This window comes from Aythya marila (genome assembly GCF_965140915.1).
Source record: "Aythya marila genome assembly, chromosome: 16".
NCBI lineage: Eukaryota > Metazoa > Chordata > Aves > Anseriformes > Anatidae > Aythya > Aythya marila.
Window position 1 is genome coordinate 3239341 of NC_139057.1, and position 71885 is coordinate 3311225.

Here is a 71885-nt window from a genome sequence, read left to right on the forward strand (position 1 = left end):
AAAACCATGAGCAGCACAGCTCGCTGCTTACATTTAATCCAAACTGATGTCCTACGGCTATCGTATGCATGATTATGGCAGTCGTTTTTAATTAGTGATTGCGTCAATAGTATTGACATTTTCATCACTTCTGGGGGAAGTAAAGAATATTTTCCAGCAGGTGAAGTCCCCTCTTTGCAGTTCTTTTTCCCTCCAGCTGCACCCACTGTATAAACTGTGAATCTTATTTAAAAAGTGCAAGAATATTAAGTCCATTCTCTGTGCGAGTGCATTACAGAAACTTAGGCAGCACCAAACTCAAGAAATGCAGAAAAGCAAATTCCCTCCAACCTGTGTCAACAGTTGCAGTCTTGTTCTGAGTGCAATATTTATTATACAGCTTAACAGGAGCCCTGGCAGGACCTGGGAAATGCTGGCGGCCCTGCGACGAAGAGGAGCCGTTCAATAGCTTGCTGGGAAGTGGAGTCAGACATGAATGGATCAAGCCAGCCATTACGCTCGGTGATAAACACTCTGTAGGAGCTATGATTCACCCGGAAAGAAAGAGGAAGGCAGATCATTACATATATTGGCCATTGTTTTTAAAGAGCCAATAAAGACCCACAAGAAAAGGCATGGTTAGGAGTAGGAATGTATATATATATAAATTTCGTCCATCTTGAAACTACCTTTAGCTCACTTTGCTTTCTGCACAATATGTCAGGATGAATCTTCCTCCTGGATGATGGTCCTGGTGTAGATGGTGCTCATATTGTACAGTTTTTAATGTCTTTAACCATCTTTAGCTTTGTATCCTGATAGCCCCTCCAGGCTATATGTCAATGCCATCTGGGAGTAAAGGAAGAGACTTCTGCTCAAGTGCTGCAGTAACGTAGATCTCGACGAAAAATGCGCTTCCTTCGTTTGACAAACTGTCAGCACAGAACAATTATCTACCTATTGGTTTGCTTGTCCTTTCTTTTTCCTTTTCTCAGAAAAAAAAAAAAAAAGAAAGAAAAAAGAAAAAAAAATGGAATGAAAAGGAAGTGCACAGTAAAATTCCATGGGCAGAATCCAGCTAATCTGGTTGCTGGACCCAGAGATGCATTTGCAGATCATCAAAGGTAAAAGTGGGTCTAAGCCTAAAATAGAGAGACAGTCTCTAACTTCTTTGTGGGAATTTCCAGAGAGGACATCGCTAAATGGGATATCAGAGAGGAAGAGTAGGAGGGGTTGGACCCCGTGCTGAAAGAGTCCAAAGCTCATGGCTACTCAGCAAACTGAAGAGACCTTTCCATTTTTCTCTTGGAATGAAAAAGATGGGGATGACACATTTAGGGAAGAGCAAATATGATTTTTGTTAGCCATCTTGGTGTTAATTGGACTATACGGTTCTTTTGGAGAACACACACAATGCATGTGTAGAGCCCTAGGGAGAGTAATCCAAATTAGTAGAAAAATTTGGTTATATACTTTGGTTTTTACTATCTTAGTTTTCTCCTTCCCTTCTTTACTGCCTCTTTTGCCACCTTCTCTTCCTACATGTGACTGTTGAATGCTCTCAGATCTGTGGGATATATAAGGTGTCTGGTTTTATCTCACTTAAAAGTCCTGTACAAATACTACGGATATTAAAGTACAGGTGTATTTAGCCCAATGTGTTTAGCAGGTCTGGATTATGAATTGCTGCTCAAAATAACATTTGCATCTGCTGACAAAGGTCTTTATTATGGAAGAGGTCAAGAAGAAAGGATTATTCCTGCTAATTATTCACTGCTATTTCATATTTGCACAAAATGTTTGAAGGACAGAATCCTCAGCATTGCCTTGTTTGAGGAGCTAATAGGGTTTCTTTTTTTTCAGGAATCCAGCAGGGTCTGGTGGGCCATCAGAGCAGCCTCTAAGTGGCTATGGCTTGTGGTGACTAAGCCAGGGCCTGATGCTGGGGTTTTTCAAAGACAGTGGTAAAACTTTGGCTCAGAGCTGTGCTTTATGGGAAACCAACTTGAAGAGAATCCAATTCTCTGTCTGTGGGCAGATCCACGGTCTGGGCAGCTCCTGGCTGAAAGGGAGCTGGCTCCATTTGCTCTGAAACAGAGCATCAGAAGGGATTGGGGAGTGAGCTGAGCTGAAAGACAGACTGTTGGGAGGGATACCTGCAATTTTTTTGGCCCAGATCTTAGATTTGTCCCTATATGTTAGCAGTCCCTGGAGAGTTTCCCCAGAGCCTACCAGCTGCCTTCTGCTTGGGCCTCGCATTGCCTCGATTAGACCATAATAGTCTGTATTTTTATAGAAATTCCTTGTTAAGTGAATTGAATTCCCTATCCCATAAAGATAGAATTAAACAATAAAATTACTGGCAGAAATTTTCAAGCATGGGTGCCTGAAGGTGGGACCCACATTTAAGCCTTGGAATACATGGCCTGACTTTTGTAATCCCCACATAGTTGTTTCTCCTCTGGTTTCAGGAGAGCTGGATGATTCCCGCTATTCAGGGCTCAGATGGCTCTGGGGATACCTAAATCTGGCCCAAGGTGAAGTTTTGGCACCCAGATTTGTAGAGTGGCCAGTGTGTCTAAACACAGGAGTGTGACATCATTGTAGGAAAACCACACTGGATAATAAAATATTGTGTACTCCTGTATAAAGTGACCCTGTGAGAGCTGCTGTCCCCACACATACCCAGAACTCTTCCAGTGGGAACAGATTTGGGGCGCAACAAATGCTTTCAGGGTTGCCTGTGGAGGAACATGTGTGTCTGGGCTCTGTGTAGGTGCCGACAGCCGGAGCCTGGCAGCCCCGTTAGGAAGACAAATCACCCCGAGCCACTGCAGCAGGTGGGCCCTTATCCACCCACGCTTCTTGCAGGGGAAAACATTTTCATTTACATTCCGAGGTTTTGTTCCAATTGCAGTGCCTCCAGCTTCCCCATTTGACAACTTTTAGTAACTTAATTATCATTACTGAGGAGGAATTTTAATAACAGTGTTGTTTACAATGGATGCAGCCCTGGGGAATGAGGGAGAATAACCCAGGCTGCAGGAGCAGGAGGGAGGAGCATGGTATTATGGAAACCCAGGCCCCAGCCTGCTGGAAGCATCTGTTTCTACCCAACCTGTTCCTCTGGAGTCCTGATATCACACACAGCCCAGACTGACAGCAACAAGGGACTTGTGCTGAGGGTTCCTTTTCCCTCGTGCTTTCATCCCCATCCTTCCTTGGGTATAGATCTTGGGTTTGACAGCATTAGGGTGAGATTTGCTCAGCTGCTGCTGCTCACATGCTCCTTCCTGCTTCCCGTGATGCTTTCACTTGATGCTTCTGAGATGTCTTTGCCTTTAACACCCAGTGACATAAATATTAGATGTACATTAAGCCAATAGCTCCTTATTTTAAAACACTTGAATACTCTTGGTCCTAATAAGAACATATAAACAGTACCTAAAGGACCAGGGACCTGGAGTGAAGTGACCCAAATTTCCCAGGTGTGCAAGGAGACAAATCTCTGCTTTCCTTAATGCCAGGGGTTACCTTAGGCCAGGTGTAAAGACACGAACCAACTCTCATCAGACTTTTGCATCCAAATGGCTCATTACACCAGCAATATTCATAGCTCGTGATAGTCCTATAGATTTACAATACTTAGGAAAAGATGATGCCCAGCTTACTTTCCCACCAATCATTATTACATGGGAAAGCGAGTGATTTTCTTTAAGTCCATTAGCATAACATTAGTGTTTATAAGGAGCAGACCGCAGACCCTCAGAGTTCTTTAGGAGCATAAAGCCAACAAAATCATACTGGAAACCCTTTCTGGAATAAAGTGGTTATCTCCTGAACCTCTAAGCAGAGCACAGGCTGTGGATAGTTGTGGTCTGGGGCAGCTGGGAAGCAGCTGGTGTTCCCAACCCATCCCCTGCTGGGGCAGCCACATTACTCCCATTTCTTCTCTTGAGCCTACAAAATGAGCAGGACAGCGCGTGGAACAAAACACAAGGAGGGAACTTCAGACCAAAATGTTTATTCTCCATTGCAGTAGATGAAACACCGAGGCACGGCGCTCCCAGGAGGGTGTGAGCGAATACACGTGAAAACGCACAGCGTTTGCAGTTGAAATACACAGACCTGAATCACAGCGGGGATCAATAGAGGAGGACGATAGAGATTATCAATCTTGAGAGGTCTCCGTTACGCAGGATTGACTGGCAACCACATAATGACTCAGGCTCATCCCACCAGTTTAGAGCCCGGGTGATAGATCTGCAGATACCAGTCATCATCATCATCTCCTTATCGGCAGCACTCGTGTGCCCATCTGTCTTCTGCTACCTGGGTTGTCTCGGTCCGGTCCAACCTCCGAGGTGAGTCTGAGAGATCAATGCACAGCTACAGCTGGTTGAAGGGGACCAAATCCATTGAACAGTTGATTTGGTTCCATTTTACCAGCTTTAGCAAAGCATTTGGCCTTGCGGTCTGCAAAGCAAAGAGGGGAACTCCTCAGGGTCTTTTCCTTCACAGCCGCCGGGACCTCTTCTGAACTCGCTGCCTGATGCTGCACTGGTTCAAATGGCTTCACTTTCAGGCAATCAGGATTTATATAAGCTTCTTAGCAGCTATGGATGAAGAGCCGGTCTGAATTAAAGAGGCAGTTTTAATAGCGCTTGAATAGCCTGCAGCAGTGACCACCAGCCTGTAGCATTTTTAACGCCAGTATTTGGCACTGTTTTGAAGCCGCATTGCTACCACATCACGATGTAAGTAAAGTCTACTGTTTTAATCCAGGTACTTTAATTGTCACCTCCCGTTTTCCTGCTTTCAGAGCTTTAGCATCTGCTGTCCTCCTCTGTGCCCTGTGTTTGAGTGACTCAAGAGGCACGTGCCAGCAGCAGCAGGTCCAGCACAGAGCATCCCCTGCTACGGCAGAGCCACAGCAGCGGAGAGGCTCAGGTTAGCCTCCTTGCCCTGCAGCCCCTAGTATTTTCTCATATGCCCTTAAAATCAATGTTTTCTGTGGCTTTAAGATCTGCTTGAGACAAGCAAAGGCTGTGCCACCAGCAGCAACCAACAGGAAGGGATGGGATGGAGAAGGAAATGGGGTGACCCTGCTGCATCTCAGCCTGCGGTACTCAAGCAATGGCTCTGGTTGTGAACCCAGCCACATGAGCACCCCACTGCTCCAAACAACTTGGGAAATCACATTTTAAAATCGCAGCAGCTCTGATCGTTTCTGCAGCAGGAGCCAATAAATTCAGGCCTTTCCTTCTTCACCCAGCGCCACGCACAGCTATTGCATGTTGCCATGTGCATAACCTATTTAAAGAATTTATATGCGTCACGAGGCAAAGGTGACTTTTCCCCCCTCTTTCTCACAGCCCACCACACTGCAAGATGACACTGGGAAAAGGCACCTGCACTGCAAACCATGGCATGCAGAAATATTGCAAGTGGGCCAGCATTATTACTCCCCAAGAAACGTGGGCTTTGCATTGTAGCAGTAAGTACTGCGGATCACTTAACTGCCCAGCCCCGTTACTCTAAGCTGCCTATAAATAAATGGAGAGAGAGACAGAGAGAAAGAGAGAGAGAACAGCTTTTTTAAAAGAGCTCTACAATTAATTTAGTCGAGTTATCTCTAGGTACCTTTCCAGGAGACAATCAAGCCAAGGAACTAAATGGAAACTTAGACAGTGAAGACCTGGAAGTATTAAATTCGTCCTTTGGTGAGTTATAGGAGGCAGAGGAAAGTAATTATTTGCCAGTGATTGGGGTAAGGTGGAAGTGCCATTGACGAACAATGCTGCATTGAGCCTGCAAGCTAAACCCTGACTGGCACATGGATTTTGGGTTAGTGATCTGCCCAAGCATTAGTATTGCACACCTGAAGCATGCTCAGCTCTCCAAATGTCCTTGCTTTGTCCCTGTCCCATCATTTTTTTGGGGCAGTGAGGAGGTTACAGTGAGTATCTTCTGCCGGAGATGGGTGCTGCCCCACTCCCCTGGCTTTGCTTCAGGGAGTGAGTGCCCCATAACACATTTATAATCACTGCGAGCACACGTGGGCATTCTGTAATGTTTTGTTTGAATTCTCCACAGTGAGTTATGGGTGAGGTTTTCCTTTTTAGAAAATTAGTTTTTCTCTTCTGTACGCCATTAATCACAACTAATGATGTCTCTGGTGGTGAGGCATTCCCAGCAACTGAGGAAGAGCATCCTACACCATCAGCTGCCGAGGGCTGCAGCATGAGAAGGCTCACAGTCTCCATGCGGACCAGTCTGGGCATGGCCAGCATGAATTGCAGGGGCTTTGCTGGGGGTGTTCAAAGGTCTGAGCCGTGCAGAAGCTGCTCATCTCTCCCACAAAGCTGTGTTCACCCCTGACACAGCCAGGCAGGATTTTGGTGTCAGTCTCCCTTTCCACTGAGGCCATGTCCCGAGTTCAAGCACTGCCAAATTTAGGTTTGCTGTCTGAAGGTCATCTGCATCCAGCCTGGCAATGCTTGGATTTAGGTATCACACTGAAAAGGTCTTTTCTGGCTGCTCTGTCCCCAGGACCAGGACCAGGTGCTGGTGCCACCCTCATCAGGACCCTGCTCCAAGCCCTGCCTGCAGGACCAGCACAGCCCCAGCTGGGAACGGCCCCAGCTCAGTGCAGGACAGCAGTGGGGAGACATGGGAACATGCCTCAGAGGTAAATCCAAACAAAAATAACAAAATGAACCTGATTGTCTCTCTTCTGTCTCTGTCAGCCCCTGCATAGTGCCCCTGTTTTGCTTTGGCCCAGGTGCCAGCTTTGCTGATAGTGATTACAGTCCTGAGAAAGGACAAAACCCCTGCATTAGCAAACCACTGCCCCGGCAAGTGGGATCAGGAGTAGGCAACATAAAAGAGCCTGATATATTGAAGACCTTTCCACTTTAGCCTCAATATTCTAATAAAGACATTTTATATAGACAGCACAGAAAAGCCAAAGAATTTATCAGCATTTGTCGATATTCCTAATGAAGCAGAAGATTCGACATGCAATAGAATTAGCCTACAAGGAACCCTTGCATAGGGCCCATCCTTCTGAGTCCAGAAATCTCCTGCCTATTCCAGTCCGATACCCTTTTGAGAAATGAACATCTCTTGAAGCCATTATCATTACAAGCTAAAAGGCCAAATGAGACAAAGTACTGTTGCTCTTCATCTGAATAAACAAATCATTTTTAGATCAAATGCATTAACAATTTATCATGCTAAAATCCAATCAAAAGGAAAAAACAACAATACAGAACATTGATTTCCTACAGCTTTATCTTAATGAAGTGCACATTCCCTTTGTAATTAGCTTTGGAAGGTTTTTTTTTTCCCCTTTCCTGAAGTTAATGTGTTATTTGATTTCCATCCAAATGTTACTAAATCTGAGGAAATTTCCCCAAATGAAGTGGCTTTTGATAATACAGGAAAATGTCTACTCTCTCATTTGGCTATTTTTCCCCCAAACAGCCGTACCTGTACTGCAGATGATTCAACTTTATTGCATGGTGTCTTTGCAAGGATGTTTAAATCAATGCCATAGTTGCTGTATTCTGCACACAGTGCCATTTGTAAGCCAGAAAATACAACCTCATTGCTTTTATCCTTCTTCTTACAGACATCGAATATTAATTTAATTTATATTATTACAGGGAAAAAGTGGACTGTGTTTTATTAACATTTCTAAAATTATAGGTATTCAACCCAAAAAGTATGCTCCAGACAAAGCTGGGGAGTCTTCCGCTTGGATTTTATTTGACTTAATTAAAAAGCACTCAGTTCCTTTGGGCACTAAAGTAGTTGCTGACAGTGCAGTAGCCACTCAGTCTTTCAAAACTATTACCTGAACTTAATAAAGTGTCTATTTAGTTTATACACCTCTGTGAACTCACCTGTCTCCCACAGACACGATGTGGTTCCTGCTAATGGCTGGCGAAGGCAGCAGGCTGACGGCAGCCCCCAGACACCCCGGGCAAATCAGCTGCCCCGAAACACAAATCCCATCACCTTTTACCTTCCCTATCTACCTTTAATACCAATATCCAAAGTGTTCAAGTCTCCTCCGTGCTTGTAACGATCAAATGTGCACTGCTGGAAAAGCTTTTTCCAGGCCGCCTCTCCATTCCTCCACTGAATATCTCGTTTAAATCTTTTCTTCTTTAAATGATGCTGAACAGAGGACTATTGCTTTCATCCTGCTTCACTGAGTATTTGCTGAAATGCAATGGCTAATTTGATAGTCCAGTTTTATTTGGATGTATTGCCAAGGCACACAGCAATATCGCTTGCAGAGAATAAAGCCCCAAACCCTACCAATTACCAGCTCAGTCCTCAGTCGTACAGGAGACCAAAAGTGACCTTATCAAATCCTTGGCTCTCAATATGAACAACTCTGTCTTAATACAGATTTTGGCCTTGTAGATAAAGGTCCTTATTTGTACACAGACCAAGAAATGCAGAGCACCTATGCCTGGAGGGAGCTGCAAAGCCCAAGCCAGGGCTGAGGAGCCCTCGGAGGCTGCGTGGCTCCGAGCAGGGCTCTGAGCATCCCGCTGGGAGCTGCCCCTCCTGAAACCATGGCCAGAAATAGTTTTCACTTTGGATTTCCAAACTCACACGCTCAAAGAGAACAAAGCCGTTCCCTAATACAGTTTGTGCATTTTATGGACCGAACAATTAAATAGGTTTTAAAACATCTGCTGACTGCATAATTCCATACAGGGGAGTGCACTCAGCATTTTTAAACAGCAACGGCTACGAGATACCACTTAATAGTACAAAACACCAGCAGTCCCGTTAAAATCAATAGAAAATTAGATGCTATGAAAATGCAATATGTGTCCAATTAGTTATAATTGGAGCAAATGGTGATGCAGATAAACTCCTGGAGTAAGACGTATTTGTCCAGCCCGCTCCCTGCTTGCTTTCGGCACGGCGCAGTATCGGCGATGGCGGGCCCCGCTGTATCCTATAGCATGAATGATGATCCCTCTAATACACGTATGTTAACTGTTATCTAATTATGGAGCTGCTCAGAGCCTGCAGGACTGCTTCGGTGCCCCAGCGTGCGTGGTGAAAAATGATCCTCTGTCACACAGAAACCTCCCTGTTGTACTTGACAAATTATGCCAGCAAACCTGTTTAAGAACTAAAAAATCCTTGGACACGGTGACAGGCCAAGAAATATGTTGTTTGGGGACAGATATTTATTTATTTATCCGACGGAGGTTAAGAACTGTAGCTCAGTTCACTTTTCTCCTGCCTGTCTGCTGCTCTGGCAGCTCAAAACCCTTCTCACCAATTATTTTGCAGGCTTCTTTCAACTCGTAAAAACTCAGTCGCGAGGCAAAACAGGAACTAGGTTATGCGATGCTAATGCTTTATTTTTAACATCTTTCCTGCAACACGGTGGCCTTCTCCTGGTTTAATCTTATGACTGAAGAAAAAGAGCGACAATCCCGCTCCCCATGCAAAGGCACATCCCCAGCCGAGCATCGCCATGGGCCAGTGCTCCAAATCCCTCATGCCCTTGCGGAGTATGGAAGCGTAAAGCCACTCACATCGCTCCTGGTACAACAAATGTTATTAATTTCCAGGGCTATTTTTTCCTATAAACATCTGTAAAGTATCAGTTATTTTACACAAACTCTTGGCTCTGAGCTAAGAAGCAATAACCATCCCCAGGGCTCTTATTTTATTCTGGTTTTAGGTTAATAATTCAAATCAGCAACAAGGACTGATGGGAGCAAAGAAAAAAAAGCTCCTGTTTACCCAGGTCTGAAACCTTCCTGCATTATTGCTACCGTTACTTACACCGGTAAGGGAACCGTCTCTCAAGAAAGAGTAAAAAAAAATAAAGAGGTGGCAGCTTTTATTTGTTACGCTGACTCAGCCGGCCGGTGGAACAAGAAATGTTCAGACCCAATCCATAACTTTTGTGGCCGCTCAAAGGACATATTCTTCCTCGACACTGATAAAAGTTTAATATGTAGTTGCCCGGGTTTTTAATAAACTTGTCAACAAAAGAGCAAAGCAAATTGATGGGGACCTTCCCAGGAATAAATTCAGCTTCAAATAGGCCAAATAAGTGTGGAGGACAGAGAGGGGAAGGCACACGGGCAACTTTTGCTGTTCCTTGCAAAAATGGCACAATGGATTTTAGCGGGTGCGTATGTGTGTGCGCCTTATTATCTCCGAGACAAGGCTTTAGGACAAAGCTAGCTTAATTTAAAGAACGCAAGCTGGTACAGCGCACAGTGCATCACAGCCCTGACACAGCGAGGAAGGGGGGGACAAAGCCCCTGTATTAAATTAATGGTGAAGCCTTTCGCCAATAAAGAAATGCCATTTCACCCCATGAGAGCATGCCACATCTGCCAGCCCTCTCCCAAAGGCTCGAGACATCCCCTGCCCATACCACAGTCACTTTGGGACAGACCCCGAGGTACGCTGCCACAGACTTTGCTCATGTGCCAAGTGCCGGCGATGGAAGCAGACAGCACCATGCTCAGCACCGTGCTCCCCCTTCTCACCCTGCCTGCTCCATGGGCTGCCCGTGCCTCCATCCCCCTGCCCATCCGGGACCCCACTTTGCAGAGTCACCCCCAGCTTTAGAACCTAAATCCCCCACTACACATATTTCACAATGTCCCCTCCGGCTGCCACCTGCACAGAGATCTCCCCCACTCTACCAATCCATCCCCATTCCCTGCTTCAGCTTTTCACTTCAAACAAGCCAGGCAATGAGCTTCCTTCGATCAAAAGGCCATCCTTTCTGGCTGCCTCCTGCAGCCTCTGGCTACACGTGTGGCCGACCTCTCACCCAGGCACGGCTCTGCTGCAGCCAGGTGAGCAGGATGTGCACCAGCTGCATGCTCCCTGCAAGCCTGGGAGGGAAACCACTGCAGGAGATTCATTATTTCCTATTAGCTCCCATCAAGCGGGTGCCTTAAATTATTAAGACTTGTTTTTCTTTTTTTTTTTTTTTTTTTTTTAATTTGTTGACCCGAAGTAAACACAAGTATTAAATCAGATTCCAATAATCTCTCTGACAGCAAATTAACCCGCTGCGTCCGAGAGAGGAACTGGAAGCTCTGCTCAACATCTCGCCTCCAGCTCCGCCGTCCCCGCAGGCTTTGCGTGCGTGCAACAGTTTAAAAAGCAGAAGGCCAGATCCTGCCTCCAACCTCGGGTCGCTTCCCAGATTGGAAGCTCTGCCCCGGCTGCTGCGGTGAACTTTATTCTCGACCGCTCTTAGGTCACCAGATTCCTGCTGCGGGAGCTTTATCCAACTCCCCAAATGCCAGGGGCGACGTGCCTATGTAAGGGCTTTGCAGGAGCGGCTCCTGCCCTTACAGCTGCTTGGGAACTTCTGCGGTCGGCGGTCACGAGCCCTGCGCCTCCTGGCTGCCCAGATGCCACCTAATCCGGCCGGCAGGAGGGCAGCTGAGAATGAGCACTATTTATTTATACCAGCTGCTCCCCGTCCCCGGGCTCGTCGCTCTGCCCGTGGCTTTTTTAGCTAGAGGTGCCCGTCCCCGAGCAGGCCATATCTGGGCATGGCGAGACATTTACAGGCAGGGCGCTGTGCTTCATGAAAAGAAGAAAGGGGGGGAAAAAAAGGAAAAAAAAAAAAAAAAAAAAAGAGGAAAAAGCCTGCATCTGTTCAAGTTGTCACTCACCCTGCTTCCCCCAAACCCAGCACCCAGCTGGCCTCCTGAGCACCACCAGCAACTGCTCCAACTGCTAAACCTTCAGCTATTAAGTTCCCCCTTGTTCAGAACGTGTCTGCCCTCCGCCAGCCTTCCACCTGTGCACACAGCTACCCGCAGTTGGCCTCTGTTCCTCGGCACGGACCTTTGTGCAAGAAATACAAGCTAGGAGCAGGGACGCATGCTGACGCTGGTTAAACAGAACAGGAAAAAAAATGCTTTGGGAGCATCACAGGGCGGCAGGCAGAGGAGGATGACTTGGAGGCTGGACAGGACTTTGCATTTTGGCCATTACACACCCAGAACAAGCTTGTCCTTGGGCAGCTGCATCAGCCTGCCTCGGCCTTCTCCAGTCTTACCCCTGTGGTGCGAGCAACGGCTTCAACACCTCTCCAGCGAGCAGCCACGCTTCTCCTGGGGGAAAGGGAGGCAGGGGAGCTGCAGGGCTGCAGGCAAGCCCCACGAGCATGAGGCTGCTCCTGCTGTGACCCCTGCATCCCGTCAGGGAAGCACCTTGCAGCAGTGCTGCACAGGCACCTTAGGTCAAGAGCAACTTCAGCAGCAAGCACTAAACCCAGCGTCTTCGCTGGGAGGGAATTGCGAGCACTGTGCTGAAATCAGCCCCGGGCTTTCAGGGGAGGGATGCCAGCTCCAGAGAGAGGATATTTCTCCTGCGAGGAACACACCACCCCCTCGCCCACAGCCACTGCTAAGTGCAAGATGTGGCGAAACTCTTTAAAAATAGATATATTCCCAAGCAATGCATGCCGCTTGCATCTGGCAGGGCAAACCCAGCATGGAAGATCTCGCTTACTGACTAAAAAGCCTCGTAGCAGCTCAAGGCTCGTGCAACCTTGACTCTCTCCTCCTCTCTTCAGGGCCCGCTCTTCTTCTTGGCCTAACCCAGTCCTGGGAAGCACAAGGGAAGCCCTGCCCAGCTAGGCTGGTGTCAAAGGCAGGGAAAGATACTGCAGTGCAGTGCTGATCTCTTCTGCAATCGGACGTGCAGACTAGCCCAAGTGCTGAGTCAGCACAATTTCTTTTTTGATTGGTTGATCCGAGTAACATACTTTCAATGTATGCTAAAGGGGCAGCAATTAATACGGTTCTCCCCTTTCCCCACCTTTCTGAACCGCTTCGAATCAAACACACAAATCTCACCCCCAAAGTCACTCTCTGGTCCTAAATATTCCAAGGCTCTTTCATTTTTAATTTAGGGCATTAAATTTTTTTATTTTTTTTTTTGCAATCTAAGCGATGCTCACTTTGATCGACTTGTGCTGCAGCAGCTAAAATATCTGTCCTGCAGGTCAATCTAATCATGCTTAATAGCAGTTTATTCTTCAATGCAACATTTTTCACGTTGGGTCGACAGTTTTAAATGAGATTGCTGATGCACCCCTTTACTAATGCTTTTACCAGGGCCAGCACATCCCTTGAAATACTCGTGCAATAAAATGCTTTATTGCTCTTGATGAATGCACTATTAAACTTGAATTGCAAACATACCCCCCCTTTTTTTTTATTTCAAAAGAGGGTGCTGGAATTTATTGGACCACCTGTCTTCCAATACGAAGTAATAATAACTAGAGTAATAATAGATCATCAACATAAAGAAACACACAAAACTAAAAAATGAAAAAATGCTGGGGAAAAATGCACGGCGCAAATTCATCCCCGCACTCCCTTGTGCGTGTGCAAAATGCCCATTTTCTACCTGCCGCTAGTTCCGCTTACATGAGGAAAATCCATCTCGGGAACGGCTGGGTTTTGTGAGGCATAGAATAGAAAAATTTAACTAATTTGGTCCACTGGATTTATGGCTTTTACAATCCTCAGCGCTCCTGCTCCCGCGGGCGGCACTGCTCAGCGCGCGCTGTGCAGGGCGGTTGGGCGCAGCTGAGCATCCCGCCTCGCCTCGCCACCGCAGCCCCCTTGTATGAAGCACGGAGGAGAAGAGGCTTAATCATAGCTGAGAAATAGAGAGGACCTAGCGCAGAGGAGCAGTCCCATTTTTAATCCAAAGAGGGAAAAAAGAGAGAAGGAGCTGCCACTGAACGCAAAAACAACGCAAATTGTTTGCTGAAGGACCAAAGCCCTCATCTGCTGCCACCGATGCTATTGGCAAATGGGCTGCCGTGGCGTTCCCATTTAATTTTACATTCCCATTTACTTTTTGGCATCACCCGAGAGAGGACAAGACCTCGGGACGCATCCTGCACCCCCAAAGCTCCATCACGTGCTCCCGCGCTGTGAGACAGCACTCGGAATTATGGCTTGGAAAATATTTACATAAAAAATAAATCTGAGCACTTAGCGACTTCCTAAAGTTAGCAATTCCGTGTGATTAACAAGCATATTAATTCAGAGGTGGGAAGGAGATAAAAATTGCATTAGGAATGCAGGTATCTGCTGTAAATCAGACCGTGAGCACCTTCGCTAGAGAAATGCACAGTGGTGGAGGAGGCTTAGTGACACCTGCACCGGGGGAGAAAGGGAAGAAAAGCAAGACTAGAGAACAAGGGGATGGGAGAAAGAACAAGGAAAGAAGGAAATAAAAGAAAAAAGAACAAGGCAGAAAGCAAGCAAGCAAGAAATAAAGAGAAAATGGAAAACAAGTAAGCAAAAGACAGGGAAAAAAGGACGGAAAGGAAAAAAGGAAGGAAAAGAAAGAAGGGAGAAAAAGGAAAGTGGGAAGAGGTGGGGTAGAGGGTCAGCAGAGAAAAGAGGGAATTTTGTATCATGGCCAGACTGGTGAGGACCATCCTAATTTCCCACCCAGTGACTCAAGCTACTGGCGATGATTTACTAGGGAGCGAAACTGCAGCCAGGCTTGAGCATCAGCGCTCTGTGCCCGGCCTCTGCTCATTTCCCAGCATCCACACCCTTCTTACTGAAATCTGGCCTCAAAATAGGGCAGGATGCCCACAGTGGCCAGGACCCATCCTCAGGTGACCCAGGAACATAAGGGACTGTCCCCAGGGCCCAGAGGACGATGTCCAAACTGTCCTTTCCCAAAGTCCACTAGCAAAGCAAAGAACGGTTCCTCCACTCCCAGGCAGGGGCTGAGCACTCCGCGCGCATCCATCAACTGTTGTGTTTGTATTTAAAAAAACAGAAAACCACTATTATTAAATCCCACTGAATAATGTGCAGAGGAAATCTCCATGAGAACCCAGCCTGCCTTTTCTAACCCGCTATTCATGAGCGCCTGCTTCCAGTGAAATCCCCTTTGGCACACGTGTAACAAGTGACAGCGACGCTCGCCATGAATAGTTGCGGATCAAGGCTTGGTAAGGGCCCGAGGAGCACTTTTTCCAAGAGAGATGTGCTGAAACTGCAGGGAATTCACTCAAAAGCAGAACATTACCGTGCCCTTGGCTGCATGGTGGGGTTGTGGAGATAAGTTTGGGTAGCTCAGGAGCAGGTGGGACAGGGATGTTTGGTGCCAAAGTGACAGGAATTTGTCCGAAAGGGGATTTCAGAAGCATGAGGATGATTGGGGCTCAAAGCTTTACTTGCCTCTTACCCAGACAGAAAGTTAAACTTGTTCACCCAGAGAATCAAACCCATTTTTATCACCTTGCCTCATTCTTGTGGGATCCTGGAAATGTAACCAGATATTTCACGGTGCAAAAGGTTAAAAAGCAAAACCAAAAGGTGGTAAAAGCTTCCCAAATCCGAGGAGCTAATTTTATTATTTTCCTCTAGGAAAATTACAGGCATCTGTTCAAAGTGCTCCTGTGCCTCTAGTAGTGACCTAGTCACTCAAGGGCTGTTTCCAAGCAGTGTGTTGCTGGCACACAGACACAGATTTCCTTCTCTCCAGTTTTAAGCACAAAAAGTTTTAACACAGGAAAGATTCAAACACGTGAAGCCAAAATACTGCACATCTAAGTCACAACTCTTGTATCCTTTTTCTCTTTCTTCTTCTCCCCCGCTCCACCTCCTTTTATTTTCCCTAGATTTAATGATCAGGCAGCTCAGGTTGTTACCTAGCCTTAGCTGGGGGGAAAAAAGGGCTGGGGGGAGCAGCAAAAAGGAGGGACCTGCCTGCATCCCTGTTGAAAACCAGGAGTGGACGGCCAGCCTTCCTCTGGCATTGCCTTTCAAAGCCCATGCCGCAGTCAGCATATTGAATATTTAATGTCCTGATGAGCATTTCCACCTGCTGACACAGGCAAAGTGACAGAACAATACACGCACTGGAACAAGATCATCAATTGACTCCCCAGCCAGTCTGCCATGTCAGGCATTTAAAAAAATAAATAAATTAAAAAAAAATCTGTCTGTCTTTCTCCCCCCCTTCGCACGGGGTCACACACCGCTCCTCCGAGAAGGGTCCCCACCTGAAATACATACTTCTTTACATTCCATAGATTGCCAGGTTCATATGGGCATATAAAGAAGTATGTCTCTCAAGCAGGTAGTTTCAATATGCGCATTTATATGTTCACGGGAGAAAATAGCGCTGATGGACAATTTACATCCCGGGAGTGAGTTATGGCACAGTTTGAACACACACACACACACATGCACACACACACACCCTTGCTCCCCTGCTCACGCTATTTGCTGGTGATCTCAGCTTTGCCCTCGCAGGTTTCTGGTTTTTGTGGCTGGGGGCTGTGCACCGGGCAGAAAGTGCCGGCAGCGTGGCCAGCTGCCCTGCTCTTTGGGGCTCTTTGTCACGGAAATGGCACAGAGGGGGAACCCAGCTCCCAGCCCACCTTCAGAGAGGGTGTTCCAGCTGGAACCGCAAACTTTCAGCAATTAAAAAAAGGCAAAAATGTGCTTCAGCAGAAGGAATTTCCTTTGTGTGTATACATATGTATACATGTGTATCATTTTAGACAAAGACATGCTGGGGGAAGTTAAATAAATATTATTTCCCCATTGCCTCCACCCTGCAATTTAGAAACAAAAAGCCAATTTGCTTTCAGAAAGCCCGAATCCAATGTCTGGCTGCTGATGTACAAAGCACCACCAGGAAGGACCTGCTCTATCTGCCAGAGCAAGAAAACTCATCTGCTACAGACAAGCAATTGCTTCCATCAGTAAGTAGAGATTAAAGCATAGGAAGAAGAAAGCGTCTTACCTAGTGAATCCAATGATTTTTCCTCTGCTGGTCACCACGAGCGAGACACTACCTTGCAGATAAGCAACCCCCAAAATGCCTTTGGGAGAGTTGAGGGTATTTAAAAAGCAAAAATTAAAAAAAAAAAAAAAGATCGCTTTTCACAAGTCATCCAGCCAGCTGAGGATTCGGGAGGGGGAGAAGACACCTGCAGAGATGCAAACTAAAAAGCAGCTGAAGCCAGGTGCTGGCAGCTTAGGCCGAGGACTTTCCAAGTTGTCCCCGTGGGATGGACGTCCGCGTGTGCCCGTGTCCCTCGGGGGGCTCGTCCCCGTGCGCGGCCCCGCTGAGGCTCCCGCTCGCTCTGCCCTCGGCCAGCCGCCACGCTGAGCTTTAAAGCTCCCGAACAATGTGGCTGCGACCGTGGGCCGAGCTGAATAGGCGGCTGCTGCGGGCAGGATTTCAGCGGCGGAGGTCACGGCGGGCGCTGGCTGCTCGCTCAGCACCGCACGGCACCGCACGGCACGGCTGGTGGGCGCTCACCTGCGCCCCTCGCCCCGCCGCTGCCGCTCGATAGCAATTTGCAGGCAAATGCACAACGCCCGCCTCGGCGCTAATGAATTTGGCCGTTCATCCCGGGCTCCTAATGAAGCCTTTAAAGAGGGTTTAAGTAAACTTAGCGAGCGGCAAAGTAAGCACTTTGGAATACCTAATTGTGTCGATGCTGTGCCACTGCTCTGTAAAATATCGCTGCGAGATGGGGAGTAAATATTTCCCTGCTCCCATCGACTTCCATGGCCCCGCAGTGCCGGGGTGTGAGCCCCCCAGTGCTGTGCACCGCACACCAGCTCGGGCAAGTGCCTGGTCCTGGCTCTGGGCAGTGTCCTTTCGCACTCCTGCCAGTGCTGCTGGCCCTTTGGAACATCGGTATTTGTCTAATTCTGAGGCAAATTTCCACCTTTAGTTTGGAGCAAGGGAAAGAGAGATGGAGCTGTGGCACCATGGTAATGCATGACTGCAGAGAAATTAAAGTGAAGGGAGAACTGAGGAGCGTGAGGGAAACTCTGGGCACTTAAGATTCAAAAAAAAAAAAAAATAGGAAAAAAAAAAAAAAAAAGAGCAGAAAAACCCAAGTGCAGGTGGGTTTTGCATGGCCAAGACACTCCGCAGGGTTGAGTTGCCCTCAGACAGACAAGAGCAGGCCAGGTGCATGGAGCGGGGCAGCCGCTTGACACGTTGAGCCATTAAAAATTTACAACTCATCCCCAATCTGCCTTCCTCAAAGCCACCCAAACACATGCGGTCCTGAGGAGCCCCAAACTTCCACATATGTGTGGGACAGCGGCTGCCCTGCTCCCTTCTCACTTGGGGTGAGAGCTGCGTCGTGGCCTGTGAGATCCCCACTAAGGCTGGAGGCCATGGCACAACCACGACTGCAACTCTCATCTTCCTGCTTGCTCAGGAGCAGATTTGGGTTTAAATTTGGTCATGATTTGCCCAAGGGTTATCCCTTTGGGTGGAGGAGCACACAAGCAGTGTGACGATGCTTTTAATAGTGAGGCCAGGGGCACTTTGTGGTCCACATCCTGCACTAAGAGCAGGAGGAAGCGGTGGTGGGCGAGCAGCACCCAACGTCCTCAGCCCACCTCGGTGTGCTGAGCTCTGGTGCTTGCTTGGAGCAGAAAAAATGAAGCACAATGAAAATGTGGTTGTGGTGGGAAGAAAAAAGAAAGAAAAAAAAGCAAATAATAATAAAAAAAAAAGCAAGGAAATGTGGACAGTGCAGAGGCCAAGGAGTGAATAAAAGTGAAGGGAAGAGCCTGAGGTGCTGGGTGGAGGGGAAGCGGGGTGGTGGAAGGGAAGGAAAGCAGGGGGCCACAAACCAGCTCCTTCCTCTGCCCCGGCCTCAGGGTGCCCCTCAGGTCCCAGTGGCATAGTTGGGCTGTGGCTGTGCAGCACAAAACTTCGGGACTCGGAGGCAGCCTGGATTTGGGGCTGGGCACAGGGCAGGGAGAGGCCAGCAGGGCCAAGGCAGAGGCACAGGGCAGGGGCTGGGCTGGCCTCAGCCCTTCGGAGAGGCAGGCACAACCTCCTGCTCCAGAGAAACGGGCAGTTAAATCCACAGCCCAGCTCGCAGGTTTCTGCCTACACCATTGCACACGACAGCTGAGTGTACACTCCCCGGCACAGACATATGCACATAGCACTACTCTAACCACAGACAGGAGGTGCATTGCATCGGGATCGAATGCTACACCTGCTTAGAGACAGCATTTAGATATCTCTGGATAAAGCTCTGTAAAATACACATATGCATGCTTTAAAGCATATCTGAATTTGTGTGCATGCGGGTATAGAGCACAGCATCCCTCACCCAACACCGATGCATATATATTTATGTGACTAGGTATCACTGCTCTCATATAAAATATAATGACCATAGCCAACTCTTAGCTGCAGGAGCAATAACAGCCGATTGCTGGATGAAGTGTAACCTGAATTTCAAACCCCTGGCAGGAAAACCTAACTTCTCCTCACATTTCTTTTCCGACCATCCCCAAGCCATGCGCCTGCAATTAATGCTCTTTCCTCGGCATTTGAACAGTTAATCGCCGCGGCATTGAGATCATCGCAAGTTAGGCTAAGTTTAACCACATTTCACCCTTTTGCTCTGGCTGGTATTAGCTCATAGCCGCTAGTTTGGTGCAAATAAATAAATAAAGCCCCAATCCCCCTAGGTGTCATTAGCCAGCCTGGATCTGAATTAGGCATTTAAAGGCCGGTTTAACCTTGCAGAACGGTTGCATGCCAAAGTTCTAACATTTCAGTTCAGATTATTCTAGTGCACTGCTTGCTCTGCAGTTTGTTGCTTTTTTTTTTTTTTTTTTTTTTTTTAAATGCGGAGTATGCCACAGCAGAACAACACGAAAAAAAAAGAAAAGGGGGGTGGGGGGGAGAAGGTCTGCTAACCCATCCACCGATTAAACACAGCCGGCACATCCCCGCACAGACACACACACGCGGCACACACACACACATCTGCCGGATGCAAAAGCAGACATTTAAGTCCCTGGGTAAGTTGGATGGGCACTCAGTCCTGCATCGGCCAGAAAAGTGTTTAAAAAAGAGCTGAGCTGGTGTGGTTAAAGGGAAAGACAGGGAGCAGAAGAGGGGAAGGAAAAAAAAAAAAAAAGACATACCAGTTAGGAGCTTCTGTTGCAGCAGAGGACTCACCAGAGCACTAGCTGAAAGCTGAATCAGCTTTTGAGAGTTAGGGATGCATAGAGGAGGGTCATGGAATCACAAGGTAATAATGCGCTTCATGCTGCAGCCGTCAGCCTTCTCCTTATAGCCAATCTCTAATGCAGGAAGGGAAAAAAGAGAGCAGGCCCAGTGATGGTATTAGTCCTCACTTGGAGGCAAAAAAAAAAAAAAAAAAGAAATTAAAAAAAAAAAAAAATCACCAGGCAAAACCTTCCCTCCCCCCCCCCCCCAACATCCACCCTTACCTCACCCCCTTCGCTCAGCACCACTACACCAACTCCGTCCCCGCTGCTGCAGCGCGGCTCGGCGGGTGGGGGAGGACGGCGGGAGGCAGCGGAGGCTGAGCGGCGGAGGCTGAGCGGTGGAGGCTGAGCAGGGGAGGCTGAGCAGGGGAGGCTGAGCTGAGGAGGCTGAGCAGAGGAGGCTGAGCGAAGGGAGGGGAGCGAGGCTCCGGGGAGCGCTGGCGGCGGCGGCAGCGGGCGAGGAGGGAGTTAAGGAGAAGCCACCTTGCCCGCCCGGATTGCAGCACACCTGGATGCAAAAGAAAAAGGGGCTGCGCCTGCACAAGTCGTCGTGTGTCCCCCCCCTCCTTGCCCTCCATGTCCCCTCCTGGCCCCCCCAAAGGGGTCAGCCACGGACTCGGGGGTCAGGCTGTCGGGAGGGGTGCGCACACACGCACCCGGGGGGCTGCGGAGGGGGGCAGAGCTGGTGAGGAAGCGAGTCCACCTTTGCAGTGCTTATATACCCAGCGAAGCATCCGAAACACGCACGGCCGGGCGAGCGGCCCCTTCTCGTGCTCTTCCCTCCCTGCCCATATTTAGTCACCCACGGCAAAAAATAGCCTCCCAGCTGGAGGCCGCCGAGCGGGATTTGGAGTTCAGGCGCGCCCCTCAGCCCATTGACTACTGGGCCTGCGGGGTCCTGACTCTGCCTTTTTTTACCCTCTGCTATTTTTAGGCCGGCCAAATCAAGAGGGAAGGGAGCTCGTCTTACTGCTCCGTGCCGGGCCGAGGTTTCGCGGGGCCCTGGCTATTTTTGGTAAGCGGCGGCACTGGGAGGTGCGGAGCAGAGACCTTGTCTGTGCAGGAAGACCTTTGTCTCCCACCCGTATTTACTCTTTCCTTCTCCTTTGGCTTCTTTCATTTGTATTTTTTCTTCCTTGGTGGAAAGGTAGCCAGAAGAGAAGGTGGGAAAGAAGGTCAAGGGATCCTGATTTGCAGCGGAAAGAGGGAAGCACCCACATTTGGCCAAGTCCCTCATTCCATTGCCCGGCCACATCTCCCAATGTCTCCAAAGGTTCAGAGAGGTGCCAACCTCCTGCCCTCGATGGGGGGCACTGGGGAGCTCCACCACAGGCCAGGAAAACCCCTCCTGCCACAGCAGGTTAATGGGGGGTCACTGACATGGAGATATCTTCTGGGCTTTGAGGCCACGGGAGCCTTCTAGCCTCCAAAGCTGCCCCGATGATGCCCTGACAAGGGGCAATTTGGGTAATGTAGGTGCTGTCCCTGGCTCACACCCATAGAAGCAGGTGAAGAACTCATATTAGATAAGCTTGGAAATGCAGATGTCCAGGAGAGCAGTGCCCTGGGGAGGTCACCTTGGGGAACAGATAAGTGCTAACACACATGGTGGTGCCACGCTCAGCCAACCTGTCTTGCTTGATTGCAGCAGGGTCCCCCCCAGAGCAGGAACCACCCCATAATGCCAAGAGCTGTGAAAGGTTTTTAGGATGTCCCAGGACATCCTAACATCCCAGGACATGCCCCTTATGTGGGGCACTTTTTCATGATGCTATGTCAGAGCTCCCCAGGTCTGAGGATGATGCCAGCTGGTTGACACCCCTGCTCTCCATCCCGAGTGGCTTTGCCTCTTTGTCTCAGCTGACAGCTCTTCTGAACCCAAATTTTGAACCTAGGATTTCCCCCATCCCCAGCAGTTCTGAGCAGAGGCAGCTCCATGCCATCACCACCTGGACACCCAGGATGGGTGTATGGCAGCAAAACCACAGATCACAGGAACTCTGGTGTCCCTGAGATGCCAGAGCCACCTCTGCGATGGCCACACCATGCAGCATGTTTGGCCCGTTTCCCTGCAAAACAGCCAGGAATTTCCTGCAGCAGCACAAACTGCCTCCATTGTTTTTTTTCCTCCTCTTTTCCAGCATCACATGGATGTCCAAAAAGCCAGGACTTTCCGTGTTTTCCCATCCCATGCCCCTCCAAAAGCCTGGGAAGCCGTGAAAGCCTTTCTCCACCCTGAATTCATCCAGAAAAAAACTTTACCCAAGAAACTGGGGATGCTCATCACCTGCTGCTCCCTTTGGAGCATCCTGGGCTTTTGAGTGTCAAAAGTGAGAGGTTCTCAGGCTATTTTCAGCCCCATCCAGAAGCAGCAAATCCCCGAGGGGGGCTGCCTGTGCCCTCCTGTGCCGGCCGGGACCCCTCGCCCGCAGCAGGGGAGCTGTTAAGCACCGCTCGCTATCACAGGCACAATCGTGCCCTGCTTTGGGTTGAGTGACTTGTTATCACGTCCCTGACAGGTTCCCCGGGGTTGAGAATCTATCCCGACACCGAGATATGTTGGGAACGGGAGCAAACTATAAATGGCGATGAACCGAAAACCCATCTCCTAGATGTGAATTAAGGGATGGTTGAAAACCCCAAGCTCATGCCCACTCTGCTTTTTTGCACACAGATTTCTTCCCTGCACTAATTGATTTACACCACACTCACCCCAAGCTTGCAGAGACAAAAATATCTGTGTTTCTCTCCAAAATGCATGGCATCTTTTTATTAGGACTTGATCTGTGGATTGCTCCATGCACCAGTACAGATGGGAGTTTGGCATGCAGAGGGTGCCAGGAGGGATGGGTCCTGAGTGCACAACCACCACAGCACACCATGCTGGACTTTTAATATATACATATATTTGCATGCAGAGATACATACATGCACATATGTGTGTGTGTGCAGTAATGAATGCATGAATGTTTGCAGTAATTCTGCATTAAAGCTTCTTTAACCAAGGAAAGCAGAGGAAGATGCATGGAGGAATGTAAAACTGAAGCACTTCAAAATGTTATGTGATTGCAACACTCCAAACAAAATGCAAGATGTTACTTTAAAAGAAGCAGGCTTGGGCTTTTGAATTTATGTAACCTAAACTGATTTTGTCTCTTTGAAATTGTTGTTGCGTGTGGGGAATCTCAAAGAGGCAAGGAGCAAAGCTGCAGACGTTTCCTTTGGAGTCCAAGATTACAAGCCCCTTTACTTCTCCTTGCAGCTCCAAAGCTGTTAATGGTTTGCTTCATTTTATTAACAGCAGACAAGAAAAAAAAAAAAAATCCTCCTCGGAGCATGTGTGAGGTGACAAGTTGGATAATAACAGCTCCTTTGGAAGCTTTTATAGTACATTAGGCAAACATAGTGAATGTTTATAGACTTTTTAAAATGCTGATTATATAAAAATGCATTTATAGCCTTCTAAAATACCAAGCTACTGTAATATAAATATTTCTAATAATAAAAAAGTAAAAATGCAGATTATTGACCCAATTGGGTCATTTTTTTGGTATTGATTTCTGTTTTTCTATGGGCCAAAATTTTATCTCGACCCAAAAGACTGGGCAGAGCACTGTGATAAAAGTCGGGTTACTGAGGTGTCCACAACCTGAATTTTGCAGAGATGAAGCCCGGCTGCCTGAGCCATGCCTGCATCCCCAGCACCCAGCACCCACAGCTCGGGAAGGGGCTGCAGGAAAAGACCAGGGGCTGTTCTTCTTCAGGTCACCATGAAAAATTAAATTTTATTGGCACAAAAGCTTGAATGTGGCTCTGTCCTGTTCCCAGCTCGTGAGGCTGCTGGGGATGTGCCTTCTCTCTTTGTCTCTTTTTCTTATTTTGACCCAAAATTCCATCAGTGGATGCAATGTGCAGCCTGATGTGCAATTCCATTAGCCTTTAGTCTCAGCACAGATAAATTTGTACTAAATATTAAGATTTTGACAAACTGACACATCCCTATCAGAGAACAAAAAACCCAATAGTATTTGTACAAACACTGGGATGGTGGGTCACATAATGATGCCACAAATTGATGTTTGCATACTTTCAAATGACAGTGAAGGGATGAGTTATTCTTTTTTTTAAATAAAAGCAAACCTTTTCTTGGCTTTGTCCTTTATTGACTGGGAAAGACCTAAGTGGGTCATTTGGGCTGTCTGCAAAGTCTCCCCAAACCGTGTCCAGCTCAGTGTGCAAAGCAAACCCCTGGATGCTCTGCATGCACGTCCCCATCAGAGCATGCCATGTGCCCGTGGTCTGCACGTGCGGCTCGTCCCTGCTGGAGCAGTGAGCATGGGATGTGCAGCACTCCAACCACTTTGTGCCGCTCCTCCCAGACACCGTGCCTGGCCAGGCTTCGCCAGGACTGCCACGTCAGCGTGTGCTCCAGCTCCTAAATCACACGGCTGCAACACCTGCTCTATAGGTTGACACAAAGGAAGAGTGTTTATTTCAGTTTCGGCTTCCTTAAGAGCTGATTTTGTACCTTTTGGTTAGTTAACCCCTTTTTCTTTAAAAACAAAAAAAAAACAAACAAACAAACAAAAAAACACTTCTTCTTTTTTTTTTTTTTTTTTTATAATTTTATTTATTTATTTATTCAGGATCCCATCTTTCCATTTATTAAGCCCTGTTTCACATTACCTGAGAAATCTCCAGCCCCACAGAGCTACCAGCAAAGACGGATGTAACAGAGCAACTCCCTGCCCCTCTGCCACCAGATGAAAGCAGCAATGCCATCACCATTTTGCAACATAATGGTGCTTAAAAAACACATTTCTCCTAACTTCTCCAGTCTTTTCCACTACATGGATACAGTATGGCTGTGTGACATGCAATTTTTATAAATATGGTCCAAGGGTGGTTTTCTCCCAACCTTTTTCTTTCATTTCATGTTTCTGGTGAGGGAAAGAAAATAAAATTATTTTCAAAACTAATGACAAACAGAAGCAGTGTCCATTGACAGTAACACCCTTTCCTCTCAACATCCTGATGTGGGAGACAGGAGTTTGTTGCTGTCCTCATTTTCCACTGGGAAACTGAGGCAGGAGAAGGGGCTGCTCCAACTCATCCTCCTGGGGAGCTCAGAAACCTCCGGGGCTTATCAGCACCTCGCTGTCGGCAGACAAAACAGTGACAGCAGAGATAACTTAGCCAATTACCGACCCACTACCTTGGGTTCATTCACATGGTGCAGGCTTTTTGTTCAGTAAGATGTAAGGGCTGCTTTGGGTTTTTCCTCTACTTTTCCAAAGTTGTGAATTACAGCTGTCCGGCGCTATCATTAGCGATGAAATATGGGTGTTTTGCTGGCTGGCTGGCAGGTTTTTCCTACCTCTATATGCACACATATGCAAAACCAGCATGTTGTTTCTGCAGTTTGCGTGCATAATAGAATGCTCTTTGCCTTGGAAGATATTTCTCTGAAGACACTAACCGCCTCACCTCCCAACACAAATGTTTTCCAATTATTAGAGGCTTTTCCCTGCATTGTTGGAGCAGTATTAACAATGGACCAAAATGCAGCAGAACAAAAGATTTTCATAGCGGTCTATCTGTTTAAGTATTTATAAAGCACCAATCTCTCAGGTGCCTAGCTCTTACTGTGGTTTTAAAAGATTATTATGCTATCATACTATAAAGGAAAGAACAAAGGGCCACTCATAAATTTAAGTGAAAAACGTATTTTCCAATCTGTGTGATCTTTCCGAAACCTGGGATCTTCTTTTGTGTCAGGGACATTTATGTCTTCTCCGATGTCCTTCCAACAATAAGCGTTCCAGCAATAGAGATCACATTATATACTGTGGTTTTGTTTGTGGCAGAACAAAATTAAATGAGTACATAAATTACTCTGCTCCTGGAATAAAGAAACGAGCAAAAGAATGTTTTTTAAAGTAGCTTTTTTTTTTTTTTTTTTTTTTTTTTCTGATAGGATGAGTTAGATTTCCTGAGACCATGTGCAAATTAAAAAGTTCACAGTTCAGACTTATTGTGAAAGCTAAATCTCAGGCTCATTTGGCGAGGCGGTGTGTTTAGGAAGACACATTTGGATTTGTATAAGAACTTGTAATTGGTTTCCCACATCTTCCTTGAGCAAGCACGCCTCCCGCTCCCTCCCAGCTTAACATTGCTGGTGCTTAACAGCAAAAAGGACGCTCGTGGCTTGGTGCATGCTGCAGAAATATCTCCCGGAGTTAATGGAGCACTGCAGCATTCCTCTGCAAAGACCCGCTGCCTCCAATAAATTCATCCCTGAAGTGCAGCGGTGCCCTTTGCACCCCCGAAGGCAGCCTGCTGCAGGGTGCCACCACCACCGGCACTGCAAGGAGCAAGAAGAGCATCCCTGGGGGGTCAGGGCTGCAGAAGGGACACCAGCGGGGATGGTTTGAGTCCCCTTGAGCCCCTCCACGCTCCCCATGGAGCACTGACTTGCCCTCAGGGTTCTTGTGAGGCTCTTCGAGGAGTGCCTGGGTGACTGCTGATGTCTGGCCAGAGCAAGAGCTGCTCCTGACCTGAGCAGAGGAAATGGGGCAGAGTGGGGGAGAAATCAGATGAGGAGCTGACACTGGGGAGGTGCAGGCTGGAGGGAAAAGCAAGGGCAGGAAGGCCCCGTGCTGCTTTGAACACTTGTGTGAGTCCAGGGTAAGGCAACGAGAAGTGTGATTTATTTAGCACAGATAGAGCAGCTGTTTGGAGGAAGTGTGGGAGGCTTTGGGCAATCACGTTTAATTCCTCAGGACTCTCGTTTACCAACACTCACCGCTTCATTTTACCCCTCCCTTTCTCTCCCTCCCCTGTGGTTATCTCCCCATCGGGCCATGCTGGGTGGATGCTTTAGCTTCTAAGTCTTTACTTCAGTTGCCTGAAGCCGTCAGGACTGTCTGGGCTCGAGGGTTGCCCCCGTCTTTATCTAATCCGTGAGACTGTTTCTGAGTTTCTGACAGTGTTGGAGCCAAGGAAATCCTGCAGTGTTGTGTCAAGGGTATTAAAAACCAGCAACCCACTGCAGCCAGTGACCTTTGAGTGAGCTCTACCTGCACCCACAAGCTCGAAGCCCTGCTGAGTCAAGCCAGTGCTCAGACCAGCCACCCTACACAAGCACACCTTTCCCTTGGGGGCTGTTTCCCTCCCTCAAAATGCACTGCACAGGGTTTGTGCTGCTGGAAGAGGTCTAGCCTCAGCCAGACATCTGTACCAGAGCTCTCATCCTCTATTGCCCAGGATGGGAAGAGAACAACATCACTTCTGGTTTTGGTGTCAGCGGAGATCGCCAGCTCGGCCGGGCACATCCCCTCAGCCCTTCTGCAGAATTTCTGAGCAGTCTGGAATTAACTGTTCTCCTGCAAGTAACTCACTAATAGACATGATTAGCAATTAAGAAAAATGTTATTATCTGTCACATGGGACTGAGGAACTATTCGTGGCGAATCTGTGCGTGACAGTAGTAGGAAAGGGTCCAGGACAGCTACAAAGAAATCAGTACAACAATGTCAAGGAGGTTGTCATGGGCAGAGACATAATGATGGGAGAGGAAGCCAAGAAGATGATCCATGAAAAATGATAATGAACAGCCAGCAGAGTATGCATCATGTTGCACTTGCAGAAGAAGGTAATTTATCATCAGATATGGGTAAAAGTTCTTCCAAAAGATCCAGGAATCAATTGCTAAGTCAGGGAAAAAAAAAAAAAAAAAAAAAAAAAAGAGCAGCGAGCAATAATTTAGCAAAACAACACTCTCCGTACTCATCCTGATGGTCAGTTCAAAAAACTGCTGTTCCTCTTCATCTTCACCTTGTACAAAGCCTTCCACACTGGTTAAAATATCTGAGATCCTTTAATGCAGCTCCTGTCTCCAGGCAATGAGGACTTTTATTTCTGCAGACGCTGAGGGGGTTTCCTGCAGTGAGATTCTCATTGCGCTGTTGCTATTCTCATGCAACGAGAGAGCTGTGTTTCAAGCAGAAGATGCTACGTGCATGGAAATCCCTGGCGGGCTGTTCTCACAGCATGCTGCACACAGGAGCTCCCTGATTTCTTACCCCCAAACGGGTCCCAGGGCATGTCTTGGTGTCTGTAGCCACGTCTGCTGCTGCTGCTGCTGCTGCAGCACCCCTTTGGGCTGCCCCTGCCAGACCTTCAATGGCAATTAGGCACCAACCCATGCAGACAGAGAGATGCTTGGCAGCATTTCCAGGAGCATAAGCAGTGAATTAGCCTCTTACTTACAGCAAAGTACTTCTGAAATTCCACCAAACTTCCTTCCACATCTGAAGGGACCCGAGTGCCTTTGCAGCTCCCAGGGACACCACTGTGCCTGAAGAGCTGTCTCAGAGATGTTGCAGCAAGGGCAGCTCTTCAGGAAGGACACAAGTTGGTTGGGCTCTTCAGGAAAGGCTTTGCTCTAATGCAAAGCTTGCTAAGCCAACAGGCACCAGAGCCAAGCATCATCAGGCTGCTCTTTGTCAGAGCAAACCCTTCGTGAGCTATGAGCTTGTGGTGGTACCGCCAGACTCACCCATTCCTTTCGGTCATGCTTCTCTATTTATTTAACATTAGCCAATTTATTCAAGTGTAAGTTAAGAACCAGTGGATTATAATAAATATTTATTGAAGTTTAACAAATCTGTAGGACCTGTATGTATATTAATCCTCATTATAAGTGCTGTCAGTTACCACTTAACCTACGATAGCTGTCTTCCAAATTTATTATATTAAATACATATTTGATATGACTAATTTACAGCATTAGCAGAATACATTTATGTCACATCCCATATTCTCTGCCTTTTCAGGCTCCTTATGGAGAATCTCTCAGAAACCAGCCAACATACCCCAAACCTGGCAGTGCGATGAACCTTGTGTAAAATCTGTCGACCACCTTGTAAACCAGGACAGCAGTGAACCCAAAACAAAGTGGAGAATAGACACTGCAGCCCTCTCCTCCCTGGGGTCAGTGGGAGCCTGTGTCTTTGCCTTGGCCATATGTTTTGCTGCAGCCTGCTAAATGTCACCAGTCTGTTGTCTGGTATACTCCTCCCATGAACATAGCTGAATTTGGCCTTCAGGTTCAAAATTACTCAAAAGTCAACAGATCATGAATTCCTAATCTTCTTTTCTTTAGTAATCAATTTAAGAAGTCAGAGGGTCCTGATCCCAAACCCACCATACTCAATAAAAAAAGTCCTTTTGATGCCAGTAACACAGAGACAGATTTTCTAAGTCCAGCCACTAATAACACCTGTTTCGTTTCGCTTTGGTTTAGCTGTTTTTTTTTTTACACACATCTGATTTGGGGCTGCATTATCCCAAGCCTGCTCAGAATCATGCCGTGATTTTTGTGCTTGAAGCAAGTGTACACTAAAGTGGGTGTGCAATGAGGTGTGTGCCCATTCAAAGGCAGAGGTGAGGTGTGTTGTGCTGATGTAACGGCACAGTAACTCCATTAGAAATAATGGTAATTATATTGTGACTCACCTTAACGCTACCACATTATATCCTAATGACTGTTCAGTTAATTCATTTTTATTGGCTGTGTCTTGGAATGGAGATTTGGAGTGTGCTGTTAATGTGTTGGAAATTAAGAGTGCACACCCGCCCATGGGGTGTTTGTATCCAGCTGTGCGTTGGTGCTCCTGCCTATACTAAAGAGACTGTGAAATCTAAAGGGTCTTAGTTTTTTCTTTAAAGGGACTTTATGGAAGGAAAGGGAAATGCAGCCCTACCATGGGCCCATGGAGGAATGCTCCCACTGCAAGGAGCTCCCTGGAAAAGTCAAGTGTCCTCAGACAGAGGAAAATCAGAGCATCATTGCCTGTTTTTTAGAGGATGGTGACTTGGTCTGCCCAAGCCACAGCCTCCCCGTACCCTCTAGGACCTCCTGGGTCAGCCTTTGCCTCAGTGAGAGATAGACGACCAGGACATGGCTGGAGCTGGAGCCTTCCCTCCTGCTCCTTTGTTTACAAGCAAAGGGCTCTTTTTGTATGCTGTCTTTGTGGCTCATTATGACCGTAATATATTTGGGGACAGTGTTTTGCAAGGTGCAAATTACCTCCCTCCAGGGAGGACATGGCTTCGGAGCAGAGGCTGTGCCATTCTCTGTTTGTGGCTCTCCAGCCACCCAGACTGATCACTGCAGGTATTTTTAGAAGGTCGTTCTGAAGCAGTAATTTCATCTAGTGATTTTATCTTCTGCCTTTTAGCAAATATTGTTATTTTTCCCCTGCTGTTTCAGATGGTGACAGGTTTTAATGTCAACATCAAATTACCCTGTATTTCTCAGCCCAGTTCTCGAGCCAGGACCTCTGCTGACACATGGAGTCACACTGGTTGTCATTCTCGGCAGAGGGACCAGGACCGTGTGAGCCTTGGAGAATAAATTTCTCTCTTCCCTTTACAAGTGGTCCCCTGAGACCATTTTTTCAAGCAGAGGGATTTTCCACTCTGCAGGACAAACAGTGTCACTCAGAGAAAAAATATGTTAATGCAGGGGAGCTTCATGCCAGAATATCTCTGCGTGTGTGTCAGCCACAGTGGCAATGACAGCACAGCTCGAGCAACAGGCTGCTCAGCTAGCCAGCTTGGGAGTGGCAAAGAGGGAAATCTTTGTGTTTCTCTGTGTTTTGCCCTAACTAAATAAAGAACACTCTTCTTTGGCTTCTGATCTGGATCTTTTGTTTTCAATTGTATTTAATTGTGGGCATCAAACTTGCAAGGGCAGAGTGTCATTTTCCTCTTTAAAAAATAAAAATAAAATTAAAATAGACATCCGGATTTCAAATAACCACCTTGTTAAATAACAACCACTTTAAGGTAGGTCAAACCTGGCCCAAAAACCCTTGACAGTGTGCCTTTGATATATTCTATTAGCCAAGCAAGGGTTTGATGTAAACCAACATACATCGTTTAAAAGAGCAAACTGGATTGTGACGGCTGGTAATCCTGTTTCATTGAAGGACTTCCATCACTTTACCTTTAGCTCTAGGCTGAGGCCTCCAGCAGGAGCTGGAGCCAGTAGAGGCTTGTGAGGAGCCCTGCTCTGGGCAGGGTTTGAGCACGGGGATGTCCCCAGGCTCCACAGCCAGCTTGTGCCAGGGAGGCTCTCTTTGACCTTGCCTTTCACTGCAAGGTCAAAGAGAACCAGGGAGGTGGGATGTGCTCCCTGCACCTCCTCCATCTGGGCAGCATGCGAGGTGGCTGGGCTAGCTGGCTGCTGTGGACACTGTAGGGACCCAAATGGTGCTGAGCTCCTTCTGGCAGGCTCAGCCTGTGCCTGCCTGCCACCTACTCTTGTCCTGTTGCCACTATGAGCAATGTGTCCTCGTGTCACTGTCCCCATGCAGGGTAATGCCCTGGTGGAGGCCAGAAGGGCTGGAGGACATTGCTGGGCCTCACCACAGGCCTGAAGGTGCCACTAGCAGCTGCTGCTCCCTGCTCCCCATTGGGCCTTGTACCACCATGAGGTGTTTTTTTCTGCCACTAATGGGACAAGGGCTTTCATCCTGGAGCCTTCTTCCAGTACCTTGTAGCACTAATAGTAAATAATTTTGTCCAACATGTCCTAAAGGTATTAGTTACATCTACTGTTCTGCCAAATAGATGTTTCTTCCTGGTTTGGCACACAGTGTCTCATTCAGAACAGAAGATAATTGTCTGGCTCAATTGCTGATCTATTTTCTACCCAACGATGGTTTCCCTTTTTGAAAACTGATGATCGATCAGTTACATTAAGGATCACCAGGTGTAATACGCTTCCCACATATTATATTTATTCCAGCGTGGGAGGAATGCATTAGGCTTCATATCATTCAAAGGGGATATTTCTGATGTGAAACCGTGCTGTATTAATGAGACTACCCATCAAAATGGATGGGCCAAATTAAAATAGAACAAATTGAAGACTACTACTTAAAAGTCGCACTGGAACCTCCAGCCTACATTATCTGCTTACACAATTCAAACTGAGCCCATTTTTGGCTCAGACATGTTTACATTCTTATTGGAAAAATATATTAAACAGCATGTAATGATATTTATCTAAAAGGTTGTATTATTTATTTTTATTATTATTTTTATTTTGCCTGATTCCAACCCAAGACAACTGAGCCTTGAGCTCAGAGCTTTAGGATGCTGCAGTAACATGAATGCTGATATAATCTGGGCAAGATAGGTCTGGGAATGGAAGCAAAGACTTTCTTCTATTCCAAAAGAATCACAGTGACTAAGGAATCATTTCACTTCTTTTTGTTACATTTCAAGTTTTACGTTGTATTTTAATAAGTCTGTCATAGTGTACAGACAAAAGGATGTTCAGCTTCTCCTGTAATTAAAGAAAATCACTGTAACAGATAACATTGACTCAGCAGCATTCAATGATCTTGCTTCCACTGCTCCAAACTCCCCTGCTCCTTCCATACCACACTAAAACAAAGTCAGGCTCCAGGCTGCTGCTCTCAGGAGGATCCATCTCCCCCAAATTTAGCTTCTGGAGATGGACACTAAGTCAATCATTCAGAGTCTCACTCTAGGATAATTTGTCCCATGCAACTTAGCCATATGTGTTAAGCCCATTAATTTCCTCTACACCAGCCCTGGAAGCAAACTGGGCAGGAGGTTGGCAACATGCCTCCAGCAGTGGAGGAGCTATCACTTTGATGTATCCCAAGAAATTCCCAAGGGACTGTAATGCTTTTGAAGCTCCCGCTAGCATCCCTGGCTGATACCCAGAATTTCTCCTGGAATTTCAACTGCAATCAACATGTTAGAGTGGACCCAATCCTGTCGATGGCCAGCATTACCTGGTCAGAACATCCCCTGCAGATGGGAAAGAAACCTTTCCAGTGCTATATTTCATAGCTTCACATAACCTAGGGAGCTCTCCTTTAAGATTTGATTTCTTTCTCTCCCTTAGACAAGTTAGCTGTGGACAAAATCACCTACAGTTAAAGTTAGTCCATTGGAAACTGTGAATATTATATTGTTCTTTGTTCAAGAAAGAAATTAAAGAAATGGATTTGGCCTTTATTTTTTCATTTGAACTTCTCTGCTTGAGCTGCATTTTTCTATTGCCTCTGTGACTCTGCCTTCGTTATGTTATTAAAAGCAAAGTAATTTATGATTGCCAGTCTTGCAGTCTCTAATTATTTCTGGCTGTGCATCACAATTATTAACTTGAGTATTCACCCTTTTTTTAACAGGATGAAAGACATTCAACTGCTTTTGAATGAGTTACTTGTAGGTACCCATGCACCCACCCTTGAAAGCCACAGTGTCTGGTCAATAATGACACTTTCCCCTTTTGATATGTCGTTTATTCCTGGTGCAAGACAAGCTGTTGGATTTACATCGAAGACGAGCCCCAGTCACAGGTTATGTGAGGCTTGGTTTTAGCACCTGGGTGTACTAAAGCACCTTGCTCTGGGCATAATCTTATTCAAGACCATGCAATAAAGCATGAGCTCAGCATGAACTAGAATATCAATATATCACTGCTGTTCTCTCTCTCTCTTTTTTTCTTCTCCCCCCCCCCCCCCCCCCCCCCCCCCCGGTTTGCACTGGTTTTCCATTTACTTCTGCAAGTTAATGAAGACATCCGTTCTCATCCCAACAGCTCTCTGCTACTGGCTTTCTGAGAAACGGAACAGCACTATTTCAGCAATTTTGATCAACTGAGAAAATACTGCCCTGTTTTTATGGAGGTCAGGATAGTCATTATATTCAGGACATTTCTATAGACAGACACAAGGAATGGACAATAAATGGGAAAATCAGATCTCTGAAATGAGTTTGGATACCCTGGAGATATGTTACACGCTAGTAGGAAAATCTCAAGCAGAAATACCCTGGCCAGGTGTGGTGCTCGTGAGAAGCAGAAATTTTCAAAAAGGGCTGGGGGATCCCCCAACTTTTTGCAACAGAAACCCCAAAGCAGAAACCCAGTTTATGTCAGTTAGTGTGGCTTTGCCAGTCTCTGCGGCCCCTTTTATTCTTGCTGGAAAAAAAATAAATAAGCCTGCGATGTGCTCTGCTGAATTCCAGATTTCATCTGTATCAATCATTTCCCCATGTACTAGCACAAAAATATGCTACCTGGCCCAAATACAGCAATCAAAGTGCTCTATGCCAAACAGTGCATCTCTGTGAGTGAAGCCATCTTGGAATGCTTTTTGGGTACAATCTCCCACTTTTCTGCAAAAAAGACCATTTGTCCATAAAGCGCACCTCTTCTTTATGATCTTTAAGATAGCTTTTATGGTAGGTGTAACTACATGCAAAGGAAGGAGCGGGGGGAAACCTTTAAGTATTTTGCATTTATAGTTATATGTAGTTTTATTGCAGAGTCAGTAAAAATCCCTGCTGATTATGTCATTGCTGAGGCAATCAGGTGCCAAAAATATTTTTTTTTATTTCATCTGAGCAATAATCATTTTCTGCCTGAACAGTAGACCCAGTTATTGTTTCTTCCCTTATGTTTTCATTAATTAGAAGGAAGTGGAGAGGTAACAAACGACTCCCTGGATGCTGAAGTGTACATTTTTCACTGTCAGGTTATAAGAGGCAATGGGCAAAGACAATATATCCTGTCAGATGTGAGAGTACTTATTGTCAGCATGGTTTGTAAAAATAGAAAGTGAGGTAGCTTTTCTGGATGGAGTTGAAGCTATCTATGGATAGAGTTTAATCTGACTAATTATAACTAAAGGCTTTGGCAAACAGCATCATGTAGCAGCGAGAATACTGGATGGTGCTTTTTTTTTTTTTTTCTTATCAAGTCCATGTGAATGTTAATGTGTGTAAGTGTAAAATCGACTTCTATTAAATCTTCTAAATTGCCGTGCACTTCTTCACCCGCAATGCCTCACTTCTTCATAACTGCGCTGCGGAGTTACTGGTAAAAGTATTAAAACTCTTTGAAACAGTCATATATCTTCTGGTTTACAGGAAGTGCTTCAAGCGAAGAGAAAAAAAAGGGATAATTTCCGAGGAGCACTTCTCTCTTGCAGCAGAGCAGAGTGGGGAAGGCAGCTTCATCTGCAGCCGCCCGCCTGGCCAGGCTCCACGTTCTCCAGCAGTTCCCCAAGCACTGCTGCAAGGAAACCTCACCTCCCTTCGGGGGAAGGTGATGTCTCTCACCAGAACAGCAACCAGAAGCAAACCCGGGTGCCTGTGCCTTGGTCTGGAGGTCTGGGGGAGCTCAAGGAGCTTTCTCTTTCTCTCTCTCTTGCCAGGATGCAGGAGCCCAGGGCAGCTGAGCCCCCCAGGCTGAACCCAGCCCCTGGCCATGGGCAGCAGATGGGACATGGGGATGAGCTGATGGCTGATAAGCTACAAGAGGATGGAAAGAATAGAATAGAATAGAATAGAATAGAATAGAATAGAATAGAATAGAATAGAATAGAATAGAATAGAATAGAATAGAATTACAGCTCAGATCTTCACTGTCGTAGTTTGTCTTTCCTACACTGGCTTCCATCAGGTTAGAAATTAACCTAGCCATAAGCTGGCCTTGCTCTCTTGGAAGTGTCTTTCTGTAAATGTTATGATAATATTTTCAGTGTGAAGCTGTGGGTATTTCACAATTTCACATTGCAGGACAACTGTGATGACTACTGAGAGCATTTGCAGACACAAAAGCTTGACAGCATTGCTGCTGCTTGCATGGCTCTTGGAGATGTGTGCATGTCCAAAAAAAAAAAAAATGAAGAAGAAAACAGAGAAAAAGAAAAAGTAAAGCAAGGAAAAGAGAGAGAATGTTGAATTAAACATAAAAAGAAACTTATCTGAGTTGAAGGGAGATTTTATCTTCCATCCTGCCTAATACTAAATGTGAAAGGTCACTAATGATAGTGTGCTATGGAAAGGAGAAGACGTTGGAGATAATATAAAGGAGACCACCAGCAAATTTCAGCAGTTTTACATCAGAATGTGACTCCAGCATGGGGAATTAGAGGACACTGACCTGAAGGCCACTGCCAGCACCCAGGGAATCCTCAGCTCCGGTGCCTGAGCAACCCCGGTGCAGGCTGCAGCTGGGGCTGAAATCTCCTGCTTCCCCCGCAGCAGCTCCCTGCTGGGATCGGGGATGCCCAGGATGCTCAGAAACCCAACACTGTGCTAAAATTGGTGAGGGAGCCTCTCCTTGCTGTCGTATCATAAAACACATCTATAAAATGAGGAAGGAAGAAAGAGGATGGAATAAAATGAGGAAAGCGGCATTGTGTGAAATTCAAGCTTTTCGCATGCCTGAGAAATAGTCCTCAGAGCTGCCTTTGCACCTCATGTGATGGATTTTGAATTGAAAGATGAGGACTGAGCAAGCCATGAGGCCATGGCAGTGCTCTTCGCCCAAGGACATCCCTCCTCACAGCCCTGTCACTTCCCACGCATGCCGCTGGCAGCTGCCAGTCACAGCAAAGAAAGCATTTTGCAGTGACAAAAATATGAAGTCTCTCGTGATATTCTGTTTTTATCCCTACCCTGCTTCTCAGTGGATGTTAAACATCCTGGACAAGAAAAGCATTTTTCCAGCACATGCTCAGCATTGCAGCTCCCAGAGCCAGACCTGCCTTCAGTAATAAAAGGTGATTGTTCCCCAAACCCAGTGTCTCCTTTGTTTGGGTCATTCTTTTAATTGACTTCGTTAATAAAGGAAAAGCCCTATTTAAATATAAATTCATCCTCCTGGCAGAATATAAGCAGATGTCATAAGGAAAACAACGCGTACTGTTTTTAACTCAAAACTTTAATACTAAATTACATTAACTAATAACATAAAAACACCAACCATCTGGCTTTTTGGTGGGAGGACTGTAATTCCATTAGGACTTTAATAAATGTACTGCACTGTAGAGGCATTTTACTTTGATAGCCTGGGCAAAAGTGAGTCGCGTTTACAAGATTAGTATAGGCAGCCCCAGGATCTGTCCCTTGGAGCAGCCCTGACTGGAGTGAAGGAGACATCACTGAAGGACAGGGATGATGCAGGAGGTGACAGAGGTGATGCAGGAGGTGACAGCATGGGGAATGCATCCGGGGCTTGCACTTGCCTCTCTGTGTGACTCCCTGGCATGTGGGTCTGGCACTGCCTAGGGATGGGAAGACATCTGGGGGCTCTTGCTCATATGGAGGGCTCCTGGGGGAGTTGGTGGAAGTGATACAGGAAAGTGGATTGCTCCAAAATGCTGAAATCTCTGCCTCCTGACAGTTGTCATGCCCTGTGTGAGATGTTGGCTGTGCCATGGTGGCTTTCTTGCACCTTGACCTCACTCCTCCCAGCCCCGGTACATCCCCTGAATCCTCCTGGCCTGAGCAGGTCCCACCATCCCCTCTGAGGCAGCCAGCCCACTCCAGCTGCTTGTCTGTCTGTCTGTCTGTCTTTCTATCCAAGCCACTCTGCCTGCATTATCCACTTCTCTTTCCCTTTAAGGAAAAGAAAGCACAGAGCAAGCACCGTACTAATTACTAGCTACAGCCATGCAAACAGCTCACTGCGCTAAGGGTGAATCCTGAAATGCTCTCGGTCACTAGTAAGCAGGATTTTGGAGCTGGTTAGTCTCTGGCAGCATCTCCTGCCCTGGCACACCGCAGGATGAAGGATGCACTCAGCGTCGGCAGGAACAACCCAACAAATGTGGCCGTAGCCAATGCCCAAAGCCAGGACCAGGATGCTGGGGCTGGGTTGGACCACAACCATGGATCCCAGCCCATCTGCAGGCTTCTCCCACCAGGAGCGGGTTTCAGACAGAGTCCTGTTTTGCTCTCAGGATGTTATTAAGGTCAATTCATCTGCATATGCTGTAAGACATAAGGGCAGTGCTGATAACTAACCCTGACTAATGCAACAGAGTCATTTTTGGTATGACAAACTTCCCTGGATGAGTAACAAATGGAAATCAGGGAGCAGCATTATTTTTCTCTGTGAATTAGTACCCAGCACAGAATTATAGGTCTTCTTCTATGTCAGCTTTGTTTTCCACAGCAGTGTTTCCTGCAGCACACCAATGGCAGATCCACCCTTGTTGAGAGTCATGCACCCTGGGTCATCCTGTGGTGAGAAAGAGCAAACAAACGAGGCTAAAAACATGCATGCACCTTATTATTGCAATTTTTAACAGAGTTTATTAATGACAGGCATGCTCGGGTTATTTTGAACAATATGCATTCCAAATCGGTCTTAGCTCCAGATGACCCGTGTGACCACCTCGTCACAGTAATTACTCGAGCTTCTTTAAAAGGCAGCCTGTTCCCAAAAATATTTGTGAGCGAAAGCATATTTCCATGTAGGTATCTTTGGAACACAAAGTCAATTTGCAAGGAGCTGCAGTGTCAGAAGAAGCTTTTAAAAATTTGGAGGACTTCCAGATTTTAATTTACATGATCATTAATACTGACTTACTCCAAATATATCAATCAGTTTAAAAAACACTGCATCTCAGCCCCGTTCAGGAAAGGATCTTTAACCAGGTGAATGTGTAAGTGCTTGCTTAGCTCTAGTCTTGGGGAAAGCCACAGTGGGCATGCTGCTCTGTGGCCCCAAAATCTGTGCCCAAGCCTGCCCAGTGCCTGCAAGAGCATTACCGATAGCAGCAGCACTGCCACCACCAAGCAGATGAGAATCCTTTTGCCAAGTGCTCCTTATTATCAGCTGAAATAATGTATCCCCCTCCTGCCAGCGTTTGCTCAGCACGGTGTTGCAGTCAGCAGGGAAACCCCGCAATCCCTCTAACCCGAGGAAGGATGAACCTGTGTTTTCTCAGGCGGCACAGACAAATGGAAAGCTATAATAAAGCCATCCAGCAAATGACAGGGTGCAGGGCTGTGTGATTTGGAAAGGGTTTCTATTAAGACGCCTTCTTGTGTAGTGGCAGTGGGAGGGATGCTGATGAGGATCCCAGCTGATCCTCGAGAATGATGCTGTGGGACCCGTGATGCCCTGTCCTCTCCATCCCAGGACTCCTGGCTGCTTGTGCTGTTTAATGTAATAAAATAATAAACACCCTCTGGGTTTTCTACCTAAATCCACAATGCTAAGGGGGAGTTGACTTGAATTGCGCAGATGAAACATTAGAAAACGAATGGTTTGAAGCAAATGAAGGAGAAGGAGAAGGAGAAGGAGAAGGAGAAGGAGAAGGAGAAGGAGAAGGAGAAGGAGAAGGAGAAGGAGAAGGAGAAGGAGAAGGAGAAGGAGAAGGAGAAGGAGAAGGAGAAGGAGAAGGAGAAGGAGAAGGAGAAGGAGAAGGAGAAGGAGAAGGAGAAGGAGAAGAGAAATAAATTCACAATCCCCCAGATTGCTTTGAAATCTTTGTCAGAAATCTCATGTTGCTGCTCTCTGCATTTTTCTGGCAGTATTGATACACAAAATACAACATAAATAACCTCCCTTTCTATTCCTAAGCCTTCAATCCCCAATCACTCCGAGCCTCCGGCCGATGAAATCACTTTCACTTGGCCATCGATGGGCAGTGTGCTTAGGAGAAGGTCTGGATACTTGCCCTGTCCCCATCCAGGATGTTCTGCCATCCCCACAGACATTTCTCTGGTCTTCTTCCAGATGGACTCTGGGGATATTTTTATCCAGAGATGAGCCTTCATGGGATGCATTCAGCATTTTGGGGGGGTTCATGGGCACAGGCCCACGCTGCCATCAGGCATTGACCATTCATGCTAGCCAGCGAGTCAGTCGCCCTGTTATTGCTATGTGTGCTCTACTGATGGCACATTTTGGCAAAGGGACGTACATGTAAATTAGTATAACCCAGACCTGCCTGCATAAACAGCTGGTTTTGAATTCATTGCACTTGCCTTCACTTTCACTGACATAGCTTTCACTTTGCAGTAGGTTTGCTGGTGAGAGTCTAAAACTGGTGGCATATAAAAGGAGGAAAATAAGTTACTTTTCCTCCTTTTTTCCAAGCCCATCCTAATTTTACATCCCCAAAACCTGCAAAGCTTGAGGAGCAATAAACTGCAGACGCATTCAGAGTTCCTTCCAGCAGCTCCCTTAACCAGATATAAAGCTTCTGTCCTATTTCCTTCTCCCCATTACTCCCAACCTGCTACTGGAGGCTGCTTCTCAGACCTTCAGCATGGTTCTTCGTGTCTCTGGCTGTTTTCCTTGCTGCTTTCTTTGCCTTGCTTTTCCTTTGGTTCTAGAAGAAAGGGCTGGAAAAGTTTCTGCTGATCTAAGTGAAAGCCCTGAGGAACTCACCTGGGTGAAAATGCAAAGAAAATGTGCCTGTTGAAGGGCACCTGGGAGCTGAGCTCTCACCACTGGCACAATGATTTGGGTTTCTGTGTCCTAAAGGTTGATGTGAAAATATCAGAGTACAAGAGACTGAACTGAGACCAAGCTCTAGTTTCTTAGTTTCTCAGTTTCTCTCTTCCTTCCTTCCTTCCTTCCTTCCTTCCTTCCTTCCTTCCTTCCTTCCTTCCTTCCTTCCTTCCTTCCTTCCTTCCTTCCTTCCTTCCTTCCTTCCTTCCTTCCTTCCTTCCTTCCTTCCTTCCTTCCTTCCTTCTTTTCTTTTTTAATTATTATTACTTTTTAAGATGCTGCAGCTGTTGGGGGCAGGTGGTTTTGTTCTGCATTTTATCCCCTACAACCAGGGTCCTTCCACTAACAGCACCTATTCCTTTGCGTAAGGACAACTTCCACTGACAGGTCCACAAGATCGAGCTGCCAAGCAGGATGAGTTTTATTCTCCCCGTAAAGCCCACAGAAAACTCCGCAGAGGCTGCGTACAATGGCCCAGAGAAACCATTTCAAACTGCCGTGATTTATACGCATGAGGAGACTGCTGTGCCCTGGTTCAGCTAGCATCGGGGCAGTAAATTAATTCTGCAAGGGTCCTGTCCAAACTTACATTGATTCTGATTTTGTTGAAAATCATCCATTAGCCAAGAATTACTACCAGTGTTAGTGGAAATGCTGTAGTGTCATTAATTGGAATTAATGGATGGGTAGTTTTTATAGGAGATTTGAATGAAGGCAATATTCCTTTCAAAAAACATTTTATTAGAAATTTGCTTGCCAGCTGTAAAATGCAATGCCACAACAAGCCCTTCCACAATGCTTTATCCATGGCTTGATGTGTTTTTAATTAAGGAAAAGCAAAACACTTCAAAGTGTTTTTATTATTAAAAAAAAAAAAAAGAAAAAAGAAAAAAAAAAAAAGCCATATAACAGATAGCTATTTATTTACTGCATAATGGGGAACTCAGACCAAGAGAGGCTGGAAGGGTCATGGTAACCCTGCCCTCTTTATTTACTAGACTTTCAATATTCTATCTGTCTTTTTTGGTATTTGAAAGGACTGCAAGTTGGTTTTGGTGCCTTATAAATAAAAAGACATTTCAGGAGTGAAAAATAAGAGGGTAATCCTCTCTGTCTCTTTTCCAAGGACTGATGATAATGCTGGGGGGTTAATGCTGGAACCGTTGGAGTATTCCCAGCCCTGGCCGAGCTGGTCCAAGCCCAGCTGAGAGCGACCCACTTTCTGTCCTTCCCAAGGGGGATGAAATCGGAGAAGTCACAAACTGCTGACGCTCCACGAAGTCAGAGGAGCTCCCCATGGTGTGCGGAGACCTTCTGTCCTGCCCTGCTTATCTCATGGGGCTGCAAGACATTGTTTAATATGCCTCATCCATGGCACTGGGAGTGTGGTACCGAGGCAGGATCAGACCAGTGCTCTCCCTTGATGCTTGAGGAAGCAGAGGTAGAAGAGGTTAAAGGTCTCATTCCAGGCCACAGAGGAGGAACTCACTAAGCTTATTGCAAAAAACTCACCCTCCCACCAAGAGAATACAGGAAGGATCCCTACAGCATTTCCTTCAGCTTCAAACAAACCCAGAGTTATTATTTTTTTTAACTGTTTCAATGCAATCGTAGCTACCTGCTGTCTGCCCTTGCCTCCCTTTTCATCTGGGGCTTATTGATCTGCTTGCATTTCCCACGACGAGCCCGCTGCTGGCACTGTGTCAGCATCCTGTACCTGGTCCTGCAGCAGGAACTCACGTGTGTGCTTTGCAGGACGAGGGTGTTTTATTCTGCCTTCCTTTCAAATGTGGGGGGATGAGTGTTTTAAATGGCAAAGGCTGAAGGGAGTGCATTGGGGCTTGCAGAAGGCACAGCAGCAGGGAGCAAGGCCAGCCCTCGTTAAACCGTGTATGTATAAAGGGGAAAATTGCACTTTAAAAGAGTTAAAGGCAATGGTTTGCTCCTCATTAGGGTGGAAGGACCAGCACAGCCTCACGCTGTCATAAACCCTTTGCAGTCACGCTCAAGGACAACTTGCAGAGCCGAAAATGATCTTGACTTGAAAACCATCTCCTTCCCTTCCCCTTCGTGCAGAACTGGGGGTTTGGCATCCAGACGGGCTGGTTTTCCCCTGAACCTGTGCACACACGTCCGTGCTAGCTAGCAGCGGGGAGCAACACACCCTTCACTGGCAGAAACCTCCTGCTGTTGGAAAAAAAAAGGGGTGGGGGCAGCTCCTGCAAACAGGGAGCTGTGTGGGGGCTTCACATGCAGAGCAGGCAGGAGAGGGCACAGCGGCTGCCCTTGGGCATTTTGGGGGGGCCAGGGTTGCTGAGACCCCCCCCACCTGCACCCCCTGCACAGGATCCGGGCAGGTTGCAGAGGGCACAACAGGAACTAAATAGGGCTGTATGATCAGCATCCTAATTAAGGGCAAAATATTGGAAATATGCCATATTAGAAGCGCTATTACGATTAATAGTGACAATACCGCTCTTGGGAAATAGGCAAATTTACACAGTAGCTATACATAAAATTTACTTTAGCGTACTCTCCTCTCTACCTTGTTTGCACACTGTGATAACAAATTGCTTGTATACTGTATGAGGGTATTCTTTTGAAAATCTAAATATTTGAGCCAGCGATTCATTGTGTGGAGAAAGAAAGGCATTCAGAGGTCTTGGAGCTACAGAGGAAAGTAAATGATATGTTGTGATATATTTAGTAAGTGGTAATGTGAAAAAAAAAAAAAAATCAAGTGTGTGTGGACAGAAAGGTAAATACAGTGAAGAAGAGCTTAGTTCGGGATTTCCCTAGCAGGAAAGAAGTTCTCCAGTGTGTAGGACACAGGGCATGGTCAGCTCTGTCTGCTCAGAGCTTCCTCGGCTTTTCCAACACGTTTCTGTGAATCTGTCACTCATTGTGCCATGTTAGAAAAGTTATTTTATCCTTCAATTCTCCAGTTTCCTTATATATAAAAATAAAATAAAATAAAATGGAAAGTGGGAAAGTGGAAAAGTGGGAAAGTGGGAAAGTGGGAAAAGTAGAAAAGGGTAGTCAGTGAAATCTTTGGGCTGTATTTCTTCACCTAGCAGCAAAAAGCATTTGTTGGTGGCAATAATGACATAACTATTTACTGTTGCTACTGCTTGGAAGAGCCCTTTGTGCTGTTTGAGTGGATCATTGCTCCGTCAGGCAAAGTAGACAATAGAGTTCTTACATACGTGTGTGCAAGTACAGATAAATGTATGTTACATTGTGTGTATATGCACATTTGTACACCTATGCAATCTACTTTATATATGTGCTCCTCTCTCTCTGTCGCCGTGTCTCTCTCTATACCCATATATACATGCAGAGAGGACAGAGGTGTGGAGAAATGACATTCAGCTGTGCATTAGTATGGGATGGCCGTGGAGCTCTCTCCTTTGGTAGGTAATTAAAAGCTGCTCTGTGCTCTGAGTGCTCATTTGCATGCACCTGGTGAGCCGGAGGGCAGCGGGGAGCCTGGCCATGTCCAGCCGTGCACAGGGCTCCCGGGATGCACCGGGGTCAGGAAGGATGCTCAGCGCCACTATGGGATGCTTTGAAGGGAGGAAGAATTGCACAGCCTGGCCCCAGCCCCAGCTCACTGCTGGGGCATCGCCCCCAGACCCTTCCCCAGCCCCACAGCAGCCCCAGGGGACATGACACTGAAATCATGCACCAAGCACTTTGTCCCACATCAGTTGGTTTTCCCTATTCCTTGCATTTTCAGGGGACATCCTCTTACCAAAGTACAGCCAAAACCACAGCACCATATTAATCCTCCTTGGAAATGCAGGACTGGTCCCCAACCGGAGTAAGCTGCCAGAGCTCCCTGAAGCCGACAAAGGTCTTATCATTGGATCAACGACGGAGTGCCCCGAAGGCTTTAAAACCAACAATTCGCAACACCAGCACAATGCCTGTAACTGATCATCCTCAAGACACCCACCTTCTTATTTAATAAAGCCTTTCAAATCTCTTTGTATTTTATTCATAGGAGCTGTAAAAAATCCAAGGACTCAGTATAAAGAATCATTTCTCCTCTTCTACATAGCACTATAAATTTACACTGCATTTGCAAACGAAGAGCCCATATCTTCAGGCAAACCAGAGCTCCAAAGTGGGAGCAAGAACGGCTTTCAAAAGGCCATCTGTCCCAACCAGAGACTGTGTCAAGAGCTAAAATTTACAGCCACAAGCCCTGAAAATCAGGAGAAATTAGATAGAAGGTTTAGGTTCATTGTTAGAGCTGGTCTGGCTTTTTTTTTTTTTTAAACACCTTTTATTAGTTTGCACATGCAGAGCTGTTTCTGTACTCATTCATCTCACGCATACGTATGTGGTGAAGGGAAATGGGGCTAGAAATGCAGTATATAGGGCAGGTGGCTTCACTGTCAGGGTGAAACTCATCACACACTGCCTTGCATCCCGTGCATAGTGGTAGCATGCAGGTGTAGCTGGAGAAGCCATGCTGTAAATACACTAGGGTGGATTAAACACTACCCACCCTTCTTTCTCATCTCCCCTCAACTGAAGTCACCAAAAGGCACATGCTGGGAGCCACGGGCACTTGCTGGGCTCTACACCTTCAGCCACCCGCCCGGCTTCTCTTCTTCCTATTTTGGGTCCATAACAGGGCAGGTTTTGGCTGACCTGACAGATGGAAACACCACTCGGGGCCTGGCTGCCCTCCCTCTGCACTGACAGCTCCCCTGGCTCCGTGAGATCCCCTCTGCGTCCGCGCTCCCAGCTCGCCCCTTGAGCTCATTCAAGTAAGCCGCAAAATGGCACAAATCCAACGCGATCAAATGCTTTCTGAGCATCGGTCTTTTCTTTCAAAGGACAGAGTGGAAAGGGTACGCGGTGTGGTATTTATGAGCCTGTCAAGCTCGCTGCTTTCACCAGCGTGGGCTCTCAGGTTTCCTTCCTTGCTGGGGAGGGACATAGCAAGTGCCTGGGAAGGGCAGCGACATTTGTGGCATCCCAGCCTTTGCTTCTGAGGTGTCACTGCTTCATAACGGGCATGGTGGCATCATGAAGAGTCACCCCGAGCTGCTGGACTGGCCCCAGCATTAGCAGAGGTTTTGGGGGCTGGGGGGTGCCATGAAAAGGAGCTTGGAGCTGTTCCCAGGAGGTGCCCTGCTCCATCTCCGGGCACCACAAAACACATCTGTTCCCCAAAATGGCTCATTTCATGCCAGGGAATCACCCAGATCCTGCAGACACACGGTCTTCTCTTACAGAAACTGGATCCCCAGGGAGCTGGATACCCAGGCAGCTCTCAGCAGGGCACCCACCTTTAGGAGGTGGTTCTGGTTGAACCCAGTGGCTTCTCTTTCCCACTTCCCTGGAGGACGAGGGCACCATGAAACTTCTGTTTGCTTTCTTTTGGAGTCTAACATGCCACGGGCACTTGAGAAATCATGGACAGAGTGCTTCATGCTCTGGTGGGAAGGGGGCCCAGCTTGTGCTGCACCTGATGTCCTAACTCACCACGTGTACGTGCCCTCAGTATAAGTCAACACCGTTAAATCTGCTCAGAAGTGGGGAAAAATGCTGTTTGCTGCTTCTCATCCGTATAATCATAGTTTGACATGTTGCTCCTCTGCAGGAAAATGATTGGAACAAATTAGAAGTGGTGCCTTTAAAACCGTAGGCCAGGTCCTCCCCAGCTGCACATCAGCACGTGTCCTTTGACTTAAATGCACATCCACAACTGCCGAGGAGCCTCCAAGACTGTTGCTGTAATTACAGCCATATTATGGTGCCCCTTGCCATGTCAAATGGAAAGCAAGGACCTGAGAAACCCTGATAAGAATGAACTGCAAGGCCAGTTCTCCGATGCGATTCCCCACGATCCATGATTTATGAGCCCAAATTAGCTGCCTCATCCCCAGCAAGCATCGGCCAAGGGTGGCCTTCCTTGGAGCGCAGCGCCAGGAGGGTGCCAATAGCACTCTAAGTGGTATCTGACCTGCCATTGATCTTTTGGGATCACAGATGTGCTCTGAAAGATTTCCTTTTGGCTCAAGGAGAGCGACATATTTTGCTGTTGTGACGGCTGTCCTGCCTGCTGCTCATTGAGAAAAAACAGCCAGGGCCATTGCCAGGGGATGTAAAAGCCTCCCCCTGACCCTTTTGACCCATGCTCTGCTTTCCATGCCCTCAGGGAAGGTGGGAAGCAGTCGTGTTCTGAGTTCTGTTGGACATCACCCCTCTGATCAACGATGGGAGCTCACAGTTCCTCCTCTCAGGTTTCTGGTAATGCTGAACATTTTCCATCAATTATAGGGGCAGATGAGACCTTCTGGGACAATCAAATTAACAGTTCTCTGGTTTAAATGAGGGGGAGGGTGGCAAGACTTTTGTAATGAAAGATGACCTTGGACACTGAAGCTTTCTTCTCTTTACATTCAGACGCACCTGAAACACTTGGCCTTGGGTAATCCCTCAGGGTTTTTCTTTTTCCCTCCAATTTTAAGAAAAAGGGCAGTCAAGCCTTAGTTCTCGCAGGCTGGGGAAATAATAGCTTGTCATTTGACAGAGGTTTATGAGCTGAGATTAGTGACCCTCTCTATATTGTACATGTGCTTAGGGGGAAAGTCAGGACTTCATGTGATGGCAGTGAAAAGACTCATATTCATTTCAGTGGAGCTGGCACTGTGCTGGTAGAAGGAAAAACCCAAACTAAATAAAAGAGACCCTGATCAGTTATTCAGTATGAGGCTGTGCTGAGAAGACAGTCTCTTGGAAACACAGGAAGCAAAATTCCAAGATTTATTAATGCTATCATGCTTTCCCTAAAAGGATAATCAATGTACCCAAAGCCTCTGAATCAATATTTATCCTTCTCAAAGAGGATATGGTAAAGAAATATTCCTGAAAGCACTCGCTTCTGAGATTTTGTTTTGTTGCATAACATTTCAGTCAACTGCAGCATGTCTCTAATAATGGTGATAAATAAGCCCAAAGCCTACAGTGGTCTATCCTACTGAAGAAGTAAAATACATACCCTATATGCTCTGTAGCAAAAGCTCAGCCTCAAGTAGACTTGACCTCATGATCTTTTAAACATATGGCAAAGACTTTATCCTCTAGATTTAGGTTAACAGCTTTGGGAATTTGCAGGTGTTAAATTAACCACGAGAGACAGGTTCATAAGTGCAGCAGAAACACACTGCGCATGATAAGGAATAATAATTAAAAATTGAATTAAAAGCTGTAGAGTTTAAGGAAAAGTATGTGGCTCTGCTTGGAGAGAGAGCTGGGCTCCTTGTAGCTCTTCAAGTGATATCATTGCCTTTCCACAGTACAATTTGCTGCAGTTCAGGCAAATACAATGCTTTCACTTCCTTCCTTTAATTCCCTTCTCAGGGTCCTCATGCAGAGCAGGGCATACTTGCTGATGCCTCTTAGCTCCTTACTTGTTTACCTATTGACCTGATTTTTAGCTTTACTAAACTTGTGAGTAAGCAAATGCAGTTTCAGTCTAAGCACCAGACCTGAAGTATGTGAACCCCTCAGATCATCACTCGTTTCTTTTCCTCACCCACACACAGTCTTCTCATTGTGCAGGTGTGCCACGTCTTGCAAGCATGCTCAGTATGACAGAGAAGAAATTTATACACATTTGGCCTAGGCTTACAGGTAGTACCCAGTGCGACCAGCTGAGCTGTGCATATGCATTACTGTTTCCGCAAGGTGCTGAGTAAGGCTGGGCAGGGATTTTCTTGCTCTTGGCTCCTTGCTTGGTTCCTTCAAGACCATCATACCAAGGCACTCCCAGGAGTTTGAAGCCAGAGGCCAGGATGGTTGTCAGAGGTCCATGCTGTTGAGAAGTATGGGGCAGTAATATCCCCAGGACTACAGGAATAAGTTCAGCATTTCTCCTCCTGAGGGGCAGAACCGTGACTCGTGCAGACACAGCACGTAGCAGTCCCTGACAATCACTCGGTAACAATATTGGAAGTTGCCTGCTTATTGAAGCCATAATTACTACATAATTTGCAGCCATAAGATCTCATGATAGCCCTCTCCCTTGCAGAGGGGAAAAAATAACCTGGTATTTTATTTGCCCTGTCAACACCTGGAACTCTCCTTACAGTGTAATTACATGGTCAGTAGTTACATGGCTCTCTGGCTGATGGTGTCCTGCAAACAAATATAGGCACACAAATTCCCCCGCTGGGGATCCAGGCTTTGAATGAAAACAAAAAGATTTTTAAAGCTTCCTCAGTGTATGCAACCACAAAACTGCCTGCCTAATTCCTGCCCTTTGCTCCTAGATGTGCAAGGAGCACTGGTGCCACCCAAAGAGCTTCTCCAACACCATTTAATCTACTTGGCCTATACCTCAGGTATTTAACCCTAAGGCTTACATGTAGCTCAGCATCCCTCTGTGTTACACATCTGTGCCTACAGGGCATACAAGTCATCCACAGAAAGTTCGTGGTCTACCTAGTTTGTCCAATTCACAGATGGAGAACAGAGTGGCTTCTTCTTGGGACCCCAAGAAACTTGTAAGTTGGGATGAGGAACCGGGTTTCTAAGAGCCCAGCCTAACATCCTGACTCCAAATCCATTTTTTTTCTCTACTGGAATATTGTTTTCAGCATCTCCACTCCCTGATTTTGAAATATGCTTTGTAGCATGGCCTGTGAACGTGCCATGGGTGGCAGGGGAAGCGCCGGGATGGGAGCGAAGAGCTTTCTCACTTTGTTTATTTGTATGACCTTAAAGACGATGCCTGCACATAATGATGGAGAGAAGCTGACAGGGCAGCAAGTTCTGGCTACTGCAGAGCAAAAACAAAATTACATAAAAATATCAATTGTAAAATTACTCAAATCCATTAGCTTAATTAGCATCGTTAATCAAGACAAAACGCTTGATACGTCATGTACTTTCATGAGAGATAAATGAGCCTTGGATGAACACCCGGCAGGCAGCCCTGCATTTGGGTCTGCCAGCAGCTAACTGGAGGCGGAGGTGAGGCCGAGTGGGCACAGGGTGCTGGCAGCAAGCAGGAATGGAGAGACTGGCACCATATTTGGCCAAATTTGGCCAGAAAATAACACTGCCAGGTCCAGGCAGAAGGGTGTAAAAGTGCCTAATGGGCCGTGTGCCTGCAATATGGTCCCCTCGTCTTGACTAAGGTTTGCAAGGATGTAAGAAGGAGATTAATAATTGTTGCAGGTATAATAATAAACTCCAAGGCTCTGCTAGTAGTGCTCTACATTGTCTTCCTTGAGGAAAAGCGGTTCATTGCTCTCTTGCTTTGGTTTCCTAGGGGAGTCTCTGGGGAGGGCAATATTTCTCCATCTGGAAACCCTTCCAAGGAGAAACACTAGAGAGATCTTGATAGCACGCAATGGCACATCTGCAGGCAAGCCAGTCCAGGCTCACGTCTGTCTTGGAGGGTATTCTAGGCTCTCGTCTTTCTTTTTCTCTCTAGATTGACATTTTTGTGGTCAGCCAGGTCTCCAGTGTGCAGTTCAGAGAATCTGTGATTACTGCCTGACTTTCTTCCCTGTGCATCAGGACTCAGTTGTTACTCACTCCCTCTCCCCGTGCTGTGGCACATAATTGAATCTTCTCTTAGCCTCCTTGTAACAAGAGCCAGCTACAAAGGCTAAATGCTTTATTCCCGAGAAAAGCCGGAGAGATAAGATTCACCAGCTGTGGCAGCACAGCGCGGATCTCAGTAAGGGAAATAAATGTCCCTTCACTCCACGACTGTCTTTCCAGCACTTTATCTGCAATGGGCCCAAACACAGTCCTCAGCTATTTGTATTGCTAAATATAATAAAAGAGAAGTCAGCAGTTTCTGAGGGATAGACTTCCGTAAAAAACAGTTCGATGGCATTTTCTGCATTAAACACATTATTCAAGGGCTTTTCTCCTCTCTAATATCCAGTTTCTGCTGGGTATACATGTGGATGAGACTTCCTTCAACATAGAAGACACTCAGACTGTCACTGAACTGTAAAAAAACTTACCCCAGTGGAAGAGCTGGAATTGGATTTAGGATGATTTGAGGATCACCTGGAAGGTAATTATCTGCATAGCAACTTGGAAAGGAAGAACTGACTGAAAGCATTTCTGGCTACATGGTTGATTGTTTTTTTATTTTCCTGACCAGTAGATTGCCTGATGGTGACGTGATGGTTTGAGTGGGCATGGCTGGAACCAGCAAGGAAAGCCACATGGGAGAGAAGCAGGGTTTTGAGGAGCTCTGCTTCAGCCTGGCAGGCAAAAAGACCCACACATAGCCTGCCCTTCCAAGGAGGACTTTTCTGACCATCCTACACTCCTTCCCCAGGCACTTTTTCTTCTGTGCCTGTACCCACACTGGTGGTTTGAAGGTGGATGAGCTGGGAGAGGAGGCAGCTTTGGGCTGAGAGCTGTTTTGGGTGCACAGAGAAGTCCTGAGGGTGCCCTGAGTGCTGGTGGCTGCGGCTACATGTGCCTTTGCCAAGGTCATCCCATTGCTGCCAGGGAGGAACCTGGATCTACAAACCATTTCTGGGCAAAGAGCAGGCATCAGCACCCACAAAGACAGATTGGTTTTGGCCCGTGGTTTGCACATTTATGTAAACACTGCGATGACAAAGTAATCAAAACGGATATACTTGGTTGTAAGCCTTAATTAAGTATTAATTAAATTTTATTAACCCACTAGTAAAACTGACTGTAATGAGCAGTGAATAAAAGGGCTGCAGTCAAAGCAGTTAGTGTATCACTCATTTTTATATGGAAAGAAGGCGCATCATTTTCTTGAGATGGCCAATATGTAAGTATTCCTCCTTGCTAAATCAGTCTGGCCATTTTCCTACATGCCACTGATAAGGAAGTATTTACGAATTTATTCCTAAATTCAAAGTATACTTCAGTCCTTAATTTACTGTCGTAATTATATCACTGGCTCAATTAGTCCCCAATAAAAATGTTACACCATTGTATCACAGAAATGTAGTACCTTTGAAGTAAATGGATTCACTTGCAGGGCAAGAAATCTTCCTTTTTATTGTGTTTTCTCATCTGCTACTTATGGCCACCCTTGTCTTAAATTGCCCCTTTTATTCTGTTTCTTGCAAGCACAGTTTGTGCCTGAGCTCTGGATGCTCACGTAGAGTGAAATACTCCTCTCTAGCCCTGAGGCTGCATCAGAAGGCTCGGTGGTGACTTTAATTCATTATAGCTTCCCCAGCCTCATTTGCATGGCGATTTACATGCACTGCCTCCGACGTCTGCTCTCTGCCGCACAAAGGCTAGTGGGTCTGGAGGGTTTTTCCTGACTTCCCTGCTTTGCTTTGCTCCTTCTGGCCACTGATGAGGCCGCTTTATTAGCTTTAAGGAAATATGGCTGTATCTTTTCTCCTATTGATTTTCTCCAATTGTGTTCGACAAACTCCGGCACTGCCCCCTGCTCGCTCTGCCTGCCCCAAACCAGCTGGGGCTGATGCAGAAATGTATTCTCTGGGGTTTCTGCAGGGAAATCTCTGCAGGAGCACAGGTTCACCCATCCACGCAGTGCTTTGGTTGGGCAAGGAGACGACACGGAGCTGCAATGGACATGAAGTCCTTGTCTCAGAGACTTCACCCTCCACATGCCAGAAAAATGGTCAAATTGGACAAGCAGAGTGTCGGAGGGATGAGGTAATAGCACAGCAAGGAGAATTTGGCAGGAAATCTATGAGCTGGCTAGACAGCACAGGACAGAGATCCATCTAAGAAATGGGGACGTGCTGCCGTGAGCAGGATTCTTGTGGACACGGAGCTCTTTCAGCCTTCATTTGGCATCAGTGCCCATCCTCACTTCTGCAAGCCTCCAGAGGCCTCTGGGTTTGATTTCAGACTGAGGAACTAAAGAACAACACAGGTCTTCATCCAGAAACTTGTCCAATATATCTTCATTATGCCAGCTCCTGACTTCTTCTGGACAGGTGACACCAAGACCCCCTCCAGATCAGAACCAGGCTGGAGAAACAACTGGAAAACCAACACTGGGATCCTCCTCCAAACACGGAGCTGTACGCTTGGTGACCTTGAAGGGACTTGTCTCTTGCGTGATCACTAGCCTGGGATTTCCTACTTTCCACTTTCAGCAGAAGCAAGATTTTGTGATGAGCCCACTAAAAACAGAACTTCATGTACAGAACCACAGCTAAGCTGGGGCCAGAGCTGCCTGTCTACTGCCTGTTTTCCCCCAGCAGTATGAGGAGATGTTGTGGGAACAATGAGCTGTGCCCCAGACCCAGTCTCCCTGCAGAAAACAGGGCTCACATCCCATTTACCTGGGTGAAGCTTGTTAAAAATAGTTCAGAGCACAGGTTTGTCCACTGTCAGTGAACAGCCCCATGGTACATGGCACACAAGGATAACACTTCCTTTATTTATCAAAACCAAAATATTTGGCATTAAGCATAAAATCCCCGTGTACTTTAAACCCAGAGAATATCCTTCACCTCCTTTTCATGCCTTTAAGGCTGAGAAGATTATTACAGCCTATCATTTTCCCTCACCTCACATAAAAAATGCTGAAAAACAAAGTCAAAAGAAAGTGAAATCCCTTGTCAGAAACCATGCTGTTGGCATCCAACTTCTTAATTTTAGATGACGGCCTGTGCCCAGGTCCATGGCTGCTCTCTGTGTGCATCCTGTATTTATCCAGGTGGCTTTGTGCCTATTAAAAAAAGGGAATGTAGCAAAATTAATGTATCTTTTACAGCAGGAGAACTGAATTTATTGGTCTCAGCACGGAAATTAATTTAGCACTCCCAGCTCTCCCTCGCTGGACAATAAAGACACAAAATGAAGCTGCCACACAGAGTTTTGACAAAATTCACGGTCGTATGTTTAAAACAAAAATCCATGGGTAATTTACCACCAAAACTGAATCAGCCATTTATGGCACTGATGCACCAGCGATGCCATGAGGGGAAGGCAGAAATATCTCTTCCGGGGCTGGGAGTGTTTCATGCCCTCCGTGTGATGGGACGAGAGACTGGAGCTGCTGTGCTGGGCTCTCTTGGAGTGGGATGGAGCAACCCCCTTGTTCCATCTCACCAGTCTCTGTATGAACACAACCTTTTGCTTTTATTATTCTTCTGCATTTTCTCTGCCTGTTTTTTGCACAGCAAACACGAGCAGCAAGGCAGGCTCCTAGGGCCATCCATGGATGGCACCCGTCCACCCATAACTTGGATTAAATCTCTCCCAACCCCTGGCTGATTTGGAATAATCCCTCCTGCTCCTCTAACTAAAAAAGGCCAAGCTAACCTTCTCCCTTGAGCATGACAGACTGCTCAAAAGTACCACCAGCGACCAACAAACCTACCAGAGCAAATAAATGGAAATGACAGGAAGGCAAACAAACAAACAAACATACTCCCAAGCAGATTTATCTTAATTTTCTTCTGTTTAGAAAATAAATGTGGGTAATGAAGAGGCAGCCAAAGATGGATGCCTCTTCCCTGTTCTTGGATCCTTTTTATCCTGAGCTAGGCATTGGACGGAGCTCCTCCAAGCAGCCCAGTAATCCCATGCAAGCAGACCCCATGAGAGTGTTGGCACTCAAAACTGCCTGAGCAAACAGTGCTGGTGATGCAATTTGTGATTATTTTCCCTCTTTGTTGAAAAAAAAAAAAAAAAAAAAAGAAAAGAAAAAAGAGAGAGAGAGAGAGAGAGAGAGAAAGAAAGAGAGAGAGAGAAAGAGAGAAAGAGAGAGAGAGAGAGAGAGAGAGAGAGAGAGAAAGAAAGAAAGAAAGAAAGAAAGAAAGAAAGAAAGAAAGAAAGAAAGAAAGAAAGAAAGAAAGAAAGAAAGAAAGAAAGAAAGAAAGAAAGAAAGAAAGAAAGAAAGAAAGAAAGAAAGAAAGAAAGAAAGAAAGAAAGAAAGAAAGAAAGAAAGAAAGAAAGAAAAGACTTTCTTTGTAAGAATTAATGGCAGCCAGGCATCAGAGCTAGAGCAAGGCATCATCCTTTGGCTTCACAGCATCCTTTGGCTTCGCGCACCCTTCAGTATGTAAAATAGCACTCTAACGTGTGCATGAAGCCAAAGGATGCTGCAGATATTGGTCCAAGAGCAGCTGAAACCACATCTCAGAGGAAGCAGAGGCTGCTCTGCCTCTTGTCTGGTCCCACACCAGGAAGAATTAATCCGTCGCATCCTCCGGATCGATATATAATTTACATGTCAGTGCCCACGTATCTGTTTGCACCCTCGTTTTAATGTTTCCTAACGATAACAAATCAAACATCTACAGTAAAATAAATAAATAAATAAATAAATAAGCACCTTTTTTTTTTTTCCTGTATTGGGGTTGATTGGGCAGCGGGTGGTGAAAGATTTATCTTGGCAGTAAAGCTGGAAAAGGGCTATAAACCTGAGCGGAGTGCCTCTGCGCCTGGGTCCGAGGGAGGCTAATTGTTTGTTTGTTCTTCGTGTTTATGGTTTATCTGCGGCTCAGCTGACAGGAAACCTAAACCTGGAGGAAAAAGCACATCAATCGCCATTATCTGCCTTCTGGGCACAAACTAAAAATAAAGCTGGGCGAGGGGTGGCTCGTGCACCCAGCCCATCGCAATGCCAGCCAGGGCTCCGGGGAAAGGAGGGAGGGAAGAAAATGAACTCATCCTCACCAAGCTCATCTTCCTCCTGAGCCCACTGCTGCAGTGAGGACGGATGCTGGTTGTACAAGAAGCAGGGCAATGCGTTTTTCCTGCAGTGCTGCTGCCAAAATAGAGATTGATCTAAAAGCAACATGCGAGTGCCATGAGCCTTGAAATTCCCTTGGGTTTTCACGCCAGTGGTTTCTTTTACCCAAAAGCTGCTTGGGAGGTGGGGTGAGATGCATAGATAGGTGCTTTCAGAGCACGGTAAGCATTAGTGTGCTCAGAGCCAGGCTGACTGCTGTCCTAGGCACATCCCAGCCCGTGTCTCCTTTCTTCCCTGTCCATCAAGGAGCTATCTTGTCTGTCTGTCAGGAGGTTTTGCACCGGTGCAGCACAGCAAGCCCACCTGGATGAAACCAAACCAAGCAGCAACCATGACATTTGTCTCCTCCGACCAGACAGGGAAGGGCTGGGGAGGGCAAACCTGGGGGCATGGCAGAAAATCCTGCCCCAAAAACAGGCCAGAGCACTGCATTAGCTGTGCAGCTTTATATCCCTGCCTAAACCACTCAGCCCCCAAAAGATGTCAGCCATGCAGTGCTTTGCAGAGCCCCGGTGCCCCTTTGAGGACTGTGGAGATGTTCCCCTTGGCTCAGGTGCCCTCATTCCCTGCTGGGACACTCAATCAGTGAGGATGAACATTTTTGCCATACCATAAATCTCTTTAGGAGTAGCTCCTGGCCTCAGTTTCCCTGTTGCTTTCTTTGCTTTCCATGCAGAAGAGCTGTAAGTGCTCTGCGAGGGGCTGGTTCCCGTGGTGGGGATGTACAGTGCCCCCCACACCGGAGGCCTGCAGTCACTGTAATAATAATAATTATTGATTTTCCAGTTTACTTTGTGTTTCACGGGGTGTTTTGCTGGAAATGATATAAATAGCTGTCTCTGTACCTTATCCCAGGGCACGAGAGAGCGATGTATTTTTTCACAGTCCGAGGAAATAAAATGCAAAGTTCATTCTGCAGTGATTTAAAAGTTATATTAAGGTCCTGTGCTGGGTGTAGTGGGATTGACGTGCTTGTAACTAGACCACTGCAAAGCAGGGCTGACCCTTGGTGAGGCACAGCTGTTCCAGCAGCCGGATTTATCCCTGCTCAGGGGCAGACGGGCTTGAAATCTGCCCCCTGCTTTTCAGTTTACAGCAACTCTGTGCCCACTACGTGTGTCCTGGAGCAGCAGCCGCCCCAATAATGCATCCAACTGCTCTGCAGTCCCTCCTAGCAGTCACAAAAAGAGATCTTCGGGGAGAGCGGTTTCCATATAGGAATACATTTACTGTATCTGGGCTAAATATAGCCACGGTGCAGGCGGGGAGCGCGGTCTCTCTCCCCTGCCAATGGCAGGAGGGATTATTCATTTGTAATTTGTTGTACCTTCACGCTGGCAGGAATTACTTTAGCCAAACGGGATTTAATAAACGATCCTTTCATAAACAGCTGATCACTTCTCCGGCCCCGCGGCTGCCAGCATGCCAGAGGGAGCCCCGGCAGTGGGCTGCGGGCGCCGCCTGCCCACTGGCACAGGCTGCCCGGTGTGCTGGGTGCCCCCACGGTGCCTCCAGAGCATCAGACAGTGAGGGTACAATAAGGGAAGAGAGGCAGAAAAACTTTGTCCTTACCTTCCAGATCTTGCCCTTATTTGTGCTGGTGTAAAGCAAAAATAACGCCGTCACTGCTGCTGGTGCAAAACCCGGGTGGGTGATCCCAGCAGCGTGCCCGGACCCTCAGTGGGTGTTTTCTACTTCTAAATCTATTAATTTGACAAAGGTTTTTCTTTGCTGCTGGAACTGCTGATCCAGCCTGCAGGGCTCAGAGTGAAGGGGTGTGAAAACGAAGCCACATGTACATCTTTTCTGTGTCTTTTAGCATCTCCACCTGCATTGTTCTGCCTTGGATGATTTTAAAGACAGCCGACAAGGGCTCTCAGGGGCCATACAGAGGTGAGCAAGCACACCCAGCCCTGGCATCCTGCACAGGAGCCCCAAAAACCATGTGTGTGCCCAGGGCCACTTCTGCCAGCAGTGCACAAGGGGCTGGGGGTGCAGCTGCAGCCCCTGCATCTCCCTGTTCAGACACTTTTGGCCTGCTTGTGGACTTCTCACACTTCTTTTCCCCGCAGACAGGAGGAAAATGAGCCCAGATATGCCTGCGCATGAAGGAAAACAAAATCATCTCCTTAACTTAATGCAGGCAATTCTAATTATTAGTCATTGTTGTTATGTTAATTATTATTACCGCTGCACAAAAGGATTGTAAATAGATAACATCGCTTTTCCTTTTGCACTGCGTAGTGTTTTTTCTCCAGTATTACATTGATGGCACCAATTAAGCCACCGCAAGACAAATATTCGGGAATCAGATTGCGGGTGGTAATTTTCTTGACAATGAGCAAGGCAGAGCCGAGCACGCAGCCTGCTGCTCTGCAGGTACCGCGGCTCCGCAGTGCTGACAGCAGTAAAAACTTGTCTCTGACAGTAAACTAAGCATGTATGACCCGGAAGACATAGAGAGCAGATAAGGGCAGCAACACAGATTCCATTTAGTGCTATTAAAATGGTGAAGTAGACTTACGATCGGAGATGCCAGGCTGAAATTTGAGAAGCTCTGAAAGTGAGGAGTGGGAGATTGATGGCCTGCGAGGCCGGCTGCAGCTCGGGTTCCCGCAGCACAGACAGCTTGTCCCGGCATCCCCAGCCAGGAAATTTTACTTCTGTGCAGAATATTCCACGGTGCGAGAAACACGGGGTGGTTGCAAAGCAGCGGTTCTGGGAGCACGAAATAGAAGGGAGAAGCAACTTCAGCAGCACTTTGTGGGACTCTGCCTATCACTGCGAGAGGAGAAAAGGTTTTTTCATATTAAAATACACTGAGGTATTCACAGGTTAATTCATATCCAGCTGTGTCCTTCAGCACCCTTGCAATGCCTGGGTATTTTAGATATTTCTCTGTGGTTTCTATCTGTGGTTTTGGTACATCTGCCCTGAGCAGCTGGCACAAGGCTCAGCCCTCACCCCCAGTGCCAGGACGTGTTTGTGACCCTGGTGGCACAAGGGATGGTTGGAGTGTCCCTGTACTCCATGGCGTGCCCGAGCCCTGCTGCACTCCAGGGACATCTGTGTCCAAGCACGGCTGCAACGATGCTGCAAACCCGTTTGCATGTGGTGCTTAAGAGCACAAACACCTCATGTGCTATTACCATCCCTGTGACAATTTGATTTATGGCAGATAGTGACAGAAAGCGCCTGACACATAAAAAATATTTTTTTTAATCAAGGAATGATCACCATAAAGAATGCACTATATCAGTCAAATATAGCCAGCTGAACGTGCCCTATATGGTAGCATTAAGAAGATGTAAACTCTCAGATCTGTTACAAACAGCTTTTTAAGGTAGCTGAGGCTTGGGGGATTTTGACATGGGAAAGGATGAGGAGCATCATAATTCCATATGTGTCCAGGCAGTGTGGGCTTCTTAATGAAATTTCCTGGGTTTGTGGGAGCTTTTGATATACGCTTGTTACAGCTGTCATGAGCAGTGCGGGCCTTGAAATATTTATTGTGGCTTATTTTTTGCCCATTGCCTTGCTGCCTCCCTTGTGCTCATAGCACTGAGGTTCCTCAATGTTGCTCCCAGCTTCTGTCTCCCCAGGGAGCATGGCTGGAAGAAGCCCAGTTCCCAGCATGCGGAAGCATCCTCTCCATGTTCCTCGGACTTTTGGTCCAACCTTCTCACCTGCTTCCCCCACCACTCCCACGGATGCCCCATGCCTCATCAGGACAGCAAACAAGAAATGAATAATGAAGGGATGACGTTTCCCAAAGGGCAGCCTGATGGGGTGGATTTTGGCATTTCCTTCCAGCTGTGGGGCTGTGCCTCCCTGCCCGCTATCCATTACCCTCCATCCTATTACCAACACAGCCACAGATCCTTTGTTTCATGTCCTTGAGGAACTGCCAGCGTGCAACCTGCCGAGCTGCCTGCAATTCCTCACGTTATTCCCCCTACTCCCAGCTCGTGGCTGGTTGTTTCCCCATGTCTCCATACAACTACAAACATACATCCTCCATGATTTCGCTGCCTGTCTTTTCACACACCATCTCCTGAAGGTGTGCTCATCTTTTAAATTTCCAAGGCTGGTGGCATGCAGATGCTGGAAACGGTCTGCAGAACAACACCGGGCTGGTTTATGGCCAAGGGGTTTGCTCAGTTAAAGCAGGAAAAAGTCTTTGCATCGTGACCTGTGCAGTACAGGAGTGAATGGAGCCACCAGCAAGGATCAAGAGTGAGATCAGGAAAGAGGGGCTGGAAGCCCAGCCTCCTGCCTGGAAATTTTGATATCAGTTCTTTTTGGCCTTTTGCCTCTTCTAATTTGGAGGAATTTGTGTCCATAACAAAACAAAAATATCCTTTGTGATTCATGGGGACAATGCTCACCCATAAAGGACAAGGAAAGGCTGTTGTAGCTCCACTTGCAATGGATTTTTGTTTCTTTTTTTTTTTTTTTTTTTGTCCTTTCCTTGTTTTATATTGGAAAAAATGTGGGTGATAAATATACAAGAGGAGAGAGAAAGAAAACTGCTTTACTCTTTTTTTTTTTTTCTTTCTCTTTTCCAAAGTTTTTTCAGAGTTTTGGGTCAATGTACTCCTGCTGGTGTACTTTCCCCGTGCCCAGCTGTATCAGTGCCACCTCCCCAGAAGGCAGCACAGGAAGGACCTGGAGGAAAGAAGAGCTGATGCCCTCCGGACATAATCTGGCAAACGCAGCAGCTGTTTTGGGGACAAACAGTGATGAATTGGCTCCAGCCTTTTGCCAAAACATTAGCTCAGCAACACAGCGCTGTGCAGATCAGTCCTGGCACCCGAGCGAGGTGCTCCTGCCCTATTTCAGTTGCACTCGTGCCCCTCCATGTCCTAAATGCGCTGGTGCCCGAGGTACCCTTTGCTGGTTGCTCCTTTATGGATGGCTTCAAATGGAAGCAGCCCAAGGGAGACAGAAGGGAGAGCGGCGCCGGGGCCGGCTCTGCTGCTTGCCTCCAGCCTTTGGACCTGTTTCTGCAGTGTCTGTACGTCCTTCGCTCTCTGCAACCTGCACTCAGCCCTGCATTGCAGCACAGAGGAGTCCCCTCGTTGGCTCGCTCCCGAGCTCGGCGTGGGGCTGCGCCTCGCTCCCAAGCCCAGGGGAGAAGGGCAGGGAGCTGGGACCTCGCAGAGCCCCACATCCCACCCCTCTCCTCATCTCAGTCCAGCTCTGAGGCTACCAAAGGGGCTGGGAAGTTTCTCCACACCCCTGCAACCTCCTCAGGCAAAGCATCCCGTGTTTTCAACTGATGGAATGAAATAGTCAATGCTTCAGGACAGATCGTCTATACTCTGTGCTGTGAAGCTGGACAGACAGACAGACATCCACTTAGCAGAGTCATACCAGCGACGCAATCTCAGGCATGGGATTAAAAACTTGATTAAAAACTGACATCCCGCTTTGGGGCTTTTTCTCTTTAACGTCCTTCTTCCAGGCGCACCCCCCCAATGGAAGAGGGACACGAGTCGAGCCTTTGGCTCAGCCCCCTGTTGTGGGAAAAGTAGAAAACGTTGGGTGCCAAATTTTTTACTGCAGTGTAAATTAAAATGCCTGGACTAAGATGATAGACACGTCGTGTGGAGATCGACACAGTCTCCTGCCTGTTAAGAGACATATTAGAATAAAGAGCAAATGATTGCCAAGAGCAGGGTCTGCTCAAGATAAAAAAATAAAATAAAAATAAAACGCAATATGATGAGGGGCAATCAGCAGCTTGTGCCAATGTCTCTCAAATCCTTTGGATGGCTCAGAGGGGCTGGAGGAAGCTGGCAGCTCATGGGCACGAATCCTGCCCATGCAGACGTGCTGCAGATATTTGTCTCTCCGAGAGCGATTGCACTCCGAAAAGTGACTTGCCATTACTGCCCTTGTGGGACTCTGGGCTAGTAGCCTCTAGTTCATTTTCCAGGTTAAAAATAATAATAAAAAAAAATAAATAAAAAATATCAGGAAAAAAGGGTTCTGTTTCTTTCTGTTTGTGCTTTTTTTTTCTCTGCTTGCTTTTTTCCTGACCAGCAGCTCACCTGCAGAGGGTCCGCAGCTCGTCCCATCTGAGGGACATGGTGATGGGAGAGGAGGCAGCACAAAATCTACCCCCAGCCCCATGCTGTGCTGGCTGTGCTGCGCTCCCAGGAACAAACTGAAGTAATATATGTATTTTATTGCTGAAGTCAGCAGATCTGAGCAGGAGCACGCAGCCCTGGGGGGTGAGAAGCGGGTGCTCATTGCAGGCACATCCGACGTGTGAACACACTGCAGCCCGGTGGCATTCAGCAGCTGGGGACAGCAGGGACTGCTCGCCCCATGTCCAGGGGTCCGTGGTGGCAGATGCACAGGATTAAGAGTGTCACAGAGCTTGTGCTGTCCCCTAAATACTGCTGCTGCCCTGGGCACAGCTTCCACCTGGCACTTCTGGATGCACTGCCCTGCAGCACGCACACAGGTGCAATTCGGGACTTCGCAGCAGAGTCCAGCAAGAGGACTTTCCAGTGGCAAAGCTGCACGCGTGTGTGGTTTTTCCATGACTGCACGCAGCATGCTCTGTGCTCAGAGTGTGAATGCATTTAAATCACACCTGGCTCGGTCCCTTCTCCCTGCTGCTGTGTCCATCCCCACACACGTCACCGGAGGGCTGAGCAGCAGAGCCCCGGAGCATCCCTGCCGTGAGTCCCTCCAGCTGCGTGCCAGCAGTGCTTGCTGTTGAGGCTGCAGCCTCGCGCTCCCAGTGAAGTGTTAAAGCAATTTTAAAATGACATTTCCTGAATTAACGCAATGCCCACTGCAATCACACACCAGGCTGCTGAGGAGGCATGTTCCAGCCTGGAATTTGTTACCTGGCCAGGCTGTTCGTCACTGCACAAGGAGCAAAAACTTGCTCTGCTTCTTGCCCATCTGTGCAAGGACATGTCAGGAACTCCGACAGCCAAAGGGCAGCTCCTGCCATCCTCTGCCAGGATGTGTTTTTAACCCTGCTCCCAGATCTTTGGAGTCGGTGCCACACAGCAGTCTGGGTTACCAGGTAGAGGGATATTTTAGCAATAACTGCAACCATCGGCCCTTCAGTCCCACCTCTCGCTGACAGAAAGAGATCTCAAGGGTCTTCCCAAAGGCATGTGAATCATTTAATTGCCACAAGGGGAAACTGAGGCAGGGGGAAGCCAACTGGGTACCCGGAGCTGCATCGTGGCTGGCTGGGAGCGATGCTCTGCAGAGCCGGGTGTCAGAGGCAATTAGGTGCCTAATGATGCTAGCAGACACCTGGTGGCATTAGGGCTGGGAACAAGGTGCTTACGGGCCTAAACACTTCTGGAAATCACAGCAGGCATCTACCTACAGCTGTAAGAGCCAGCAAAAGCCAGAATATTTTCATATTGCTGCTGGGGGAGTTGTTTGGGGCTGTACAAAAGGCTGATTTGGTTGCAGGCAAGGCCTTCAGTGTTTCTGAAGTGTTTCAGATAGTTTCCGAAGATGGGTTCAGCACATACATGTATCCACGTGTGCTTATACCTCTAATAACCCACGTCCTTCTGGGCACGAAACCTCTTCCATGTGTCCCTGTGGCTGGAGGGGCAGGCAGAGCAGGCTGGGCAGCTTGTCTGTGCGTCCTCCCCATGCTCCTAAGCAGCTCGTTGAGTTTATTAACCCTGTGGCCAGCAATTTTGCCACAAGCTCTCAAGAAATTGCAGCTGGAGATTGGTTTGCATAACAAACGCTCATAGCTTTGGGGACCAAATGGCTCAGGAAGGTGGCACATGGGGACGTTTAATACATGCTCAGGTGCTTCCCACTTCCTTTCTGCTCCTGTATTCCAGCTCTGAGCAATGCTTAAACTCTCGCCCAAGCTGTCAATAATTCAATAATTTATTATCTAAAGCAATGTTTTTAGGTGACTCCCCCAATAGGGAATTTATTCCAATGCTGTTTGGCAAAAAGCAGAATTCACGCCCCCTGCTATATGGTTTGTTTTCCACATTTGTGGAAAGCCAGCAGAGAAAATGAATGACTTCAGTGACTGTAGAATAATCCATAAGGGAGACTGCATCTCCTCCTCTTCTCTCACAAGATTTTATTCATCTCAGGCTTTCTATATATGATGCAGTGATGAATGAAATACCTGAACAGCACAAAATGGCTTTATTTATGGAGAATAGTAAATGAGCATCCTGTCTCTTAGTGTGCAATTTCAGTAGCAGCAGAATTTTGAGATTAAAACAAGATTCTCCTCAGATCACTCCCATTCATCCCAAACATTAAAAAAAAAAAAAAAAAGATCTAGGGCAGAAGTGGTGTTGGTTTGGCCTTCCCGATGTTTCTTGTGTCTTTCAAATATCCATCCCATGGCAAAGTCAAGTTGCTGAAGATGATGGACAGACTGGGTACCCCAACCTCCATCCACTGAACTTTTCTCGTGAGCCCTATTCATTCAAAAAGAAATACACATAAACTGGGACCTTTAAAAATAAACTGAACAAAGAACTGGCCTTTATCACAGCTTTAATTTGGAGATAACAGTACTTTGATCTCTGCAAGCGACTGCCATAGCTTCAAAGACAGCATGACCCATCATTGCAAGGATGCTGCATTCAGGACAGGACCTGCCTTTAAAAGATGCTGCTCTTGGCTTCAATCTCAATGAGCCTCTTGCAAACTGCTAAACACGTGCATTGATACGTGCCTGAATCTTTTCTTTCTTTTTTTTTTTTTTTTGATTTGTTGTTTTTTGTTGTTGACGTGTTTTTTTTTTTTTGAGGGGGGATGCTTAATATGGTTTGTTAGCTAGTAAATTCACAGTATGGCTCAGATAGAACATTTGTGTTGTTAGGTACAGAGATAATGGACTATTAAAATGCTGACAAGATTGCAGAGAGAAAAATGATTTGGTCACCTCTCAGCAATGTAACAGCAGCTGGAGTGAGCCCTGCATCTGTAGCTGCTTCCAGGCAACTACCGCCTCCTCCCAGCGCCTCTGACAAGTACTTCGGGGCTCCTACTTTGAACTTTTAGATGCAAAAGTGCCTTGAGAGAGCGTTTTCCCTCCTCTGGCCTTCCTTTCAGCTCTTCTCTGATCAGTCTGGAGTACTTTTTCAGGGAAAAATCCAAATATTGTTGTGACGTGAAACTCACCCATGGTCTGCAGTGCCCAAGGCTAGGGAGAACAAGGGGTGTCAGCACTCAGTGCATTCAGTGCTTTAATCTTTTTCTCATTAAATGTTCTGAATGACTTTAATAATACATTTAATTCAAGAGCTTCGCACATTTGGGGTCAGGTCTGGTTTACCATGGTGTTACCGGCACTGCCCTTGGCCAGAGCAGCAGCCCGGCACTGCCAAAAGCCCATTACATGAGGGGAGCGGGGTCCTCCTGGGCCAAGCATCGCCTTCCTTCTGCCACCTCCAGCACTTGCAAAAACAAACACTGGCTCCCTAAGTGCAATTAGCATCTGAGGAATGCCGAGAGAGGGAGATTAATCATTCATAAACTAAACAAATACTGTTCTGATCCCATTAGCCAACAGACAGCGTCTCCTGTTAATTTACTTCTGTTTGAGGTGTATCTATTAACCCCTTTTAATCAGCTATTACTCCAGTTAAACTCTTAGCTGGGCGCGGGTACCATAGGAAGGTACCCTTCTGACATGAGATCAAATTAAGATTGTGGAAAACTTGTCAGGAATAAAGAGCCCTGCATTCATAATTGAGCGATAACCTAATTAAAAAAAATGAGGTATGCTTTTGAGGAGGGCCCCACGAGCATCACCTCTCCCAAGCATTCCCTTTCCTCCACCCGGGTCTCGCTGCTGAATTTTGTCAGCCTAAACTCAACCAGACAGGTGTCATCATCGTCTGCTTTAATGTGCTCACCCCCTGACATGCCGAGCTTTCCTCTGTGTCTCCTTTTGTACCTGTGACAGAGTCGAAAATCTAATTTTTTTAAAAATGTCAGGGAGTCGCATAAAGTTAATAGACTTACCAGTTTGCAGCCCTCCACTTAAAGTCAATTACCGGCGGCGGCTCCGTGTGCCCTGCCTGCTGTGGGACGGGCTCGCCTTTCCTCCTTGTTTCAGGAGCATGCTGTCTAGGGAAAATTTAATATTTTAGACTCCTGGTAGCGGTGTATTAGATCTCCAGATTTCTGGGGTCAACTGCAGGGAGCAGCTCGTTTCTGCCCACCTCCGTGAGGGGCTGGGAGGAGATGTGTGTGCCCAGGAGATGCTGCAGCACCCGGCATCGTGCTGCCTGGCTGGCAGTGGGATGGTGTTGGGTGGCTGGGATGGCCAGGCGAGCAAGGAAAGAAGAGATCTCCTGTCCTGTGATCGCTGCTCTGCATTTATTGACATACAGGAGTGCACACAACGCACAGGTCCCCACCTGGCAGCTGGCAGTGGCTGGGTTCTGCGAATGCCTGTGGGTGCTGGCTTCACTCCTAAGTTTGCACCAATTATACAGCCTGGATGCTGGAGGCTAAAGGAAAAGGTTTGTGTGCAGGCAGTGCCCACCCAGCAGCCAGATTTTCACCTTTTGGATGTGTAGCTACTACCAAAGCACAGCTGGTTTTGCCCCATTGGCAGTTTTGCCCCATTAGCAGTTTTGCCCCAAAGGAATTTTGTGCTGAAGAGCAGCCCTGCACCCACCAAGGCAGGAGAATTATTGCGGAAACAAGTGTTTTGACAAAACTGTTCACTTCTGTTCAAAATGACAACAACAAAAAGCAAAGCAGCTCAAATGGGTTTGGTTTTCCTGTGATTCGGACCTGAATTACAAGGAGAGTTTGCAACTGAAGCTTGAACCCCAGTGCAAATCACATCCATTTTCAGCCACAGCAGGGATCGCTTCCGTGACAGCTCCATGCAATAATCCTAATGCAGGAAAAGTGGAGAAATCTCCCTGAGCTGCAAAAGCCCACCCTGCTTCCAAAACCATTCGCAGCCCCACGGCCACGTTTGCACACACACCACCCTGGGGAGCTAGTTCCTACCCAGGGCAGTGCAATCAGCAGAAGGTGACTAACTCTTCTTTTCTCCCTCTTGCTTCCTGGGCTGCGATGGCTGATGAGGCTTGTGAGACAAGAGCCCTCCCTTCTTCCTTCAGTGCATAAATAGTGCATCTTCAGGGATTCGCTTTGGTTAATTTAGGAGCTGCTTGAACTTTGCTTAAAGGCGCCTGCGTGTTGCTACCCCTTGGAGTCCCCCTCTGTATTTGTCATAGCTGAACCTGCAGTTCATTAGAGGTACAGAGTCAGCTAATTATTACCAGAAAATGTGGTGTGGTATAATTTTATGAATTATGCATAAAATATTAACTAATTGCGAAGTTCCCAGATACATACATAGATTGCAGGGCAAATGCTCCCCCGCTCGGGGGCTGTATATAAGCCCAAAACAAATAATACATGGCACCCAGCCCGGCGGGCAGGGCTGCCACACACCGAGGACACAAGCACCGAGGGAGCACATCGAGGGGATGCAAGGTCCCTGGTGTCCTCGGAGGGCAGCTGCCAGGCACGGCACTGCACCAGGCACAGCTTGCAGCCCCATGCAGGCAGCCTGGACCTGCAAGGCAAGCTACTTCCAGAAGTACCACGCTGAATTGTGTGGCTCGTGGCCAAAACACTGCCTATTTGTAGCCCTGAGGTGGAGGTGAAGCTCTCCCCGCCTTCGCTGATGGCTCCGTGGGTGCATCCTTCCCTCTGCCTGCAAGCAGCGGGGCTCAGGAAGGACAAATCTCCACCTTGACCCCAAAGCACGGCCCCTGCAGCCCCCCCGGGAGGCACAGGGGAAGTCCTGCCCTGGCAGAGACACGGCAGCCCCAGGCTCATTGCATGGACATTCTCTCCAGAGATGCAGATCAGCAGCAGCGGTCCTCCCCCTCTGACAGATATTCATTTCAGAATTCGCCAGCGTGCTTTGGAGACATAAAAATCAATAGAACGGAGGGAACAGTAAAGTTTCATTGCTCGGTAATGAGGTAGACAGCATCTATCACAAACTCCCAAAGTGCTGCTCACTGCAGGATTCTTCTCCTCTCTCTCATCCTGGCTGGAATTGAAGAGCCTCCAGCTCTGGAGCTGGTCCTCAGCTAAATGAGAGCTGGGATTCTGGAAGATGAAGCTCCCTCCATGCCCAGACATCATCATTTATTCCTCTTGCACACAATAACATCCCAAGGCTTTCAACTCAAGGTCTTGAGATGTTTGCTGAGTCCCAAATCTTGACCTCCAAAGAGCCCAGGAGTTTCATGCAGCCTTTTAGCCTGTCCCCAGCACGGGATGGGGATGTCCCCGTTGGTGTTCCAGGGGACAGCCCGGCCATCAGCCTTGGTGCAGTGACCGGCAGTGGTGGGAGGAGGTGGCTCCCCGCAGAGCTCCAAGGCTCCAAGGATGCTAATGAAAGCCACTGAATTTCTAAAAAAGTTTTGAGAAACAAGATATGGGGAAAAAGGTGATATCTGGGGTACAAAACCCCAGGTGCTGGCATAGAGGAGCCCATTATGCTGTATCTGGTGACCTGCCAGGCACCTGGGTGGTGTTTTGGGGTGCAGTGGGGAGACAGAGGCAGAGCAGGCTCAGGGGCCCCAGTTGCCCTCCCTCCCTCACTGGAGGAATCACCCAAAAATACATTTCTTCTCTACATCCACATCAGTTTAAAAGAAAAACCAACAACACATGTTATGCTCCATATACTATTATTTTAACATAGCTGTGTATCACCTGCTTTTTTCCTTCCTCTTTTTTTTTTTTTTTTTTTTTTTTTCTGCTGAATGGGGGGAAATGAGCTGCTGGCCGAGGGGAATCATTTCTGCTATATCCAGAAAAAAACCTTTAAAACTTGAGACAAGGCACATGCTGCAGCGTCCAGGGAAACACAGGCTTGTCTCTTCCCGGTGCCCAACTCCCCTGTACTGTCACGCTAGCAGGAAGAAATATGCAGTCACCTTTGCTGCATATTCTGGCAGGGTTATTGTCAACTTATTATTTTTTGACTCAAAGCCAAAAATGAAGGGCATTTGCATCTTGCAATTTTGCTGTTTGCTTGTCTTGCTTATGTTGCTTGAAATGACCTACAAGGAGTCGACAGCAGGCAGCGAGGAGAATATGGGAGTGGAAAAGAGATGAAGCTGGAAAGTTCGTATCTCACCCTAAAACATCCCACATTAATTTGGTGTTAGAAAGGGAGCAATTAGAAAGCACATGGATGTTTCGTCTATAGATTTTTACCAAATTTGCAGGGGGTGGTGTCATAAGAGGGCACAAACGGGATTTAGATTTCTCCTTGAAAAAAAAAATAAAAAATCTACAATTAAAATAAATATAGCACCCAGCTGCTAGACCTGTACATGGAGATGACTCTCATTAACATCCACGCAGTCAATGCAGGGAAAGAAACCACCTTGCCTGCCTTCCCTTTGTTTTACCTTATCCTGTATCTTAACAACATTTTGCATCTTAAAGTCTGAGGATACTTTACTGGAGGGCAGCAGCATTTACATAGATGTGCTAATGAACCTGCACAAATATAATTTACTGTAGCTGGCACTGAATAACAAAAGGTGAGGATTTTTCTGAAATATTGCCTCTCATGCGGAAAAAAAAAATCCTGGAAATAACGTCTTCTTAAAGAAGATTTTTTATAATTGCTCGGTACATCTGACAGGGCTGGAATATACTTTTTCTTGTAGGTGTCAAAGATTCAGCATTGACTGAAAGAGTGGTGCACTCTGCAGTCTTTGGTGCAATGCCTGGTGCATTACGCTCACGTTGCGAGACACCTCCTTGCTGCTTATGAAATGGTTAATTTTCAAAGATAAGAAGAGTTGCTGTACAGCAATCAAATGGAGGCTAATGCACACCTCAGTCTGCAGGCAGCAGCTCTGCTGCCGTCAGATGAAGAATGAAAAAAAGAAATAAAAGAAATGTGAATTTTAGGCACACAAAGAAAATGCTCTCCATCCACACACGTCTCTGCTCTGGTGGCACTAAAACTTTGCACACATGCCTGTGCTGGCCCATACTTTTCCAGCCGGATTGCAGGCACCGAAGGAGCTATGAAAGAAAGAGGAAAAAAACGTGCTGGCTTTGCAAGAAAGGAGTCCTGTCTGCGTGCCTCCTTCCTGGGAATAATCTTATCCCAGTCCCCGGAGCTATTTGCCTGCATGCAGGCAGCAGGACTTGATGGAGGAGGAGAGCAATAGGGACAGGCAGTCTGCAGATAACACAGGTGCAGGACGTATTGAGACCCAGCCCTGACTCGCTGCAAAATTTGGATGCAAAGAGCCACCGGCACAGATGCAGAACTCCTGTAGCTTCATTTACTTCTTTGGCTTTAGATGATCTGGTGAAAGCAGAAGCAGAATCTAACTATACCTGCAAACACCCAAACCCCCACTACCACCAAGCCTCCCCTTGAAATGACTTTTCCCATCCTGGGTTCACTTCACTTTTCCACCCTGGGTTCACTTCCACACCCCTCACACAGGGCTCTACCACAAAATGCAGCCAGGTCTTGGTGACCTCCACCTCAAGGTCACTGCCATAACCTTGGCAAACACGTTTCTTACTCCTCTTCCTTTAAACACACTTCTAGGGGAAGCCTCTGGATGACAGCCTTACACTGCAGCTGGCTTTTGGGCTTCGTCTGGAGGATTTATAGGCCTGGGTAGCATTTCTCAGGGCACAGCGTTTGTGCTGGATGGCATCTCTCTGGGTCGCACTGCTTTGTGGCAGCTCCCATCCCCTGTCCCAGGTGTGAAAGCAACCAGGAGCAGCACGGAGCGAGAGGCTGCTGAGCAAGGCTCTCGCAGATGACTGCCATCAGGCAGAATAAAACCAAAGAGCAATGTTGGTGTGGTTGGTAATTACTGAGCACAGCATTCCTGAGCTGCTCGGCTCCCACCAGCCCGACGTGGAGGCTCTGCAGGAGACACTGACAAAGCGCTCTTCGCTCTCGTTCTCTGCGAACGGCTTCTCCGTAGCCTCCACCTCCTGATTATTTATTCCTGAGGCGAGTAATTATCAACTGTAGAGAAAGCTTCTGCAGTGCGAAGCGTGGCGAGCCTCCAGCCGGGCAGGAGGGACGCTCTGCCACGGCTGCCTGCGCGCACGTGCCCTGCCAATGTCATCCAATGCCACCCGCAGCCGGAGCCGCTCTTCTAAAGACAGGAGGGTCCCAAAGGGAGGCAGCATGCCAGCCTGGGGTGTTTCACTCTTTTGGAGTCCAGGGGAGGCTGAAATGGCTGCTCCAATTTCCAGGAAGGTCCCTCGGGATGCCAAAGGGAGCGGAGGACAGCTGGAGCTGCTTGACGCGCCACGTACGCGGCGACCCGGGGTGTCCCCCCTCTCCGCCCGCTGACAGCGTGGTCACACGTGGGTGAATGCACTGTGAATGTCCCTTCCAAAACCAGCGAGGAGGAGGCACAGCGTGCCTCGTTCACCCACGGGCACCCACGGGAGCCGGGTCGCGGGGTGCTCCTCGGTGGGACGGGGTGGTGGCGCAGGCAGCCCCCCACAGCCCGCGCTGACTCAGCAGCTCCGGGCGGCAGAACGAACGGTTCCCAGAGGTTAAATTGACTGCCAAGGAGGTCCTGCAAACCTGACAGCCTGCGAGCGGCTCAACTTCATTTCAGTTATTTCGAGGCAATTCCAGGAGGGCAGAGAGGAGGGCGGCGCGGGGAGCAGGGCTCGCAGCCAGCTCTTAAAGAGCACAGCCGCGTTTTCCCACATCCTTTTCTTTTTGCTCCTTTTTCACTGGATAAAATTCCTTGCAGATGAAAGACACGGCAGTTCGCTTTGAGTTCTTCCTTATTTATTTTTTTTCTGTTTGTTTTATTTTTTTCCTATTTAATGCATGCACGGAGCAGGGCAGTGGCTGGCCCACAGCCTGAGCCCTGCCTTGGCAGAGCAGGAGGCTCTGGGGCGCTGCCTCCCCGGAGGCTCCAGCAGAGCCTCAGAAGTGACACCACCGCCACCAACTGCTGTTAACTATTGTGCTGTCGGCTACCAAGCACGCCACCTGAACGGCCGCTCAGAGCCACTCAAGACGCGGAGGAAGCAGATGATGTACTATTTGCCAGATATTTTCTTAAGTAAGAGATAAGAGAGGCTGGAGGACAGTGAATCAATGCCTTTTTTTAGATCTATGATACTTGAGGCATCTGTCAATGCTGGAGAGTAAATATTTACTTTCCAGCATAAAGTCCATATAATCACTTTTCTATCAGTCACTTAGTGCTTCTGAGTGTTTCTTACTACAGTGTTGATATTTGTGTTAGCTACTTGCCTTGGCTATAAGATTCATACAGTTGTCAACTACACTCAGCCAAAACTCCCAGGGTCCTGTGCCACAGCTGCTGCAATTGCTCATGAAAATTGAAAAGGGAAAGCTGAGATATTTCCCACAGCAAATAGCAGACAGAGATAAGGACAGAGCTGTGGCATGAAGGTTATAATAATAGGCTCTCTTGTGCTCATTAAATTAAGAGTCCCATCGAACCTACAGTCTGCAGATGTGGGCAAGAGGCAGAAAGCCAGATATAGCAAGGAAAAGGTAAAATTTGGAGAATAGGGATGTTGCTAAGCCCTTTTTAATCAATGGGGAACTGAGGCATGAATGGAGAACATGACCTTGCTCAAGGTCAAATGCAAAATATTCCCAGAGGATGGGGAGCTGAACCCAGATCTGGAACCTGCAGGCTCAGGAAAATGCCTCGGGACCATTTCTGCTCTTTGCATTCTTAAAACAGGCAGGAAATCA

The 71885-nt window shown here is 47.2% G+C and overlaps 1 long non-coding RNA gene across 1 annotated transcript; it reads right to left on the minus strand.

The window, feature by feature from the left end:
* Positions 1–4008: 4008 nt before the first annotated feature.
* On the minus strand, positions 4009–20710 carry LOC309884594. Its single transcript, XR_014318646.1, has 3 exons — positions 20295–20710; positions 19986–20144; positions 4009–4595 (listed from the first exon to the last, which is right to left on the minus strand). It is a non-coding gene; the product is annotated as an uncharacterized lncRNA (long non-coding RNA).
* Between the last annotated feature and the right edge of the window lie 51175 nt (positions 20711–71885).